The 60,948-nt window shown below is 43.7% G+C and overlaps 2 protein-coding genes and 3 long non-coding RNA genes across 5 annotated transcripts; 2 read left to right on the top strand and 3 right to left on the bottom strand.

The window, feature by feature from the left end:
- Positions 1–2,511: 2,511 nt before the first annotated feature.
- On the bottom strand, positions 2,512–22,959 carry LOC102576705 (SERTA domain-containing protein 2). Its single transcript, XM_014598831.3, has 2 exons — positions 22,791–22,959; positions 2,512–5,822 (listed from the first exon to the last, which is right to left on the bottom strand). Exon 2 carries the CDS (start codon positions 5,816–5,818, stop codon positions 4,967–4,969), a length of 852 nt encoding a protein of 283 aa, XP_014454317.1. The 5' UTR covers positions 5,819–5,822; positions 22,791–22,959; the 3' UTR covers positions 2,512–4,966.
- Positions 15,414–20,323, bottom strand: LOC109281271 (uncharacterized). Its single transcript, XR_002087879.2, has 2 exons — positions 19,543–20,323; positions 15,414–16,184 (listed from the first exon to the last, which is right to left on the bottom strand). It is a non-coding gene; the product is annotated as an uncharacterized LOC109281271 (long non-coding RNA).
- Positions 22,960–23,176: 217 nt separating the features above from the next.
- LOC109281255 (uncharacterized) lies at positions 23,177–29,628 on the top strand. Its single transcript, XR_002087846.2, has 2 exons — positions 23,177–23,629; positions 28,367–29,628. It is a non-coding gene; the product is annotated as an uncharacterized LOC109281255 (long non-coding RNA).
- A 7,824-nt stretch (positions 29,629–37,452) lies between these two features.
- CDCA4 (cell division cycle associated 4) lies at positions 37,453–47,133 on the bottom strand. The gene is made up of 3 exons (XM_006268014.4): positions 46,997–47,133; positions 42,173–42,253; positions 37,453–40,053 (listed from the first exon to the last, which is right to left on the bottom strand). Exons 2-3 carry the CDS (start codon positions 42,209–42,211, stop codon positions 39,298–39,300), a joined length of 795 nt encoding a protein of 264 aa, XP_006268076.1. The 5' UTR covers positions 42,212–42,253; positions 46,997–47,133; the 3' UTR covers positions 37,453–39,297.
- A 311-nt stretch (positions 47,134–47,444) lies between these two features.
- On the top strand, positions 47,445–59,809 carry LOC106739050 (uncharacterized). Its single transcript, XR_009460309.1, has 2 exons — positions 47,445–48,887; positions 52,489–59,809. It is a non-coding gene; the product is annotated as an uncharacterized LOC106739050 (long non-coding RNA).
- Positions 59,810–60,948: the final 1,139 nt, after the last annotated feature.

A 60,948-nucleotide genomic window follows, 5' to 3' on the forward strand; every position in this document is an offset into this window, starting at 1 on the left:
AACTTACTGTCCCACATGCTTCCTCTGGTGGGACTTTGGGTGGAATTCCCCCAGCAAAATATAGGCCATAGAAAGTTGACCTTTCAATCAGTGCCACACTGATTTCATAGCATGGAGCCCAATTTAGCTTGTATTTGAAGTTTTATGCACGAAAAAAAATCAACAATATCTCAAACATAAAAGGTGATTTTTAAAAGGTGATCACATTAAAGTGATGTCATACATCACCATAGTTTTCAGTTGGCATTTACAACAGCATTGTCCTGTTTTTCCAGGTTTTTGAGATGACTGGGGTGGGTGTAAGCTTCACCTGTTGACCTCTGAGATATCCCAGACTAGAAGCAGGCTGTAGTAACTATGAGGTATCTGTTGGCAAGCACTTTTTTTTATTAGTGCGTATTAAGTATTTCCTGGAACATTTTTATTTCAGTAAGCACAGCAGAGGCAACATGGCTAAAAATGAGGTAGACTTAAACTATTTACTGAGTCCCTGGCTGCACTCAAAGCCTGGTGTGCTACTGTTGGTGGCAAGTCATGTTCATATAATCATGTCTAGTTAGTGCCGGTGGTTCAGAGGGGATAAAAAAAAAGCCCACACTGCAGCCTTGATTCCTTAGACTTGCCCCAACAGCAAGTGGACAGAAGCTATTGACTTCAAAAGAGCAGGGAGCCTGACCCTTAGCATATACAGACATCGCAGCAGTGGTGGACACCCTGCAATATCCCAATACTTTGTCCATCTACTCTCACCAAACCTGGAAACACACTGCAGATGCCACTCTGGGGATGCCCCCACAACCACTCTTGAGATTCAAGTCTTTGGCTGGCTTGAATACAGCTTCTGGGGATGGCCTTGAAACAACTTCACAGCACATTTCTGGATTTTGCATGAATAGGCAGTGTGCGCTCATGAACTGCCCTGCCAAGGTAGACATACCATGTAGTTCAAGACATATCTGCAGTGACACTGGCAGCTAAGACTTTTTTTTAAACCTATAATTAGCACACTTAGCATAGAGAACAGCACTGATTTTAGTACAACAGCAACAGCTGCTGGAAAATAGTGAAATTCCACTGGGTAGGTAGTTCTTTCATGGTATGGTTTCAGCTATAAACATGAGATTTGGAGTCTGGGTTTTATATGAAAGCAATTCTAGCTGTACTCCAAGCCCTGCTGTCACAAGGATTATATTCCAGCTCAGTAAACTTAAGAGTGAATAAGATTTTGAGTACAAAACAACAATGAAAAGCAGCACAAGACACTACTATTAGCTCAACTCCTCTGGTAAAAATGTCTTTGATTATGCTTTTAGACACTGAGTGCATTCAGACATCTGTATTTCATCATCGGTGTGGTCTATTCTCCCATTAGATACACAGATACTTTCCACTAACACTGGAGTTCAGAGCAGTTTGAAGGGCTGATAGGTGTAGGACAGATTCAACTCTTCAGCTATATGTACACCAAAACCAGCTTTTGGCACTCTGCTTCAAGCAAGTCAGTCTCAGTCCTACTTCATTATTTTCTCACAAGCCAGATTGAAATTTTTTTCTCATTTGTGTGGACATGGAAAACTAATGTTAAATACCAATCGTAATTATGTAGATCAGTGGGTATTGAACACAGCTGCCTGCAAGCCCAGTGGGAAAGTATTTCCCAGGATATTGGGCAGGGAACCAGCAGAAAGGTAGTTTCAGACATGGTGAAGATACAACTTTGGAAGGAAAAGGTATGACTGGGATGGCATTTAAAGACAAATATCCAACTTTGCAAGTGATGCTCAGCCTTGGATTACAAAGCCATGCCATCTGGTCTGTGGGTCTCCCCACAAGTACAGCAACTGGATGGCCAAGGAGCAGCTGCAGTGTAAATTGCTCCCAGAGCTGCAGCTCTACCCAGGATGCTGAATCAACAGACCAATTCCACGCTGGATCAAGCCCACAGACTGACCCCGTGTGTGGGATCTGGCCTGCACACCAGCCCTGAGCCATTCATCTGGACCCCAGGACTACACAGGTTGTGCCACAGGTACAAATAAAATACCAAAAACAACACTGCGTACAAGACCGTGTACCACCCTAACTGTATAATACAGCAGGTTAAGCTCTTGGCAATGGGATGTTAAGGAATCCATTAAGAATGAGTTTTCAGTGACAAGAGCTTTATAACCAACAAGGAGTAAAGTGCCATCCACTATATTCAACAATTTACCTGTTACTTAAATGTATAAAAATAGCATTTACGTGTTATGCTGTACCTTAATTCCCCAATGCTTTACATGTCTATACAACCAGGTGGTGAATATGATGTGAACGTATCATTAAATGAACGCTTTATTTTCTACTGGCATGGATTTAATACTAAACAAGGGGTGTAGTATTGTATTTACTGCATAGTAGAACTCTGTATTTGCAATGCAAACAAGAAATTAGATGCAATATTTTTATTCCTGTCATGAAATTAGACATATCTTTAACAACAATTCCAATTCATCACAGTGCAGAAGGCCGTAGTATTTCAAAGATTTATTCAGGCATATCTTGTATTAATACAAAAGTAGAGACTGAGAAAAAGCCAGAGTAGTCTATACACAATGCACAGTCTGTGTACATTCTGAAGCTGTACCTTTTTCCATAAGTATTTATACACTTTTAAAATTAATCCCTTTATCCAGTGATTTGGAATATTTGATAGCATCAGAAATCCCATATTAACAGAACCGTTACATTGTGTTCACGTACATACATACCCTTCAATTTCCATATAATTCAAATGGTTGAGAAGATATGGCCTAAACTGGTTCTGCACTATTTTGAGGGACCTGATTGTACTGATTGGCTAGCTAGTAGCCAAGAGTTACATGATCTAAAATCTCAACTTTAGAATCGGTTACTCTGTGCTGTGGCATATATTAATTGAATTAAAAAAAACCCCTTGAATTAAAAAAAAAACAAAACCCTTGGCCCCAGTGGAGTTAATGGTAAAATTCCTATGGAATTTGCCGGTGCCAGGATTTTGTTCCTTGTTTCTGGACACACTCTGGGGGCATTCCTCTACCGTTCTGCTGCTGTGCAGAAGCCTCACCTAGAAGAGACAAAGCTCAACAGTAGCACTTTTAGATCGCTTCCACAGGTATTAGGAGAGAGCGAGTGTGAAGGAGAGAAAACTTTTTTTTTTTTTTAAAACAGAATACTACAATAGCCAAGATGGCTACATGGTTACTGCTGCACATCTTCTGGATGAGAAGAGAAAAAAAAGGGACATGGACAACAGTTACTCTGAGGTGGAACAGCAATGCTTTTAAAACTACATACGTTATAAATGTGCTGCAGCTTTGAAGGCTACAATGCAAGTTTCTAGAAAAAATAGAGGTGGCCAAATACCTTGTTCAGAAAGCACCTCCAGGGATCCCAGTCTGAGTTGGGAAAAAAAAAGATTGGACTACTCCAGGGAAAAATAATTCTCACTGCAAACCTCATCTTTAGTTAATTAATGCATTTATATATATGTAAAATCAAAACAAACAGATAACCCCCTTCCCCCCCACCCTTGCTAACTACAAGGAACTGTTGATGGTCATCCATATCTAAGATAGACACGCTTTCTGCACGTGAAGGCCAGTCCTGCTGCTGCACACGAGTGGCAAGACCCCTGAGCTCACAGACACAGCTGCAGGATGATAGTACTTACTCAGAGATAACTCACCATTTTAAAATTAATATTTCGGAGTAATTTAAACAATAAGGATTATTACTACAAGAAATAGCTTCTTAAGTTGTCTCTTAAAGGATATAGAGAAGTTGGCTCTTCAGGTACCCTCCAAAGGTGCTACTTTGCAAGTTCAAATTTAAAGCACTTTGCTCTATGATGCCAGGTGTGCAAATGTGTATATTTAATATTGCACATAAAAATCATCTAGCTCTGTAGTGAAAACAGGACTGAGAAACAGTGTTCTCCAAAAAGAACAAAAAAACCCTACCTGTACATATTAAATGCTAATTTAAAGAATGCCAAGATTATTCAAAATCTAAGCACATAATACTGACAGAAAAATGTTAAATTCAATCTACACATAAATTACATTTGTAAATACTTGTACAAATTATAAACATTTAATACCTTTAATTTCACAAATCAGCTACATCACTGTCAAACAAAGGATCTGTTCAATGAATTAAAAGGATTTTCTCCCCATAAAGAAAAAAAAAACCCTCACCACCCAGGAACACAAAGGGAAAAAATCTGCAGTCTTTGACAAAGCACTAGAAAGAGTTAAAGCATTTCAGCTTAGAGAGGTAGTGCTAGCCACATCCACCTAGAAACTCATATTTAAGCTATGATGAACAACATAGTAAAATGTAGAAAGACTATAAAATTTACAAAAATAAATAGTTTTGAATGTTTTAGAAAATGCAAGATTACTTTGCTGACAAGTGTCTCGAGTCTGGTTTTCCAACCAAAGTGAAGAAAGATTTGTGTCTCAATATTTTTAAAATATACCCATATCTCTAGTAATGCTGTCGGATCTGTACTATCCGAACATGCAACTCAATGTATGCCTACTTGGCATGCATTTCAATATTAAAAATAAAATCTAGTCTTAGTAAGAGACCACCTTATATGAAATTCATTTTACATGTAAATTCTTCAGATAAATTAAAAATTGCACATACAGTTTATTCAGAGGGGAATGAGGGCTGGGAAGGGCATGTGCATATTTCCATACAAACACTGTGGAAGGAAAAAGATGATTGCACAATTTCTTAAATAAATATTTCTTTTTTTAAAAAAATATCTGCCACTTGTTTGCTTAATAACTTTTGGAAATATTTTAAAAGAATCACCCAGGGACAATTGCATTTTTCATTTTAAGAAAATTCTTTATAAAACTTTCCCAGTGGTTTTATCATCAAACCATAGTTAAGTGGCAGTATAGAAAAAGTATCTTTGGATAAATAATAAATATCAGGATCCAACAAGAATTTCCATGATGTGGTCCAGCTCACTCAGATCTGTTCTACATATCTGAATATTGTTTGTGGAGGAAGAATTGCAAGTTGGGAAGGTTTTCAATGTTTCTTCTGTAGTAGCAGGGGGTACTCTGGATGGCATCAGTGGAGGACAGCAGAAGTCTGAATCATACATTGAAGTGTCAATATCTTCAAAGATGTCGTCTATAGCCAAATCCTTCAAGTAACTGGTTGAATTTGAAATTTCAAAGGAACCAAACACACATTCAGCTCCCTTCAACTCTTGCCTATCATCTTCTAGTTTTAGACCCACATTTTCTGGAGACTTTGGTTGATCATCTCCAGCAGGAACCAAACAAGTAGGTGGGCTTATGTCTTCCATGAAGTCCAAATCCTTCAGAATGGAGGAAATGGCAGATGACATGTCATCATCTGAAACCATGAGCAGACCGTTTTCAATTGGCTCCTCCGCAGACCGCGAGTCACAACAGTTAGACTCTTGTTGGTTAACACCTGAAAGCAACTGTGCAGAAATTCCAGCTGAATCAACTCCTGTGTAGTTTTGCGAATGAAGGCCAAGGCCATTGCAGACATTAACTGGCTGCTGGCTAGTCTCTTGCCTCATCTCTTCTTGAATTTGCCTCACTGTGTTGGCTATGAGGACAGAACGGTGTAAGTCTGGTTCCACCAGCATTTTGTAAGTTTGTAACTTGGTGAGGCACATGTTCAGCACTAACTGCCTCTTAAGTGGATATGTTAGATTCCGACTGGAATCAAAGGCACTTGAGAGACCAGCCATGTTTTCCTCATAGTCACTCAGTTTGCGTTTCAGACCTCTCCCCAACATGAACCTGGAAAAGAAAAAATGAAGTTAATGCTATATGCTTTTAAATATCATCACTGGAAATCATCACACGTCTTTTGCAAAACTATGTTCCCAGTAATGGGCACTGTAGACCAGTGGTTCTCAGCCAGGGTGCCACAGCACCCTGGGGTGCCTTGAGATCCTTTCAAGGGTTCTGCAAGATGCCACGATGTTAGCACTGTTGTTTATAAATATTATTCACAAGATAAACCCAGAGATTTCAAATAGAAATCCACAGAGTTGTGGTCTTTCTGAGTTCTTTGCAACAGAAACTGGTCTACTATTTCTCTGTAAGCAAAAAAAAGTAGAAACTAAGAGCCTGCATTTTCCAAGGGGTCCCTCAAGTCTATCCAGGAATGCTTCAAGTCTAAAAAGATTGAGATCCACTGTGAAGAGAATTTGCATGAAAGTTAATCAGTGCTAGTGGAAACTGAGTGCATAAAGCCATTTCAAATCAGAATAAAATCCAAGAAGTTTCCACTAGCATGATGTAGATACAGTATTTCTTACCCACGATTACTATTCTATATCAGAGAATAGAATACTTCAACTATACAATAAAATATACCTCATTAATTACAAAGGATTGCAAAATTGATTAAAAACCAAGACAGTTTACAGCTGGAGATTTATTTATTTTAATTAAATGTTCAGCAGCTCTGCTGGGCCATGTATTTTGCACTACAGTGGAACCCATATGCTTTATGGGGTTAGGTCCTTACCCACCAAGAAGATGGGGGTTTGTGAAGTAATAAAGGGTATACAAGCAGTCTCAACTTACGTTTCGAGTTATGTTTATAAAATGACACCCTGTTTCAACTTCGACGTCAGTTTTGATTTTACAATGCTTATCCGACACAATGCCACACCAGCGAACAAGTTTGCTGCATTGCCCATCTCCCTGGAGAAGATCTGGCCAAACTTCTTTGGACATTTTCTTTAGAGCCGACAAGGCTCCAAAAGAACCTGCAGCCAAGTCTCCCGAGAAAAGTCCAACCAACAGCCCTTCAACAAGTCCAGCAAAGCCACCTCAAAGAAGTCCTTCCAAATCAATGTGATTCCTATTTACAATATAAATACATTAATGTAGCTATATTACTCATATATAATTGACTGAGTAGAAAGTTCTGGGTTATTTTTGGTGAAAACAGGGTATCGGGCTTCGGTTCAGGAACCAATCCCCCATTTATAACATTGTTTCTTATGGAAAAAAATCAGTTCTAAGTTACAACGTTTCAACTTAAGATGCAGTTTTCAGGAACCGATTGTGTCGTAAATCCAAGGACTGCCTGTACTACAGAGTTACAGAAAATGGCCGCAGAGGGGACCGCCCTACTTCAAAGGACCCCATTTTCTTATCAGTGGTGCAGGACTACAGCAGTGCTCTAGTTGACTGGAGAAACCATGCCCTTTGAAGTACAAAGGTACAGCAAACAGCTGTAGAGATCATCTGTCACTCAGCAACCTGCTGTGAATTAAGAGGTTTTCAAATCACCTGTATATGAATGATCTACAGCATAACTCACTCCTTTCACACGAGCCCAACAGAATTAAGGAGGGATTCAACAAAGGTAAGAAAAAGGATCATGATTATCCTACTGAATAGGGAGGTTTATGTTTAGAATTCTCTTAGTTAAGCAGAAAAATTATTTTCATTATAATTCACCTACTAGTAGATACCATATTTAAATTCAAAAACTATTTTCAGAGCACCCTGAAGAAATATCTGTAAGCATCAAAATTTCCCTAAGTCTTCTCTCTCTATTTTTTCTGATTTGAAAAACAAGCTGGTTTGAACGGAAACTGAACTGTGCAGTTAAAATAACTTTTCCTGTTAACCACACACACAACTTGTCCCATACACTTGCAAAATGGACTCTGAAGCTTGGTGTGTTAAGTCAGCAGCTTAAGTATGTCAGTCACTACATTTCAAAAGCATGGTTAGATAACCTCCAAGCAATAACTAAAAATAGGACACACAATAGAAAAAGCTGTGTCCAGAAAGGCCCACATACACACCCAAAATGCGTACCGTTTAATACATGCAATAAGTACCAATCAGCCTGAATGCCTAGTCCTTTCCCAAATGCATATTTCTACACAAATATTCTACCTCAAAACATTCATAAGAGATTTCAAACCATTTATCTGCTTATGCCAATGTAAATATTCAAGCAGATTAAAAGGTAAAAGAGGAAAAACAGCTATGAATTGATCCAGAGATAGCAGGCAGAAGAATTTGCTTGCTACAGCTGCTTTACACTGCTGCTCAAGTTCTCTGCCTGAAGACAGGCAGTTATTGCAACAATGAGCCAGAGAAGTAGTTTGATTTAAAGATAGATAATTTTTTGCAAAGACTACTCTCAACTTTTCAAACTTCAGAAAGAAATAAAGCAGCCTAGAGCCCCACTTCACAAAGAATAAAGAACACCCCTTCATGGCTAAATGGAAAGTGCAGGGAGATGACCTTTGAAAACTCTGAAGGAGGCAGGAGGGGAGGCAGGGAACAGGACTTGCTGCTTCTTCCTGAAGATACTGGGCAGATACGGAAGTCACCAGAGATTAAGACGCAGGCTTCTGCCGAGTAGGGAAGGTGGTTTGGGAGGAACCAGGTTTTGGCTGTTAATCTCAAATCCTGCAACCCTGAGAATGAAGATAATTGCCTAGATTCTCTAGAATGAGTATGCAGCCGCCCACCCCAAAGCAAAAATCCTGACAATACACACAGCATTCAGACATCCCTCTTCCTTAAAAAAAAGATAAAAAATCCAGGACAATTCTGAATCTCCTAAACTCTGTATTTTTACTTATCAAAAGTAATGTCATATTGGCCAGTGGAAAGCCTAAAACTTTGTGCCTACACCATTCCAATCCCTGGGCTCACCAGGAAACTTGTCTTACACAACTAGTTGGGGGCAGAAGGCACCGCCCAGGTTATCAGGAAAGTTTTAGTTTGAAAAGATCAGGAATATGCAACATGTTCCCTGACAGATCTTTAAGTCTTATATGATATCAGAGAAAAGCATGGAAAGTTTTGAGATTTTCCAGGAAGCTGAAGTGGATGAGAAGCGGCCCGGGGGGGGGGGGGGGGGGGGGGGGGGGGGGGCACGCAGGGGAAACGCTAATGAAAATCTCAACCCACTTCAGCTATAGTACACACACCTGAAGAGCAGACATTTTGCTGGAAAAAAAAAGTGTTTTGGAGGAAGTTAGAAGCAACCTTAGGACGTCATCTCTTTCAGCCCCCTGCTGAGGAGAGGACATTGCTGCCTAAACCATCTGAGATAACATGAACTTTAAAATGTCCAAAAAGGCAACATCCCAAACCATAGAGTTCTTCCTAATATCCTAATATCTCGCCCAAATATCCTTTCTTATGGTTTTAAGCCCATTTCTTTTTGTCCTCTCCTCTGTGGACATAGAATGACCAAACACCATCCTCTTTTATAAAGCCCCCTTTATATTTGCAGACTTACAAAATCCCCCCCACACTTCTCTTCTCCAGTATAAATAATCCCATGTCTTCCTTGTATGTCATTTTTCAGACTTCTCATGTACGTTTTAATCTCCCCACGACTCTCATTATATACATATGTAGACTTGTTCACATTTACCATATGGCAAGCATGGAGTCAAAAGTAGGCCAAAGAACATCACATAAATGCTTAAAAATTGAGATATTAAGTATGGTTTAAGTATTGTGCAGAAGCCTTTTTAGTGACATGAGAGAAAATGTTCCCTTAAAAATAGATACTAGTGAATTAAATTGTAAATCTGAAAGTGATTTTGCATATCTATATAAAAAAAATTCAGGGGCAAGTCTACAAAATCATGGAAACTCATTAGGCTGGATATTATGATATTTTTCAGAGCTGTTTTTGTTGGTGTTTTCTACACCTTGTCAAAGAGAAAGAAAAAAAAACCCATCTGAAAGCATGCTACAAATCTCAAGTTCTCAAAACACGGTTCCCAGGGACTTATGAACTACTGCTGTAATAAAGCTACAGTCACAATCCCAGACAGAAATATTTGCAAGGATATGTCTCAAAGTAACAATGCTTTGATATTAACCAGCTCCACTAGAACAGGTATGAAAAGAAAAGGGTATTTATTCCTACACTAACTGAGATACTGTAGTCCACAAATTGTGGAATTCATGCATATACACCCAAACCCTTTGAGTAACTGGCCCAGGCCCATTTAAAGTTGGGATCAATATGTTAATGAAGCAATAAACTGTTAGCATGTATTCAAGCAATTTACTGCCTGATAGCAAGCTGAAAAAGTAACCAACCAGCCTCAAAGACGGTACAAGCAACTCCTGCTCAGTGCTTTTAATTGTTTCCAGAAAAACCAAGAGTTAAGTGAAACTGATGACCCAAGATGGCAACTGCAAGCATTATAACAAAACTCACTGAGCACTAAGTGGAATCAGGTATCAATTTTAAATCAGCCTTATAGCAAAATAGTAAAAGCAAAACAGCTTCCAGCACAGGGAAGCTCTGCAGTTCAGGCTGAAGCCATGGGCTGCCTTAGGGTGATATCTTTTATTGGACCAACCATGCAGTTACGAGAGTTAGACAAACCTTCAAATGCAAGACATTCTTCCTCAGGTCTGATCCCGTGGACCCAAGCACAACACGGTAAAGAACAACATAGTAAAGTCTCCTGTTCTTTACTATGCTGTGCCTGGCTTCTTGACATCAGACCTGAAGGAGAATGTTTTGCATTCAAAAGCTTGCCTAACTACCCCAACTACACAACTGGTCGCATAAAATGCATCACCTAAGAAATCTTTGCCTCATACGATTTCTGGAACATCACAACTACAACATCATTCTTACATTACCATGCTGACCTCCGATGTCCTAAGGCACCTCAGCACGTCATGATACAGAGCCCCTCTTCTGTTTCATTGCTGCCCTCAAGTTCTTGTGGGAGTAATACCTTGTTCATCTGGTTGCTGAAGACGTACGTTCTTCAGAGGGTTTCTACCTGCATCAGGAGTTCCAGATGCACATAAGCAAAAGTCATATCCCATTGTACCTGCTATGGCCCTGGATCTCTTTGGGGAACCTGTTCTTTTCATACGCTACTTTGAATTCATGTAAGGTTTGAAAGCTCTTGGGTATTATTACCTGGCTGTGCTTTTCCACTTCAAAAATAAGGTGAAAGGAATAAAGCCCTTTCACTAGGTTCAAAACAGGCAGCTGTTTGCCTGCTCGTGGTGGCAGTGTTAATCCTTGTGGTTCCCAGAAGGGCTACAGAAGTGTCTATCATAGTATAGCTTGAAAATGGGAAAGATTTTCTGCTCAGCAAAGCTGTGGACCGCAGCATCAGAGTTAGTCTGTCTTGCACCTTTGAATCTCCATCCACAAAAAGTTTAACAGTGGGCTAGGCCAGGGGTTGTCAACTAGGGGTAGGCGTACCCCCAGGGGTACATAGGAAGACCCTAGGGGGTATGCATAGGTGGGTGGGGATGGAGCGCCACCACCCACCACCCTGTGCCACTGCCTCCCAGGAGCAGGGCTGGGGTGGGGCAAAGGCAGCAGCACCCCTCTGGGCCACACGGGCAGGTGTGTGTGTGTGTGGGGGGGGGAGGGGCTCACATGTGGCTGCCACTGCTCCGCACCCAGCCACTTGCCACCCCCTCCCCCACATCTAGCTGCCAGGGGTACACGAATTAAAAAGGGTTGAAAACCCCTGGGCTAGGCAGTTGAAGGGTCTGTTTTAGCAGATGGTTGGCCTAGATGACCCCCTTCAGTTCCTTCCACCCCTAATATGCTTTGATTCCCCATGGTTGGTGCTTTGTCTTTAGACCTTGACACCAATGACAGCTCAGAAAATGTGTCGCTGAAGTAGTGCTTCCCATCCTCCTTGCAGGATGATTCTGATGCACATGCAGAGCTCCACTTACGTTTCATGTAGGACTTCTGCTCTACTCTTTACGAAGCATGGACATAGGTCTGTCCGTCTTGGGGGTAGTGTCGTCATTATCAGTGTTGAGGCTAATAATGCTGCTGATATCAGTACTGAAGTAGTCAGGATCTGAACCAAGGGCACCAAAGGTTTTAGCACTTTTTTTTATGTCTTCTTCTCCCTCCTCAAAACAGGGGAATAGTGCCTGTCATCAAAGCAATTCTTTCTGATTCCAGCTGGGTAGTTTCTATCTCTTCAGGGTCAGACAAACTTTCATGATTGCAGAGGTAAATGCAATTTGGACTTAATTTACCCTGACCTCCAAGTACAGGATATGAATGAACAGCAGACAGAGTATTTCTCCTGGAAACACCCTTCCCCAAAACAGGAGGCTCCTGCTGTAGCCACTGAATAAGGGCTTAGAACAATATGTTGGATAGCACAGGCACCAACTTTTATTTTTGCCAGGGGGACCTAAGATGATGGACACGTGGAAAGTTATACACGTTTCAAGTGACAGCCCTTTTCCCGAGGGGGGCCAGGGCTCTTGGACTCCCCCATATACTCAGCACCTCTGCTGGACAGGATTTAAACCCCACAAGTTTAGCATGTGCCATGATGGTAGCTAGGCACTTTGGGGGGTAGGGAGAAGGAAACTTCCAAATTGGATTTCTTAGCTTCACAAAACAGAACAAAACCTACAGAAATAACAAGTTAAAAGACTTAAGAACAAGTAGAGGATCATGGCCTGTCTAGGTTCTGTTACACTGCCTCTGGGTGGGTCACAGCTGCTTCATCTTTTATACCTCTGCACAGGAGCAAAAAGCAGCACTAAGTGCATGCATAAGCCTGACAGGCGTGGCTGCTTGGAAAAAGATTCCAAGTGCACACAGATATGGGCTGACAAGAAGGGCCACAACAACACATACTTGAAGAACCACAAAGGAGTTGATCCTTGGATTAAAAATACATGCTATGGTTTTCCTTCTTGCTTGCATGGGCACCCAAAACTGCAAAAAGAACAGATTTGCTACCACTACACTATAAGGTACAGTACTGAAAAACTACCTGCACTGTCTGCAAGAGTGATTTGTAAAACCTTGACTACATGAATCTGGGTTTTTTCATACAACTGCAGAGGGGTTGCTTCCAGACACATTAAGAAAGAAAAAAAAAAAAATTAAACTATCATAGATCATATTTTTTAACAGACAACAGGTTCACGTTCTGCATACTGCTGAGGCTTCCCAAGCCCCTTCCACAAGTCAGGTGAATGCCAGCATTAAGTGAGCTGATTGTTGCAGCTGTCAGCTTACTTCCACACATTAGCCACAAAAGAGACCGTTGCTAGATTTTTGGGGGCAAAGAAGTATCAGGAGGAAAGTCTTTCACTCCTGGAGATATTCAGAATTGTAGAAGGCCTGACAGGGCCTTCCTACTATTCCATCCCATCTAGTACAACGGTGCTGAAACCTCTAAAGTAACAGGATGCAAAAAAGGGAGCAGCGTATGGTATTCAGTAACAGGAGGTGCATAGGAGAGGCTGAGCAAAACAGTCCTAGGATGTTACACATGTATGCATATATGCAGAAGATATTCCTATAGCTAAAGTTAGTCAATACTTTCAAATATAAAGACCCTGTTGTCAGATGCATATAAAACTTCTGCCAAACTTCAGCCATTTGGGCTAGGGTTTTTCCTAATAGAGCTGTCTCAGCCTGAATTTTTTTCATAAAGTTTCCATGGAAGTGGCTAAGCCATACCCAAGAATGAGGTTAGAGAACACCTTGAGCAAATTAAAGGCCAAATATGAAATGATTAGCTCAAGAATTTTTTTTCTTTTCCAAAACTGACCTGTGGAAATACTGGGTAGCTAATTGCAAACAATCAAAAAAAACAGTGCTTTGACCTTTGAATATACACAATAACGTGAAGCGCTCAGAAAAAAGCCAGGTCCTAAGTAATCTCAAACGAGGCATCCAGAATTAGAATACTTTTAAGAATTTTGGCCTTAGCCTGTGTAGAAGTCTATCTGGGTCGTTGGAAGAAGAACAACACTGATATTCCCACCTCACAGGCACGTTGTGAAAATAATTCATTAGTTAGCGGCAATGGGTATATGCATTACAGAACTGCCAGAAGGAAATTAATCATTCTTAATTCAGCACTAGGTTTAAGCAACATGCAATAAACTAGGCCTGAAGCCACACACAGGAGAAAGATGCAAAGAAATTTGGAGCAACTGCTCATTCATTGACCACCATTTATTTTGTGCAATGAATGAAAAAAAAAAAAAATAGTATTCAATCATATAAATTAAAGATGCAATATAATGCATACATGCAAAGGGACTGAATTAAAAGTGTATAAGCAACCTTAATTTCAGGTGTTTCCTAAATGTTGAGTTTTCTTTTAATGGAAGGAGTATAATGCATATTTATGCTACATTATCAGAACTAAAACACCTATGATTTTAATCAATTTTGTCAAGGTGATTAAGTAGTAATTCCAACCCTCCCAAATTGATGCTAGCATTTTAAATTATTGCAACCCCATCGACTTTAATAAAAATACTTGGCTAAGCTTCCCATAGTAAAATTCTGGGAGATATATGCATTACAAATCCTTAAACTATTTAATCTTACTGCATTAACACTTGCAGTTTCTCCCCTACAACTCACATAAGTTCCAATTCCTTAAAAAAATAGAAGCTGTGCTGGAATAGTCTAGAAATATTGAAGAACATTAAAGTTGCATTTCTACAAACATATGACTTAACATTTCTTATATGTGAATTCTGAGACCTAAGCAGATTTGTTTTTTAAAAACAGATTTCTAAATCCCTAAAAGACAGGTGACTTTTAGCACGCTCAGTCTTAGTTGCCACATCTTGATCTCTGCTTGCTTAACATGGCTTTTCGCCATTGCAAGAATGCTGCAAGCCTCTTTTAAGAAGCTAGGTACATTAGTAAGTGTAAAAAAGTTTTGAACAGGATAATAAAACCAAAGGAACGTCACCACAGTTTCACAGACAAGATTAAAATGACCAGCATCGTGTTTGTTAGTATAGACATTAAACTTCAGTTCTACACCAAATATTTTAAACTACTGACCTACACATGACAAAATCCTCTGTTACTAAACAAATTATATTTAATCCTGCCTTTTAGTATCAAGTAAGTTGTGAAGGGAGTCTTCTCTCTAAAGCAGGTACTCTAGGTCTTGTTAGGAAACTTATCTTGTGACCGTATAATAATGTTTCCCAGATACTATTGTTAAATAACACTGTGCTATTACAGACTGTGAACTATGATCAAATTGAATTTTGTACTGTGCTCCCCACTACAATATTTGATTCAACCACAACATCCTGATCTCCCTATTTCCATGCCCAGACAGTCCTGTATTACTACTGAGTGACTGATGTCCAGTTGTCAGTCCTTTCAAAGAGGTGACAGCATTGCACAACCTGTTTAATAGAGCAGGACGTGCTAAATCAAAAGGAGTTTCTAAAAATTGTGCTGTGAAACGTATCCTTTTTTCGCTCCAGCCCTATTCCAGGAAGCCACTCAACACTCACAATAGGGCCCAGTAAAAGGATCTCAAGTGCCAATCTGAAAATTGTCATAAGTACAAAGGGAGCAAAAGTACAACATAATACTAGCATAAGATATGTATTTATTCAGTTAGTGACAGAGGTGGATCACAAGCTAAAGATGATACTTTCCATAAATGTATATGAAATTTGCAATGTAAGACCATGTTTTAGACTTTAGAGAACAATTATAAGGCTTTTTGCTATGCCAGAGCCAGCATAATTAAAGCTCTTCATATTTAAGTATTTCAGGTGCCATTGTCTAACCTATTCATCCAGGATAACACAGTGCAAACCAACAAACAGTCATGCTGGATCCTACTTTAAAAAATGATGAAAGCTTAATTAACTTCTTCCATGTTAATAAAACAAAACAAACAACCGAATATGCTTTTCACTGCTAAGAGGGCCAAACACTTCCCACTCATTTCAAACAAGCAGAGAGGGACTGGCACCTCCAGACCTCATTTGAAGCAGGTGTTCTCTCATCACTCTCCCACTTCCTTCAAGCCCCACGGACACTGCTTTATGGAGATATTGCCCTCGTGGGTCCAGAGCAAGCAACCGTTCTGGTCGAGTCTGAAGCAAGCGATAGCAGAGGGGAAGCATGCCACCAACTGGCACATCAGTAGAGACTGCTGAGTGGTAGGTCTGGTTAGAGCTGGCAGCTTTTCAGAAGCAATGCTCCAGGCCACCAAAAATATTAACATTGTGAAGCCAGTTGTAAACAATAGAAAGCTCATGCTACCATTTCACAGGGAGACACCAGCTCCATCTGTCACAGGGACTGATGCTGCAGTGCAGCTGCTGCTGACACATGGTGAGGAAGTGCAGCTGGAAAGAATCACAAAGAAAGCCAGGAATGAAAACTCCCAATTATTTTTGTTTGGACACATCACTTTAGAATATCCTCTCTCTTTCACACAAGATCTAAATACAAGGATGCAAAAGTGTTAGACAACTACCTGCAAACTTAAATTTCAAGAGAGCTTCAAAAATGAATTCAGAAGAGCTATGACTCCATATTCAATGTTATGTACACATTTTTGCTTTTCTTGAACAGCACCTAGAGCTAAGGCTAATGGGGTAAAAAAGGGTATTCATTTGCTATCATCACATGTTGATGGATGTGATCTTCAAGGAACCATTTGTCTGTGTTATGTGGGAAATCATACTATATCAGGGGTCAGCAACCTACATCCTTTGGACCAGATCTGGATTATGGAGCCATTTTATCCAGCTGTGGAGCTGGGGGGTTTCAACTTTGTTTTGGCAGGGTAAGCATTGTAGGCGAAAGCAGCAAGTGCAGCTTCAGCTCTCGTGGTGCAAGTCAGGCTGGAAGCAGCTTGTGCTCAGAACTAAGCTATGTTAAAGGCGACAGCCCGCTGCAAAACACTGCTGACCCCTGGACTATTCAGCCACAATGGCCCATTCTGGCCTTAGAGTTTCTAAACATATGAATCTGACATTGGTCAACCCCAGGGGATTTCCCTTCTGCATAAATAAAGCATCATATTCTGTGGTTTGAAGACTATCTTGTTTATCAGAAATGTACCCCTATTCAAATCTAGCTTACTGCATTATGAAGGGACCTGAGATTACCTATAACAGAACTGGCAGATATGGGTGTATTTTAAAGTTTTAGTAATAGAGTAACTAGAGTTACGAAAATCTCTTTTTTGACTTGTATAAAATGTAGCTCGAGACACACTTCCAGCATTTCAGATTTTAAAGCATCCATGACTGCTCTGGCTCTCAAGAGAAAATATCAAAAAACAAAATCTCACTGCCCCAAATGTACAAGATCAGTGGCACAGTAGCGCCAATCACCCGACCCCTCTGCAAGTGGAAGGGAAAAAGAAGGCCAGGCAATTGAGGTTTTCAATAATTATTCAGTTCAAGATTGTTTATCTTGCTGGTTTCTTTAAAACCCAATTCAGGAAGGTAATACATAAGAAGAGAGATTTTAGCACTAATTTTAATTAAGTGAGGGCAAGGACTAGGGTTTTGACAGGCTGTGAAGGGGTAGTGTTCCAAGCATAAGGAGCAGCACGAAAGATCAGAGACAGATGCCTACAATATATCAGCTAATTAACAACAGCTGTCTAGAAGGAAGTCTATTTTAGGTGACATTTATAAGAAATAATAGTTTTAATTCAGAACCATGAAGCTGTGCACAGAGCTAGAGACCATGCAACTGCACAAAGCTTACTGTTAGTGCCATCTCCTGAAATTCCTACTTAATGTCTGTCACTTACATATCCATTTCTCCTAGGTAAATGTCATCTAGTCCCCATCACTGTAATATCTGAGGGCACAGACACATGAGAGTTATCACACAGTAAAGGAGGGTGGGGCTTTATAGCAGGCCAGTTGCGCAGCAGTAATTGTGCATGCTCTTAACCTGGTACCTGAAAGCTAAATGAAAGTGGGCTAATTAAGCTACTGCAGGTCAGCTTTCACTTACCACCGAGTAAACGCAACTCGCACACTAAAACCCTGCCTACCTTTACTTCAGATAACTTGTTCATGTATGCTCATGGCCTTGATACCTCACAACCTTTAAAATACTTGCTAATATACTAATATCTCATCTTAAAATATAAAGCTTCTCAGGGCAAATAATACATCTGTCTCAGCTTTTGTACAGCACTTGGCATACAGGAGACCTGATTACAACCGGGGGCCTTTGAGCATTTCCACAACACAAAGAGGCAAGCAGACAGAGGCAAAGATCAGACGTTCTAATGGTGGTGGTGGAGCAGGGCACGCAAGGGACATGATGTAAGCCTTGACTGCAGCAATGGATTAACACTGACCACCCAAAAATAAATCATATAACACAGCAAGGTGCATTTAAACTGGTGTCTGGGTACTGAAGGTCTTTGAGGATTTTACAGTTCAACTAAAGCTTCTATCAACCACAAGACTGGGGCCTTCCACGAGGTTTAAGGACAAAGGGAAATTTAAGTGTACTTAATTTTTAATTCTAGACCATCTGTGTAAAATACTATACACTGTAGGTACATAGGTCTAAGATAGTCTAAACAGGAATATGCCAATTCATTTCTGGTCTTTGTTACTTCCAAGAAACTAAGCACCTGGGCAGCATAAAACTGTTTGGTGGAGTTAAAATCCTACTGGAAATGGGCCTTTAAGAGGGGGATTGTTACTTGCCAAGTAATTTTATAATAGGAGACGTTTTTGGTCACCATATGTGGCATATGTTTCATACTAGTTCCTCTTCCTCCATTACCATTAAAAGAAATGACATCGAAAGAAGCATGGGGTATTATTGTTCAGATTCTCATAAAACTACAGCTGAAGACAGCCTACCTGCTGAACTGTTTTAAAATACATTTACTAGTCTGAAAAGCACTAAATTAAGTCAATGGAAGAATGACATGAGAAGGACAGCCTTAGGGCAGAGCACAAGATTGGGAGTCTAGAATTCATAACCTGCTTTGGTCTCACTATCTGCAGAAGTAGGGGCTAAATGCACTTACTGGGCCAAATTAGTCTCAGTGATTTACTAATGCCATCAGGTAAACAGTACTACTGTCAAGCTCATCTTAATCTACAAATTGGGGTGGAGGAGGAGGAGGAGTCTAGTAATAAAATATTGCCTACATTTTAAAAGGACATCTTCATAAGTTACTCTTTACAAAGGACTGGTACTGAATTTTCTGCATTCAGAAGACTGCAAACAATCCTGCAGCGTTTCAGAATGCAGCATTTCATTCTGGACAAGCAGCATCTCTGTCTAGATAAGCACTTTCCACCAGCAAGAACAGCTGTCTCTGAGACCACTTAGCAGTAAACGAAAAGTACTTTTTAGCATTTACCCCACTCCCTCACTCCTTAATTATTTAAGGATATAGCTCTACTTCCAGAAGAGAACTCAATCAGTGTATACAAGTCTAAAGTGCGGGAGAAGTAGTTTCAGCTAGGAATTATGTGGAGGTTTTCAACAGGAAGAAGAGTACAACATTATTTCAATTAAGTAATAACGGTAGTTCAGCTGAACCAGACACATGATCAGAAGTTACTAAATCTAGAAACTCCTGAACTATAATTAAATTTGAACTAAAAATACCTCCAAAAACCCCTCTGATTCCACCTAAGTAAAATCCAGATGGATTAACAAACTTTGTCATTAAAAGATCATCAGATTCAATATAATGTCACTTACCCAGCCTGATTTAACTGACTGAAAACAGCAGTTGGAAAAAAGTCTACATGTTCCTTCTGTATGTTATCCACCTTTAGTAGATGGAAAAATACTTCATGTGACCACAAATGTGACATCGTACATAAAGATCAGGCATAGAGTAACAGCAATCCAGATTAAAATCCATCAACAATGGTGAAACGCTAGCAGAGAATCAGAGTGCTTCCACCAATAAATAAATAAAAATGCAACTAATAAAAAATTTTTCTTCAGATTCAATACCATACATTTGAAGTATTTCATAGTTAACTACAGCAGATAAAACATTTAAATGAACCACACCAATTCCTTTATCACATCCAAGATTTTATACTAGAGCAATAGCTTGTCAATATGAGAAATACGGTCTCATCAGACTATTTCATTAATAGCACACAAGACTCACTTCCTGCAACTGCAGAGATCCCCGCTTACATAAAAGGTCATAAATACAGAAATATCCCTGCATGGAGCTTGTTATTAAAATAATTAGAAAAGGGATGTTACAAAAACATTATGGTAATGTTATAATGGAACAGGTAATAAGTTACACACATTCAGAACATGCAACCCTAAGCAAATAACTGAAAAGATTTCATTCCGTCTGTTAAACCTAAAAAAAGTCTACTCTGACATCTTGGATGCTTGACTGCATCAAAAAAATTACTCTGAAACTGAACATTAAGAATGTAGCCTAAAAATATCAGAACACCTTGGGCTAGCAAAGAACAGAAACTCCAGATATAAGAGTAAGATTTCACTGAGTTACCCTTAAACAACAGAAAGGCGTTCAGGCGGGAAGATTCCAGATTTTGTAAAAAGCGTGTTCATCCAAAGTGGTGTCGAACTACGCAACTCCGATGACAGCCCAACTCATCTGCTTCGACAGAATGATGCAACTTTAGGGAAGAATCAGAAAAATACTGAATTACTATGACATTGCTTTCCAGAAAGGATCTAAATATATTGAGCCTAATAATTAGTACAGTCCAAACAACTTTCTCTCAACTAACATTACAGATATTAAAAGGTAATGCAACTATAAAATGATTTAAGAACATGAACTGAGAGGATCAAAACTAGAAAGTTCACTGATGCCTTGAAAGCCTATTTCAAAAGTCTAATCTATACCTGATCATCTTTCATATAATTTTATATATGGAAGGTAATTATGAGAAATTAGGATACAAAAAGGAAGACTAATCAATCAAGTTTAAGTATCAGATACGACTAAAAGTGATACCAGGCTCAGCAAGGCTTGAGGTTATAGCTCAGCTTGACCTTGAGGCTCACATTCTGGGGACATCCTTATAGGCCGGCCGTAAAGAGCCTTCACCCTTGGAGCAGGGTCTCCTGTGCCAAGACCTGTGCCTAGCACAGCTAGTCCACTTCACTGGGTGACAGATGTCACCCACCGTCCTGCAGGGTCAGGCCCCTGCCACTCCCAGGGTTTCAGGGGTCTGATGCTGCAGGACAGTTACAAACAGGGGGAATGACCTGGGGTGTGCCTCTGCAAGAACTCAAGGCATCCCCCATGCATGCCTCAAATGGGCATGGCAGCACCTTACATGCACCTGGGGAAGCACCTGATGGGGGATTTCTGGGGCAAGACTCTGCAGACAGGGACCCCTGAAGACCTGTGAGCACCTGTCCAGGGTTCCCCGAGTTGAACAGGAGCATGGCAAGTCATGACACAGCAGTGGGATGTGTGTCCTGGGGACCCACTGCGTGGGGATTCCCAGGGCACATCTTTGTAAGAAGGCATCCACGCCAGACTTGCACTCCCAGCTCTTGTGAAGCCTGATCCTGCATGCCCCGGGCATTCCCCTGCAGGGGTGTTTTTGGGGCATGCAGAATTGAGCCCCTGAAGCGCTGGGCGAGCCAGCCCCAGGCAGCTGGAGAGCACAGACAGCTCCGAGATGCCCATGTTCTCCTGCCATAAAGCAGGCAGACATCCTCTGCAAATTTATACTACCCATTATCACAGCCACAATTATGAGCGTTTATGGCGTGACAAGGGGCACAGGCATCTGGTTGCTCAGGCTTTGTGCCACCACAAATTTTTAAGGCGGTGCAAAGGCAACGCCCGTTTTCAGCAGCAGTGTCACCGACTCTTTGAGAAGTCAGCGAAGCCGTAACCACTCTCAGCAGCAGACGACCTGCAATCCAGAACGCCTGCCCGCAGCACCGCGCTCGCCTTCAACCTGTGTCTGGGCCACTTCAAATTTGGACCTAGGCATAGCAATCTACCACTAAGAAACCAATCACTGGAGCCAACATCACCACCACCCATGTGAAAACTTCAGAGAAGAACAAATTATTGCCGTTCAAAACTGCTTGAATTTCAGAAACCGTATTCAAAAAACTCTCGCAAACCATTAATTCTCTAAATATATATGGTGCAAATAAGTCACTCCAAGAGTCAGAAAACTGGGAAGCCCTTTACTTTGTAGCCTTCTCACTGCACATAGGTCTCTAAAACGCAGGTGCTCGCTGACTTTTTGCTATTGCCAGACATTTCAGGACACAGGACCCGGCGGGTAACAAGACCCGATAACCCAGCAGCTCGACATCCACAGCCTAAAAACAAACGCCCGCAAGTGAAACAGCCCCCTCCTCCCCTCCTAGTAGGAGCTCCCGTGACTCATTCTTGACACGAAATTAAAAGCAGGTCGCTTTAAAAAAAAAAAACAAACAACAAACAAAACCCAAAAAAACAACCCATTAGGGATGCAGCAAGTGAAAGTTTAACCTATTAACAGGCAAGAACATCTCTGGTCTTAAAAGAGCAGGAGCGAGGCTGGGGGGGGGGCAAGAGCTGGTTTCCTGCGGAGCCGTCTTTTCGTGGGGGGGTCGCCCGTCTCGGGCACCGAAGGGCGCGAGTTAAAAACAACTCCGCAAACTCCGGGGCGGGGAGCCGGGGCACGCGGTTTCCTGCCTCGCCGCCAACACCCGCGCCCACCCCGTGGCGCTGGTCCTGCGTGGCCGGGCCTCCGGGGCGCGCAGAGCCGGAGGCCGGGGACCCCCCGAGCCCTGACGCGCGGGGAGAAGCCCCCCCGGGGCGGGCTCCCCTCAGCCTCCACCCGCGGGCCCGCCCCGCCGCTCCGCTCCGCTCCCCGCCCCGCTCCCCTGTGGAGAAAAGGGAGCGAGCAAAGCCCCCCGCCCCGCCCCTGCCCGTAACGGACGCCCCCCCCCGCCACCGCCACCGCCACCGCGCGCGCGGACCGGACCTGGGCGCGGGGCCGTGCCACGCCGGGCTCCCTCGCGGGGCTGCGGCTCGGAGCGGCAGCAGGAAGCGAGCGCCGCCCCCGGCAGCCTCCGCGCCCACCCCCCGCCTCAGGCGTGCGCTCCGTGCCCGCCAGCGGCCCGCGCTGCCATTGGCCGCCGGCGCTTCGACCTGCCCGGCAACCATTTTCTCACTGGCTGAGTGAGGGGTTCCGCCTCCGCCCCCCTTCCGCGCGGTGATCCAATCGGGAAGCTGGGGGGAGGGGCGCGAGTCAAAATGGGCCAATGGCAACGCGCGCAGTCGCTGTTCCAACCTGGAGGAGGGGGCGGGGCACGTGGCGGGCCCACCTCTGCTGACTCCCGCGGGACGGGCTGGTCCGGTCCCGTCCGGTCCGGTCCCGTCCCGCTGGGGTTGGATGTCTCCGGGGCGGGGCGGTCTGTGTTATTAGGCAGACTAAAAACTAAAACTCTTGGGTCCAAAACGATCCCTTTTATGAGACCAGCTGGGCAAGTTTTGGGGCGCAAAGTCCCTTGGGCAGACCCTGGGGAAAGCATCGATGGTTCAAGATGGGAAAAGTCTCCGTTATTACACCGACTGGGTGGCGTGTTGGCTTCTGTTCCGCCCTGTGCCAGGAGAAGGGCGTTTGTGCCCCAAAGCTACCGAAGAGCAATCTTTCCAAGGAGTTGGTCTCCTAGAGGACGCCAGGTTGACCCAAAGCACCTTGTCTGCCCCAAACTTTCCATCATCCTAGGGTGCCCCCACGCCCTGCTCCCAGCAAAAATGAAAGTTGGTGTCTATGATGTGCTTCATTGGGGGTGGGGGAGCGCACCTGGGCCCTTGCAGGTAAGGACATGTGATTTCCCCTCTTTCCCAGCCTGGTCAGACGCACTCCTGCCATCACCTGCCCAGGTCTGGCTGGGTGGGGAACGGGGCTGTCATAGATCCATAGAAAATGAGGGTGGAAGGGACCTGAGGAGGTCACATCTAGTGCTTAAAGCAGGACCATCCCCAACTACATCATCCCAGCCAAGGCTTTGTCTATCCGCTGTTAAGGAAAGAGCACCCAGCTTCCCCAGGGTACCCCTAAGCTGGGAAAGTGGGTGCTCTAGGGCAGTGGTTCTCAACCTCTTTTGTATCAGGACCCATTTGTAAACGTCAATGACAGTCCAGTAAATAGTTTAAGTAGAAAACAGCCCCCGACCCTGCCCGGGCCATCACTCCCAGCGCACAGCCCCCAGCTCCCAGTGTATGGGGCAGGGGTGTGTGTGGAGGGGGCACAGGGGGGCCCCGCGCAACCCCTTGTAGGCTGGCACTCTGCCAGCCCGAACAGGAAAACCCAGGGTTTTACACATATTTTGTTCGCTACTATTTCATATATTCTAGCGACTCACTTCTGGGACATGATCCACAGGTTGAGAAAGGCTGCTCTAGGGGTTTCAGGGCCCCAGAGCACCTAGCTGGGATGGTGGGAGAGTACAAGCAGCTCAGGCTGCCTGTATGCTCCTACCATAGAGCTAACAGTCAGACATCTGCTACAGACCATTGCTGCTTTACTATTACCATGTTTTGTTGCCCTACTGATTTGTCTTTCCTTGCCCTTATGGTGGCACAAATGAGACATCAGATGATGTCTGTTTCTGCCGGCAAATTGGGCTGTAAACCCTTCTGGCAAATGGACAAAAGTAGGAAAGTGGCACTTGCCTCTCACTTAAAAATCCAAAATTTGACCACTGCTTCTCCCAACACTGCTTTCTGCAGCATTTTTATAGTCATTATTTTATCACAGTTGCCACCTTGCCTTGTCTAAGACATCGTGCCTCTACCCAAGACTCCTGTGTTTCCACCGAGTCTCTTCTCATATCAGGAAAATGGAGAAGTGAGGTGCACCTTAAGCTTCTATCAGTGCTGTAAAAAAGTGGGGTTGGGGGGCAACAGGGTGACCACCCTGGGTGCCAAAGCAAAAGGGTGCCAACAGGCACTGCCCAGCTGGGACGGGGCTTGGGATGGAGCTGCAAGAGGCTTGTTTGGAAAAGCGTGGGGATGGGGGAAGAGTGGCTCCCACCACTGTGTGCACTCCCAGGCAAGCATAGGGAAGCATGTGTGTGGGGTGAGGGCAGGCTGGCACTGCAGGCTTTGCCCCAGGCACCAAACTTCATTGCTATAGCATTAGCTTCTAGCATAATGGTTCTCAACTGAGCTGTCACAGCACCCTTGGGTGACTCGGGATCCTTTCAGGACAGCCACAGGGTTCCATGCAATGTTAGCATGGTTAGGTGTGCAGGCATGCTTCACATAATAGACCAGAGCTAGGGCTAGACGTTCAAAAACTTTGAGCCTGAATTGACTGAATCTTTGCAGGTTAGTCTAACCTGCAAAGCTTGAACCGATTTGGAGGTGGATTGACCATAGGAGACACAGGGGGCCACATTCCCCCCCCCCAAATTAGTCCTGTCGGTTGGGGAGTAGGGAGCGTCAGCAGGTGCCCCCCTGAGAAGCGCTGGCAGCACTTCCAGTTTGCCACCGGCGCTTCCAGCACAGTGTTTATCACCCCTAACTCAGTGTTTATCTGCCAACTAAGAAAACAAAAACTTCTCTCATAAGTTCAAGCTCTTCTTCAACAACTTTTCCTAAGCAAGGAAGGAAGAACATTACCAGCTACTTGTTGATTAGCTCCAAAAAGCCCTAAGCTGACACAGTTCTGCCGTTGTCCAGTCTCCCACATCACACACCATAGCTAACATGTAGTCTGCTAGCTAATGCTGAGAGTTGTCTGTGTAAGGCCGAAGGGAGGAGGAATCCCTGCTTCAGCAGGGAGTGGGAGGGTGGAGCAGAAGGAAGCCAGGCAGACCCTGGTGTAGGAGCAGTTTCTGCCAGAGTTGCAGCCAGGGAGTGGAGGGGAAGGGCCAGCCCAGCTCTCTAGAGCAGCCTCGTCCAGTACAGAGAGCATGCCAGGATGCTGGAGGACTGATTTAACTTAAACTGGGAAGGGATCTGGGGCAGACATTGCATAAACTGGTTTGAACCAAATCAGTTAAGTCTGATACTACATTCAACCAGGTCTATCTCAAACCGGTTTCAGCCATTTTCAAACTGGTTTATGTGCATTGAACATTTGTTCTATTTCAGGTTTAAACCAATTTCTGATCGCTTAAGCCAGTTTGTGTGTAATGTCTGTCCCTAGCCCTAGAGGGTTCATAGTTGAGTACATAGCATTAGAAGCATTCTGACCCACTATGAGCTCTTATTTTTCCATAGTCAAAAACAGAGTGAAAAGTAAGGGGTGGCATTGTCTAAGAGGTGCCTTGAGTCTACAGAGGTTGAGAACCACTGTTGTAGTGTAGTGAACAGCAAAGATATCAGCCCACAGGCATTAGCAATTTTTTTCTTCCCTTTTTTTCAGTGAGAACAGCCAAATAAGATGTACATTTTTCACCTATGCTAAAGCAACAGTTGGGCAAAGGTTGCAAAAGGAGGCCATAAAAATAAAATCATGTGACTATTTAAGAGAACTTTTCTTTGGCCCTGCTTGAATCTCTCATATATTTGCTTTTCACAAGCATTCATGCAATGAAGTTACATTGGCACAAAACTTTTTGTACAAAGCACATTTCAGAATTGCACATGCAAGTATTTGTAGAGATTCATTTGGAGTCTTGCTGAAATCTGTTTTACCTGACAAGTCAGAGAGAAGCAACCCAGATTCCCAGTGAACCAATGTTCAGATTAAATTGACAGACCTGCAGAAACCTAAAAAATACCCTCCCCCAAAACCTTTCTTGCCTAATTTGAGCAGATAGAGGTTTTTTGAAAAACATCCCAAGAGCAGAAAACACAGGCTGAGTTCAAGTAAGTTATTTGTTGTAAGCTAACTCAGTTCTAGTAAAAACTAGAAGTTTTTTTCTTTAAACTTGCTCCACCAATATTAACCAGGAATAAAAAGACTATTGGCTAAAAATCAAAATTGCTATTTATGATAAATTAGTGAACAGCTAAGGATAAGTCAAAGGCTTCTCAAGACCCGCTCGAATGGAGTCAGTCTGTCTCCTGCATCTCAAGATGGGTGGCAGAGGCTACCGACTGAAAGAAGGGCAGAGGCCAAAGAGGCAGGGAAAACTGTGGTCTAACTCAGCAAAATCCTCTCTTGAAATTAAACTCTCTCCTCTGGCAGAAGGATCCTCTCTCCAGGCTCCTCTTACCCTCCTCCACAGCATGCTGCCACTGGCTTCCCAGCCACAGCTGTGCTCTGACCCTGCTGCTGGGGGGTCACAGTGCACAGAAGGGGAGCGAATGCTGCTGTAAGAAGCAATAATGAATCCTTTTGACACACTACTCGGGCCGTATTGGAGAGGAACATTGCACTAAGAATGGCTGTTTGGTGACTCCGCCACCCCCACAGTCCATCTGCTGCATGGGGTTTATGCAGAGGGACTGGTGGCAGCTTTGAGGAGGGGGGCTGTGTTTCCCATCCAGACGGCTTCCCTTCCCAGCACACGTTCGGGTGCACATAGAAGAAACTGGCTTCTCAGATGAATAGGTACCAGATTGAACAAGACAGTTAAAGATAGCTACAAGTGTTACCAGGACAATCCTTTACCATATGCTGGGGATCCTCTTTGAAAAAAATTAGCAATAAAGATATATGAATCCCCTTTTTTAGGTTAGATGTGGAAGTGACTTATTAGGGGGGTAGAGTACAGTAATCTTTTCAGTGGTACTAATCAGCTGTGGGCTGAGAATATTGTAACTTGCCAAATGTTTAACTATTATGGAAGTTGGGTTTTCTGTTTGGCCAAAATTAAGTCAATCTTTCAGACAAATATGCACAGTTGACATTATTCTTTATTCATACCTCTTGGGACAGGTAGGACATTACTTCAAATAATATATTTCCTGATGCTCAACACTGTTTTCTGCCATCACTGTAAGATGTGATAGCAGGCCTCTACTTTGTGATGCATTGAGTAATTAATTTTATATACCCAAATAGATTTTAGGGTATATTTTATTTATTTTTTTTAAACCTGGTTTTCTTTTGCTACTGCTGTAAATGAGTGCTGATGTTTTAAGCAAAGGTTGACAAGAGTCTATGCATGCTGTGACAGATCTATGAGAATCATTAACACAACCCTGTTTAATGGATAAACGTAAGACAAAAGTTGATACATGTAGTTTATGACATAAGTCTGTCATCTAAAATCAACAGCAGCTTTTAGAAGAAGCTATTATGGAAGGCAGATTTCACAGATCATTATATAACACTTCCAACAGGCAAGAAAAGGTGACAAAAATCATTGCAGAACAAGTAATACGCTAAAGAAATGGAAACCAATTTAACTTACTAGTTTTTATGGCTGATAAACAGCTGTACATATAGCTCACCTATTTTAAAACAGATCGGAAATATTCAGTTTATATCCATTTACTGCACTTTATTAAGGCTTGTGTTTGTATGCACGTTTAAAAGTTGCTTTTTCTTAAAGCAGTTCTCAAAAGGGTTTATTGTTTGCATTTTGAAAATGTGTTAATTTCCCTGTTATATCTTGAACTACTTAAAAAGCAGCATCATTTTTGTCCTTGCAGCAAATGCCACAGGAACTTTGATGACACAAAATGATCAGGAACTCAACTGAACATCTTCAGCAACCTCTTGACCTTAGTACTAGGAGAGACACTGGTTCCAGAATGTAGAGTAGAAAGAACTCCTCTAACCAAGTAGTAACTACTTCTTGGAGCACTTAAGTTTTCTAGTGGTCTCCCATACAACTACTATTTAAGCCTAAAACATTTACTTGTGCCAAGATCATACTACAAAATGTTATAGCTACAATATTTTACAAAATTGTTATATTTTGCTACAAGTTCCATTGTTTAAAGGAGTGTTAGAAAGCACATATTTCTTTCAAGCATGAAGTGAACAGAAAAAGAACATGCAAATTATGTAACTTGTAAAAACAAATTTTCAGCTATACATCAACTGACTTTTAAAAAAAATATATATTTGAAGCTCTCAAAGAACAAAACAGGAAAATTAATTTGGTCTCAATACCTAGAAGAGGCAAGCCAGAGAGATGCTACATGTCTTTGTCAAGAGTCATAGAAGTAGCGCCTGACTGATCCAAAAAGAAAACTATGGTCTTTTGATGCAGTTTTCTGCTTGAATTATAAGATTCTCTTTGCTCCTAGTAGTTTAGTGGAGTTATGATTAATAATTTAAACGTTACAAGGACAACACAGCGCACTGCATAAACACTGCATATTATGCGTATAAGAAAGCACCCTTGCTAATTCCAAGTTGGATTGTGAAACACTGTGTTTTTTCATCTGTATCATTCAGCTATACTTGTACATGGTAAAGGAAGTACTATTCCTTTTAGAGGCTCTCACCTCTGATATAACAAACCATTCAACTTGACACTGCAAAATATCCAGTGTTACTGTGAATTTATCCCTGTATTTTGTCTTTTTTTTTAAAAAAGCATTAATTTTTATCTTCCCATTTTATGGAGCCCTTATACTATTCAGTGATTTTTCTAATTGACTTAACACTCAACAAAACTTTTCTGCACATAGGAGTTTGCAGTAGCACATACCTGCCACTCCTTAAAAAAGGCACTGTTTGAAATCTTCCCAAACCTGAAATTCAAGAGAGTTTAATCTAACTTTAGAATAGAAATTTGTCTAAAACTTGGCCTGTGACCAATGACTGCAAAGTGAATTTAGGTTTAAAATATTGAATTGATTATAAAGCCTGAATGCTCACCATTAAAATGCATGCACTTTCCTGCTAGCCATACACTGAAAAGGCACTATCAAATATAGCGTATAAAATGTCTTCAAAATGATGTTTTTTGCAAGTGCTCCTATTTTCGCTAGTTTATGAATTTGATTATTTTCATTTGAATTTTCCATACAATGGGGAACTTTCTCTGCCTTTGTATTAATCAAGGATCAACATTTACAAACACTGCATGTGTACACTTGAAACACTGCAAAACAACTTGTAGAAACAAGGAACTCTTATTCCCAACACCTTAACAAAGCTCCTATTGAGGTCAGTGGGAGTTTTGCCTAAGGAATGCCTTACATCATTCATATGCTAGATCCAGCCCATTAGCTAAGGAAGGGACATCAGAGTTAACTGAGGAAAGAACAAGACTAAGGTTCAGGTATCTTCTGTTGGCTTTAGAGGAACAAGGGGCTGGGGTGGTGTAGGCATCAGTTCACGGCCCAGAGGTTGCAAGTTTGAGGCCATACTAGAAGTGTTCATGGCACAGCCTGTCAGCTTCCAATTAAATCTGCAAATTCTGCTAAATACCTTGTCCTAAAGACATGAAAAAGGAAAGTCCTGCCTGACCAACTTGATTGCATTCTATGATGAGATGACTGGCTCTATGGGTACGGGAAGAACAGTGGATGTGGTGTACCTTGACTTTAGCAAGACTTTTGATACAGTCTCCCACAACATTCTTGCAAGCAAGCTAAGGAAGTACAGATTGGATGAACGCACTGTAAGGTGGATAGAAAACTGGATGGATCTTCAAAGGATAGTAATCAATGGTTCAATCTCTAGTTGGCAGCCTCTGTCAAGTAAAGTGCCCCAGGGGTTGGTCCTGGGGCCGGTTTTGTTCAATGTTTTCATCAGTGACCTGGAAGATGGGATGGAGTACACCCTCAGCAAGTTCGCAGATGAAACCATCTGCTGGGGGGAGTAGTCAATATGCTGGAGGGTAGGGCTAGGATTTAGAGCAGGGGTGGGCAAAGTGTGGCCCGGGGCCCTGATGCAGCCTGCCAGGCCATTCTATCCATTCTGCGCTCCCCCCGCAAATTAATATTTATCTACCGCTGGCTGCCTGTTATGTGGCCTTCGATGGCTTGCCAAAATTCAGTAAGCAGCCCTCTGCCCAAAATAATTGGCTGTCCCTGATTTAGAGAGACCTCAATGAATTGGACCAAAAAAAATCTTATCCATCCATATGCGGTGTGGGTATTTGGTTCCCTGCAGACAACTAGCGGCTGCACCTTGCACCACAGCTAGTTGCCCCTGGGGGAGGCCCGTGGCACAGGCACTCTGATGCATGGCGAGTTACCCCAGGGGGCAGTAGGGTAGGGTGGAACCAGCACTGGGCTCCTGGGGGCCTCCTAGGGTTGCAGCAGCAACAATTCTGCTGTGCGGAGCCTAGCCAGCAGGCGCAGCACTGCTCCAGGAGGCCTGGTTTCGCTTTTGAGCAGCGAGCACTGCTTATGAGTGCGCTGCTCCGCTTTTTTTCTCCGAGGGTTTTTTTGACCACTGGATATCAAAAAGCCCTGTGCACTGCTTCCCTGCAGCGTAAAGAACAGCTGAATGCATGGTATGTGGTGCTGCAGGTGGGTCTGCGGTGCCACATACTGCACAGCTGCACTTGTCTGGATGCGGCCAGGAGATTCAATAAAGAGAAGTGCAAAGTCCTGCACTTAGGACAGAACATCATATACTGATGTAGTCTGGGGATCAACCGACTAAACAGTAGCTCTGTAGAAAAGGACCTGGGACTTGCAGTGGGCAGTAAGCTGAGCCAACAGTATGCCTTTGTTGCACAGAAGGCTAACAGCATACGGGGCTACATTATTAGGAGCATTGCAGCAGATCGAGGGAACTGATTCTTTCCCTCTATGCTGCACTGGTGAAGCCACATCCAGAGTAACCCCCCCTACCACAGAAACAATATGGACAAATTGGAGAGAGTCCAGCGCAAGGCAACAAAAATGGTTAGGGGGCTGGGGCAAATGACTCTTGAGGCAAGGCTGAGGGAACTGGGTTTATTTAATCTGGAGAAGAGAAGCCTGGGAGAAGGGATTTAATAGCAACTTTCAAGTACCTGAAGTGGGTGGGGATGTTCAAAGAGGACGGAGCTAGACTGTTCTCAGTGGTGGCAGATGACAGAACAAGGAGCAATGGTCTCAAGTTGCAGCAAGGGAAGTTTAGATTAAATATTAGGAAAAACTCTTATGAGGAAGGTAGTAAAGCACTGGAACAGGTTACCCAGAGAGGTTGTAGAATCTCCATTCTTGGAGGTTTTTAAGACCTGGCTAGACAAAGCCTTGGCTGGGATGATCAAAGTGGGGATGGCGCTGCTTTGAGCAGGGGGTTGGACTAGATGACCTCCTCAGGTCCCTCCCAACCCTCATTTTCTATGGAGCTATGACTGCACACAAATGGTAGCTTGACATCTTAGTGAAAGTTTGTTTTCTGATCTATAAAGAATCATTAAATTGGGGTCTCTTACTCCTTCAGCAGCCACTTGCATCAAATGCAAAGTCCTCTAAATAACAATAGGATAGAAGGTTTGTAATAAGGTTTAGAAGTGACAGAATCAGGTTACTGAGATTTTTGTTGGTATGGAACTAACAAATTTTATTTCATCACAGAAAATGTTAACACCAAGTCTTAATGTTTAGCTAGACTTTAATACCTTTATCATTGTAGCAGGCACATTGAGTTGTGCTAAGGCTCTTAGCCATAGTCCAGGACTTCCCAGAACTACGCAATAAAATTGAATAGAGCACCTTCTGTGGCACCAGGAAATGTGAGTGCTTACTGGTGCACTAGGTGAGCAAGGCACAAGTTTCCTTATAAAGAATGTGCCTGGCATAGTGCCAGGGGAATTGGTGCACCATATAAGGAATGCTTGGCACAGTGCCAGGGGATAGGACAATGTGGTGTGAAAAAGTTCTAAAAAATAGTTAACACAAGGGAAGGTGTGAGAGCACGCAGTGAACCTGGAAAAAAGAAATAGACACAGCTGTGCATTTCTGCTTAGCCTCTTGTAGCCTAAGATCAAGTGGGGGCAGCTGAATACCAAGACCTCTGGGCTTGGGCCTGCACATAGGATGCCTGCCAATAGATTTGGGAGTACCTGAAGTCCCAAGGTGAAATCCTGGGATGGAGGATGCTCACCAGTTGTAGCACCATACATGGTGTTTAGAATGATTGAGCAGGCAGAACTCAATCAATAACGGTTTTGGAACAATTCAGTTCTGCTTAATTGATATGATTTGGAACTGATTTGGCCAATTTGACTTGGAACATGAAATATATTAATTAAAAAAATCTCTGCTGGACAACAGAGAAGCCATAGACATCACACCCAGTGGAAGATCCAAGGCACTGTACACCTGACAGTCGCTGCTGAGAGACCTACAGAGTCACTCATCAGGTCGTATTATAGGGAGAAAACCTGTAATGTTATGTAAGTGTTACTGTTAAAGTTCACTTGATACCAAATCAGATGAGTTGCCATGTCACTCTTCAGAGCTCTGGCAAAAAAGAAATCTTACTGGTAATAATCATCAGTCATGCTTTCAAACATTGCACAATTCCACTCATGAGCTTTGGGGTGGGGGTGGCGGTGAGGGGACAATAGAAATTTCTCTTTATGAAAAAATACATACTTTTTGCAGATGCCAATACTTCTTTGGAAACTATGAAGCATATGTATGTATGTATGGCAGAATGGGAGTTAGGTTCTCCCTTCTGCTCAGTCTACTGAGCAGTTGATGCAGTCCCTTTATAGGGCAATTATACCTTGTAGTTCTCTCTCAAGTCTCTGGACATTCTTGCAGTTCTTTTTAAGATGGCTGCGCACAATATTCTTAGGCACTACTGTTGTGATCTAGGCTCCAACTATCTGTACATGAACATACATTTATGAATAACCCTACAAGAGGCTGTTGAACTGACAGGGAGATTTAGGCTGACCCTGTTCCACCTTAACCCAGTCTGGATCACTGCTTGGCTTTGTAAGCAAAACCTGATAGTGTGTGCTCAGCTTTCTTTCTGTATACCCAGGCTAGTTCCTACTTTGGTTCATCAGTGCCCTCAGATCCTAACACTGTTAGTGTTCCTCATAGGCCTCTACTGTTATCAGTCCTAGCTGCTTCACTATTTCCTTGGTCTAGAATACAAAGTTGACCCACTCTGGAAGCCTTCTTTTTACTAGGACCTGTCCAGGAAACAAGTCTACAGATCCAAGGGACTCCTAACTTTCTGGATTCCCAGCTCAGATTGATACTCACTTCCTGGCCTGTAGCCCTTCAGGTCCCTGGAATGGGGTCAGCTAGAACTGGGCAGTCACTAGTCCTGATCAGTCTTTCTTGTTCAGCTGCTCTAAGTTGTCTTTACTTGCCTTTATCCTGTGCAATGTTTACAAGCCTCATCACATTATGCTTCTAGTGTAGATAGTCCTGATTTTGTGTTACACTTTTTACATTACATTTTGTGGAGGCAAATAACGGGTCTTGTTTCACCCTATTTTTTCTTCCATTTTGTCTAGTTGTAAAGTAAATGACAGACAGACAGACAGACAGACAGACAGACAGACAGACAGACAGACAGACAGACAGACAGACAGACAGACAGACAGACAGACAGACAGACATTTTCACTGTGGTTTTACTACTAAAAACACAAGGTATATAAGCATCAGTTATTGGGAACTTTTCAAGTACCTTCAGAACTATCTGTAACATAAAAAAACATTTGTTAAAATGAAGTTTACCTTGATTTACATTTGTTAAACATCTGACTTCAAAAACAGCATACAGACAAGCTGGAGAACAAACAATTCCTCTAAGTTAGAAGATTCACATATAAAACACTAACCTTTTGAAGAATGCAAGTCACATCTCTGGAAAGGCACTTTTAGCCCCGACCAAATATGCTCCATTTTCTGTTTGCTTCTTGATACAAGTCATTGTTCAGCTCAGTCTGGATTCCTACGCTTTTGCTAAGTACCTGAAAATGCTGAAAATGAGGATAAAACTAAGCAGCAGGGGGTGCAACAGTCAAGCTTATTTGAAGAACATCAGATTTGCAGCTATTTGCTTCCAAGTCTTCAGACCTACTTTGAGCTAAAGCTAGAGCTAAGCACTGGCATTTGGACCAGCTGTTTAGTGGCTTAGCCACAATGTAGTTTGCCATATTAGTTTGTAGAGATAAGATAATCCTAGAATTCATCAAGAGTCTGCTAAAGACAAGGATGGGATGTCACAAAAGGCTTTTACAATACCTGAATGTTCCTTCTTAGCTTCCACATCTACACGAAGAAGTCTTCTTTAGACAAGTGCTATTAATGTGTATAACCAGCTGTGCTCTACTCCTGTGCAAAATCTATTGGGGTTGATCAGCTTAGTTCAGGGGTGGCCAACCTGTGGCACACATGCCACAAGTGGCATTGGAAGCCTACATGTGGCAGACTAGGGAGGGGATAGGCAGCATAGAGGCAAATGGGGCAGGAAACAAGAAGCAGAGCAGCAGATTGGGTAGGAAGTACAAGACGGGGAGCCGAAGGCAAAACAGATCAGGCAGGGTCAAAGCAGCACACCTGCCCAACCAGGTGTCTCCCACTGGTTTAGTCCTCTTTTACTCCTCTTGAATATGGAATAAGCCAAGCTTCTCTAAAGTTTACCATTTTTGACCTGGGGGTCTCCAGATGTCTGTATGCATCTAGTCATTAACACCCACAATGAGAAATGTTTAAGTTGACCATATATTATGTGCAGCCTGAAGTTTCATCTGATCTGCCTCTATCTAGGGCATGAACTTGCCACACTAGCCTGTAAGGAAGGGGTTGTCAGTTGGGGGTACACCTACTCCCAGGGGTACTTGAGAAAGACTCTAGGGGGTATGTGTAGGTGGGTGGGGACAGAGTGCTGCTACACACTATCCCACACTGCCATGCAGGCGCCACCTGCTCAACCAGACACAGGAGGTGGGGGAAAACACACGTGGTGGCTGCCACCGCTCCATGTCCAGCCATGCCCTTCCTCCCCGCCACTCCACATTTGGCCGCTGCGGGTACACTGATTGAAAAAGGTTCAAAACCCCTGCTGTAAGAGCTTGTATTTAACTGCTGTCTCTTCTCTTGGAACTAGTACTGAAATAATCAAATGGGCTAGAGAATGAATGGAGTTTCTATTCATAGCAAAAGAGGAAGAATATAATAGGCGTATGGAAGCCAGCTTAGTCTGAGGGTCAAAGAGACACCAATAATGAAAAACAACCTGGCAGGAACTTGTGGGGAAGACTAGCACTCAAAAACAAAGGGGTGCCCACAGAAGAGTGATGCTCAGACTATGTCTGAGCCACACGTGGCTCAAGTTTGCATCTGTGGCATGGAAAGAACATTATCAAAATGTATCTTAGTGCATACTTTTGGGTACATGTCTCCTGCTATCAGTAAGCACTAGCAAGGTTTAATCACTTTTAACATTAACTTACTGGAGCCTTTTCTTTGAACTGGAATATGCTTGCTGCGATGTATTTAGGGATGTACACGTTGCATGGGCTCCTTCAGTGAATGCCGAATGCTCACTGGTGAGAGAGTCAGGATTAACTGTCACTGCTATAAGTAATTGTACAAATTAGCCACATGCATTATCATCAAATATCAGCTAAACACCAGTTCATCAGGCGTGCAACAGAGCACATGCAAAATATTTTCCAGTTTGTCAAAAAACTCAACAACTCCATAAACTTACACTAGCTAGCCTAAACAGTATCCTTGCTGTTAAACCAATATTCTCCACTTCTTAATCTAATAACCAGGCCCCATTGCCCAAAGAGCAATTTATTCTTCCAATTTACAGGATACGGCTGCCAAATGTTTAGTATACCCACAATGCATTTCAATGTATTTGTGTACTTGCACATTGTCTCTACAGTGATGGACCCAAGATGACCAAAAGTCACCATTAACCGATCTGTATCTTTCCTGCACATAAATTGATGCAGACTGACATGAACTCTTAAAAATCTAGCCCTTGTCCAATTCACAATTTCCAGCTGCCAAAGATGAAAGTGAAATGCAATTTGAACAAAAACTTGAACTAATTAGTGCTTCCCAAACTTTTCCTCAGCATGACCCCTCACTCCCAACCTGCAGCCCCCCACCTCCCAGGTGCCCCTTACTCCCCATCCACAACCCCCTAGCCCTGTCAGTGCCAGCCACCCTCCCAGCCCTACTGGTGCCCTGCATTCAAAATCTGCAACCCCGCCCCCTCTCCTGTTTCTAGCCCTGCCCCCTACTGCCAGGGCTACAGGACCCGGGCATCACTGGATTTTAGGAAAAAAGCTATTATCACTGTTGATGCTTCAAGCAAACACTAATTGCAAGACAAAACATAGGTTTTTGTTTTAAAGACAGTTTAAAAACAACAGGAGGAGAAAGAGAAGGAAAGATGATGACGGGTGTATTTTGCTTACCAGATTACCTACTGCATCATTCGCTCTTAATTATCTTGCTGATCCAGTACAGTATTCTCTCACATATAAAACATGCACCTTTTTCCCAAAAAGAGCTGTTGTAAATCAGTGCTTATAGTGCTCGTATGCACGGTTATATGGGAGAGCACTCTGTCATTTACAAGGAAAGATTCCCCCCACTTCATTCTGCTTTTCAAAAAACAGGTTTTCCAGAGTGTGTTGTATAGAAATGAAATGTCCTCATTTAGAAATTCCTAAATAGTCACGCTATTATTCTGTCCAGTACTTTTTTTTTGCTTCAATCTCACTGCATCATATGCATTTTCCTTGCACATTTTCATGTGGTACATCACCCTGTTAATTTAAGATAAACTTGCTATTAGCTTGGAGTTATGGAAGTAATGTTTTACAGCTAAGCAAATAAAGATCACTTCATGTCCAAGTTTAATACAAAAAATATTTTAAAAGTTCACAAAATCTCACTTATACAAACTGCAAAGTTTGACACATAATGGAGTTAAATATGCAGCTATCTACCAAGTTTAGAAAACTTAATTATGCAATGCTATTTTTCAACCAGCTGTTTCAAAAACACTTAAACAGTAAGTTAAAGACGGACATTTATTTGTTTATAGGTAACTTGTGGAAGCAAGGAACCAGAATGTACCTAGAACTAACTACTCAGGGATTTGAGAATCCTAAATAGAAATATGAAGTAGGTCAGGTCACCTACAGGAAGGCAAAACATTTGTTAAATGCAAAGTTTATTCCTTTCACAATGTAGTTGGTCCCTTGATACACTTCCATAGAAACAACCTAACTATCTGCAATCTCTGCTCCCCAGGCAGCCAATGTCAAAAGGTTCCAGCAACAAAATAGCTTTTAAAAAAAGAAGCCACCTTATAGTAAAATCATGTTATTTGATCCACCTCCAAAAGTGGACATTAGAAACAAAATGAATTACACACTCTAAAACGAATGTGTGAACATCCTTAAAGAAATGAAATGCAATTCAACGTTCCATATACTGCTTGTTATTCAAAAAAATAAGCTGACCAGAAAACCTTGGTAAGAGTGGAGCATGCTAATTTAGACAAGACATTAGAACACACTAGTAGATATTTCAAGGCCCCTAGCAACACTTTTTATAGTAATTAGTGCAAGATAGTTTTCCCACAAACAAATATTTGATGGTAGACTTCAGTGATAAACAATCCATTTGATGACATTTACATATAAATACACATAAATAAAAACCCTACATAATTTAGGTCTGAAGATAACAAAGACATGGTTTGAACTGAATTAAATGTAATTGCATGTAGCTGGATCAGGGCTGTCCCTGTAATGACACTCAAGTATAAGTTGTATAAAAAGCATCATTGTACCATCCTCAGTTTAGTAAAGTACTACTCTATAAAAACAGAATCATGAAAACAGCGCTTACATTTTAATGTAAAGTATAAAATTGTATATTGATATTTACATACACTTTGCTGAACTACATAAGGTAGCTCATGGTAAAAAAAACCAAATCCCTTCTTGAAAGTCTTTCAAAAATACATCAACTGCAAATATTTATGATCAAAAGTTACTAAATTAGCAGCTGATAGCACATCTGTAGTAAAAATATATTTTAGGAAAATAGCTGGAAAAATCTAAATGTTGACAAATGCTTTAAAATTATATTTAAAGAAACAAAACTGTTGGAAGAAGACAGAAGCAGCTAGCTAGGATAATGGTGACTACTGCATACTGCTCTGAAAGCCATGGGCAACAGCAGGTAGAACAAAGGAGGCAGACAAGGAGGGAATGAGGTGGTTCTAAAAAATAGGAAGTGTTAGTCCAAAAATCAGGAGGTAAAAGAAAAATCTGGTTACTCAAACTCTGCACGACTCTCGCCTTTTCTAGAATTGGGGGTGGGGGTAGGGTGGAGATGATGATGAAAGCAACACTCTTAATGAACACACACTCTTCAAAAACTACAAGGTGGGCAAGGGAGTCCAATCTGGAAAACCCTGGACTCCAACTTAAAAAAAAAATGTTTACAGTATGTACTTACAGTTCAACGAACAATTAACTAGAATTCTCACACTACAAACTGCATGTTAACTTTAAAAGTTAACAATATTTTGCAATATGAAGTGCTCATATATATTTCTGTAAAATACACGTACAGATTTGCTTGAATAAACTATTGGGAAAAGTGTTTCCGTAAGTCCTTTACTTCCTTGAAGGAGCTCTCTCTCTCTCTTCTACATAGGTAGCGGTTTCAAGATTCAACAAGAATTTCCACAATGTGGTCAAGCTCATTAAGATCAGATTTACAGTTAGAGTTAGAATTCGTGGTGGTCTGAGAAGGAAATGTTTCAAGTACATCACAGTGTCCCATTTTGGTGTTGCTCATCATTCCCGTTAACATTGTATCAAGGTCGTAGTAAGAATTATCAACCTCTGAAAACAGATCTTCAACAGAATTTGGGCTTTTGTTCTCTAATGTCTCAAATATTTGATCCAATGATTTTTGAAAATTTCCTCTATTTTCTTGTGGGCTCTCCATTTCCCACATGTTACTTTGCAGATTCCTTGGAGCTTGTCCTGAAGAAACCGTTGACATAATTTCTGAACTATCTTGTGACTGGGTCTCCTCAAAGTCTTTAGGGAAGGTACTATAACCTGGACCGTGCTTTCCCTCAGTTTGTTCCCTGGATGAACGACATAGTATATCGGTTGAAACCAAGCGGTCTAGGGAAGCGTGCCCTGCATTCTGAGTATTTATCATCTGCCAAGTCCCATCTTGAGTCATTTCCTCTTGGATTTGCCGTACTGTATTGGCTATTAGTACCGAACGACAAAGATTAGGCTCAACAAGCATGTGGCATAGTTGAAGTTTTACCAAAGACATATCTAAAAGTGACTGTCGCTGAAGATTGTATGAAGGAATAGCTTTAAAACCAGCCAGCGTCCCTTCAATATCTTCTTCACCATCAAAACATTTTCTTTTTAATCCTCGCACAAACATTGTGTCCTATTATGTGGGGAAAACAAAAAAAAAGAGGCTCTTTAACACAACAGAATGACCTAATAAGTTGGAAATCACAAGTAAAACTGTGACAAAAGTTTCAGAATCTTTCATTTGGAAAATAAAGCAAAGCAATAGTTGGAAACTTAAAAACATTACAAAACTGTCATACGAGTTTACACCTAAAGCCAGTGTGGGACAAGAGATTTCTAAGGAAGGTATAAAGGTCTATGGACTGTGGGGACAGGGTGCACTACCCTCACCTCTTCCTGCTGCCAGCTGCTTGCACACTGGGCCACAGCTCTACCCTGCTGCCATGGCCTGGTCACAGCTGCTCCCCTCAGATTGCCCACTACCCCACCTCCTCCCTGGGGTACAGTCACAGCCTGAGGAGTGGTGGCAGTGGGTGGAGGTGAGGGCAGCATGGTATCACCTCCATCCATTACTCCTTGTACAGTCCCACCACCCTGTTCTGCCCTCCCTACGTCGGGTCCTGGCCACTGAGCCAGCTCCTGCCTGTACTGGTCCCAGCCAGGGTGCAGTCCCATGCCTGGTGTGGGTGCACAAATCTAGGGGGGCATGCATCTCCCAATGTATCACCTGTGCCCCCCCCACCCCCAAAACACATTGTCTATGCCACCACCCCCGCCCCAGACTTACTCATGGCAGCTAGGCAGCATAGAGAACAGCTCCCTGCCAGTATGCGTGTGCGTGCACATCAGGTGGTACCCTCTGCATGATCACCCTCCTCCCATTTCCCCCAGCCCCAAGCAGCCCCAGGCAAGCTGGAACTCTGCCAGCCTACAAGAGGAAACCTGTCATTTCCCATGTTTTTCTCCTTTAAAAGGAAAAACCTATGGATTTTCCAAGTTTTTCTGTGATTGTTTGCAACCCTTTCATATACTCTTGTGACCCACTTTTAGGTCATGACCCACAGGTTGAGAAATGCTGTTTTAAATCTCCTTGAATAAAAATCATTGCCTCCTTGATACATCTGTTGTTTTTTTCAAGATGGAGGCAAGCAAACTAAACAAGTAAAAAAAAAAATTGCAGAATCATTTTTACAACGACCTTTACAATACTATTCTCTACTTCCCTGAGTAAACCCCAACCTCAGCTTTTCTTCTGATTGCCATTGGACATTGAGCATAAGTTTTGAAGGAGCTTTCCTCCCCCGTGTCCTTTTATGAGTGGTTAATTAGTCAAAATTCCACCAATGTATGACTAATTGGTTCCTCCTTATGTGCTAAACAACCATCTTCATTGACTTAAAAACTACATGGTAAGGTGGCAGATTTAAGAGCCTCTCAAGTTCTTGTGCTGTTTAGGTCAGTGATCCTCAACTGGGGCACATGGCCACAAGAAATTTTACATTCTATATACATGTTTCTTTAGGGTGACAGGGAGAAAGCAATGCATGATGTAACCTGCAGAGTGTACCTGCTCAGTTTACTTGTTGCCAATGGGCCAGGAAGGCCTGGGAATCACTGCTCTGACAAATCCAAGGCAATTTTTTTCACATTCAGTAAAAAAAAAACCAATGCATCATTGGCCTGTTAGCACCTCTTTCAGATCATGAGTACTTACATCAACACTTCAGGTCTCTGGCACTTCACTGTAACCTACTGCACTTTCTATTATAGCCATGGACCTCATGCAGACCCTTGTATGTGGAACTGTAAACTTTCAGAAAGCGATGCCTACTGAGGCTATCCACCGAAGCTTGTATGCCACCTTAACTCTTTTGTCTTCCTTTCTTTACATTTGAGGCTTATTATTAACTTATTATTATATAAGAAATAAGGCCCTTACTGCCCATAGGTTGGTTTTCAAACAGATGATATCTGGAAAACACCATAAGAAAGAGTATGTGGAATAACAAACACTAGAGAATCTCACTCTACCTTAATGTGCTCTATATGAGAATTAAAAAATGGGAACAAGAGCAAACCGCGATAAACTTAAATGACGAATCCTCATCATTCAGGTCAGTTTTTGCTAGGGTTTTCCCCTAATGTTTTACATTTTTTTTGTTTCTCCTTCAAATTGATAGACTACATCATAAAATAGTGTCTGGCTGTTCAATTTCTGTCGAATTGTCACTTAAGGAAGGAAAATCACATACCAGCAACTGTGCTTGGCGTAGTCCTTCCTCTTCTCCCATGCTACAGAACAAGAGTCCATACAGCAAATGTTACAGCACCACCTACCAGACAGCAGGAGGCAAGAAATCAGTCAGTTGCAGGAGACAAACAGCAAAACTTGATCTCCCAGTTTAAATTTCTGGTACATCCAAGAACCTCACAATCTGGAACGTAGTTATCCTTACAATGCCCATGGGACACTGGAAAGTACTGTTTTCCCCAATTTACATTTAGGTAGAGGTGCAAAGCCACTTGCCCCAGGTCACACTGACAGCACATGACAGTACCTAGAACATCCCAAGTCCACAACTAATGCCCCAATAACCAGGCCATCCATCCCTTTGCTTCCCTGGTCCTCAGCCATTTAAAAATAAACAAAATGTTTAAGAAGCACAGGAACTAGATAGCATGTAAAAGCTTACATAAACAGGGGGGGAAAAGGCACATCTTCAAAATAAAATGAAAAACATAGCTGAGTTTTTCACTTCTTTCAGTCTACAAAAAAACATTATATAAAGCAAATTAAATAATCGATTGTGAAAACAAGGGAGGGGGACTGTTTTCCTTCAGGGGTAGATAGGAAATTTTGTGACTAAGATTCGCTTTGAAAGCCAACAGATCTAACTAATAATAAGCAGAGGAGAAACATGCTTTTTTCCTGTTAAAAAGAGGGAGAAAGAGAGAGATACTTTCAAAACAAACTTCACAGAAAATAGCTGAACAGCCTTCTAAGCAGACTGACTGAATCAGGGGGGAAGGGAGGGTTAATTTATATATGGGGGGGGTGGGGGACAGGCAGGAGAAAAATCTGTACTCCAGAAGACATTCAGGGAACCAGCTCAGTGACATACCTGATACAGACAGCAACTAGAAAGGCAGTAACAAAGAAACTAGTTTAGTGTTTAACCCTTCATTTGCTTTTCACTAGGGCTAGTCAACATTTTCCTTTAAAACAATTTAACAGAAAACTATCCGGCTAAAACAATGGTGTTCAACCTCCAGCCCACAAAACTGCATCATCTAGCCTGTGGGCCACCCCATGCATCTGGAAATGTGGTGGTAGGGAAGCAGTGACAGCGTTAATTGCCATGCCCGTCCTGCCAAATTACTGGACTTGTGGGAAACCCTGTGGGCCAGATGATGTGGCCCTTGTGTCTTAGATTGTGCTGGCATTTGGAGTCACTCTGCAGTCGCGTCTGACATGGAGGGTCAAGCCACATGTGGGGCTGGGCTGGCGTGCCTGTGGACTGGATCCACACCACTCATCCCATGGGAGCAGGCAGATTGAGTACTACTGAGCTAAAAGGAAACTCTCTGTATTTGCTTTCTCTAGGAAATCTAATGTGTGGGGCCAAAAAACCAGAATGCCCAAACAAGAAAATATGCTCGTCCAAACCCCAAGCATTCCGAAACGCTACCAAATGATTAACTCAAACTCCCACCCTCGTATCAGCTAGGCTCCCTAGTGAGGCATCATAGATGTATTTCAGTCATGCAACTAATCTTCTCCCTACAGACGAAGGCAAATGGTGGACAATATTGCATCATGGGAGATGTAGTCCAAACGGCTTTGGGAACTGGAGTATGAAGGACCGAACTATAGCTCTCGTGTGACATCAAACCAGCATTTCAGAACTGAAATTTCTGAATTCAGCCCCTAAATTTCTAAATATTCCATGGGAGTGAGAAACATTTTCTGACTAGTTGTATTTCTACCAATTGCATACACTAAAAGCAATCTCCTGGAGAACCTACACAGCATGTACAGCAGCCTGAGACTGGCCAAGTATTCTTAAAACATAACCAAAAACTTCTTATAAACAGCAACCAACTAAACAGGAATAAGTATTAAAAATGCTAAAGATCTGAAAATGTGGAACCAAGATCTCTGACCATTTTGGGAATGAATACATGCTTTTTCCTCCAACATGGTCAGTCAGCATCTAAACATTAAACTGACATGAAAGGGCTTGCTGAACAGAAGGAAGCCTCAATAATAAGCAAACATGAGCAGGACTCCTTATTAGATCTAGAAACTAAAGAAGACAGTGGTAACTATGGAGATGAACTTTAGTAATATGCAGAGGGAAGGGAACAGGTACCCAATGCAGGAGCCCAATGCATGTGACTGTGCAGTTCTGGATTTTTCTGTAGAGCAAGAAAAAAACCCCCCTAAACTAGGGGTCAGCACTGTTTTCAGGCAGAGTGCCAAAAACACCCACAACCTTGACATTTAAGATGTTGGCATGCCAGGGGCCGATGGTGGCAGAATCAGAATGGGGCCTGATCTTGTTGTGGCAGCGCAGCCCAGGCCCCTTCCCCGCTGTCTGCCCCAAAGTGCAAGTGCCAAGCAAAGTGCAAGTGGCCTTTGCATGCCACTCTCTGGCACCCGTTTTGGGAGCTACCCAACCCTGCCTTAAACACTGTTTTCTAGAACCAGAGATGTGGGGCAGAAAACATCTGTGCCTAGGAACAAATGAGACCACTTGGAATGAGCATTTTTTTTAATTAAAGTAGGAGAAGTCCCTGGTAATGAAATTTGTTTGAGACTCTACCCATTGCTACACAATTATGATGAAGAAACTAAGTTCTCTTTAAGAATTTCTTCTGGTCCTTAGGACCTGCAAAGAAAACTTTGGAAATACAAACCAATGCCTTGCTGTATTTTTAAATGCTACATATAAGTGTTAATGCTGACACCTGTTTTAAATATAAACAGGTTTCTCTGCTATTTTATCAGATATGCAAGAAATGCAGACAGTAACAGGAGGACAAGACTGTTGCCGGCTTGGCTGTTTAAGATTTTGTCTCCCACAATAATTTAAAGTAATATTTGCTCTTGTTCAGAGGGAGGAGGAAGAGCAGCCTCCTCTTCTTTGATCCACTTACTGTGAGAACCAGAAGTCACAAGAACAATAAGAACCGACATACTGCATCAGACCAAGAGTCCATCTAGCCCAGTATCCTGTCCCCAACAGCTGCAAGCAGCAGAAACTTCAGAAGAAAGAGCATAAGTTACAATAGTTAGGGATATCATCTTTGGATCAGAACATCCCTGGAGTTAGGACTGCTGCTAGCTGGAAGGATGTGATGAAATGGACTGTTTTGTACATAATGTATTTAATAGGCTGTAATGGACTAATGCTCTCCATAAATTTTATCTAAACCCTTTCTGGACCTCATTATGCCACTGGCTTTCTCAACGTCTTGTGGCAATGAGTTTCACAAGCATGTGTCGTATTAATAAAATAATTTGTATTTAAAACTTGAGAAATAAGCCGCACCCAATTAAATTGAGTGCGGCTTATTTCTCATGTCACGAGACAGAGCAAGAGATCAGACGTTCCCTATTCCCTTTTCCCAAACCATTCATAATTTTAGAGAGCTCTACTCCATCCCTGCTGAACGATGTCTTATCCTAGCTAAGGTGTTGGAGTCTTTTCAGCCCCTCCTCATACCGAAGCCGTTCTTGCCTGTTCAAACTGCCGTCCATGTGTCCCTGCCTGCCAAACTCTCCACCTGTTACGGTACCGCATGTCCTTCCACAGCCTCGGTCGAAGCGAGCGGCTGCTCATAAAAGGGATGCATCCCTGATTTTGCTCGTCTACAAGGTGCACCAGCCTCCTTCAGACTCCCAGGACTAACTACCTCTCATTACCCTGCCGCCAGTCTCCTGGACAACTTGATAATGCGGAAGCGCACGGGGCATTGATACCTGAAGCTTTCTAGAATACCCTGACACGAGTAGCATGCGGATGGGGCATTCGCTGAGTTAATCCATTTTCATAATAACAACAAGTCTTTTACCTCTCCTGAAACTGAAACCCAATATCTGGCCAGTCATGGGCATGAGGTGACCTTGTAACAAAAATGAGGCCACAGGAGCCAGCAATAACCGGCAAACAGAAATCCCTTCCGAGAGGCCATCCCTCCTGCAGAGGGCTGTGCCCCCCGCACGCGTGCACATGATACCTAGCTATGCACACATGTGTACACACACACACACACACATATATATATATATATATATATAGTGTGTGAGTGTACACATTCTCCTCCCCTAACGTCATCCTGTTAACGTTGTTTCGTTATTACGTCACTGATCTATTAGAGAGCACACGCATTTAAAGTCGCGCAACGTTTGGTTATAGCGCTGTTGGCCCGCCGCCGGCTGGTACGCAACTCCTGCGACGCAACTGGATTCGCTTAACGTCGTTTCATGTAAAGTCGCATTTTTCAAGACAGTAACTACAACATTAAGTGAGGAGTAGCTGTATACTTGTGTACATCCACACACACATATGGGCATACATCCGTACACCTGTGCGCAGGCGTGCACACACCTGCATATGCCTACACCTGCACACGTACATACACCCGCCCGCCCACGCACCCCCACCCACGTGCGTACAGTGCACGTATACACCCACACACACCACGCACGTATACACCCAGATGCGCACGTATGCATCCACACACACACCATGCACTTATATGTCCACCCACACGTGCGTGTACATCCGCGCGCGCGCACACTGCGTGCACGCACAGGTATACACACGCACACGCTCTACGCACACACACATCCGCAGTGTAATGCGGGGTTCGGCCCGGCTCCCGGGCGAGGATGAAGGGCCAGGCCGAGCCGCCGCCGCGAGACCCCGGGGAGCGGGACGCGCCGCCATTTTGACTCCGCTGCGGGCGCCGCGGCCGCCCCGCCGGGCTCCTCCGCTCCGCTGCTCGGGGGCTCCACCCCGGCCCCGCGCCCCGCCCGGCCCGGCCCGGCCCAGCCCAGCCCCACTCACCGCCTCGCCGCCGCCGCCGCCCGGAGCCACGCTCCCGCCTCGCCGCCCGCTCCGCGCTTCAGAGGGAGGGCGGGGCCAACCGTAGCACCTCGCTCCGCCTCCGCCCGCCCGCCATCTTCTCGTCGAAGCCCACAAAGGAGCGAGGGGCCCGCCCCCGTACTGCTACTGGGGGAGAGTCGATTCCGGCGGGCCCCGCCCGCAGGCGAGCGCTGACGCTCATTGGCTGCCTGCTGTCTACGCAGCACCGGCCGCGCGGTACCCGGCCTGCCATTGGCTGACCGGTTCCTTAGCGGACTCAGCCATTCCCCCCCTCCACCACACCGTCCGTCATTGGCGGTTGGGTTACTATGGTACCCAGGCCCGCCCCCCCACTGCCATTGGCTGGAGGGAGGGATGAGGTATTTCAAAAGGCAGCCAGAGCCACGCCCCCAGGACTCCAGCGGGCTCCGCCCCAGAGCACGTGGCGGCTGGAGGGAGGGGCCTCTTGCTTTCCGGCCACGCCCCCTTCATGGGGTCGTGGGAGCGTGGATTCCCCCAGCACACAGACACTCCCCCCGCTCGTCTCGGGCCCAGCTGCTCCCAGCCAGATCCAGTCTGTGACCCCGACCCCGCTTTGGCAGCACCCCAAGGCCAGTCCAGCCGCTTGTGGCTTGGGTGCTTCACTGCTGTGGCCCCCTGTTGCCGCGTCTGAATCCCTTGTGCTGGATCCAGCCTGTGGGCCGGGGTGGAGGCACCCCTGCTCCAGGCGGAGGTGTTTTCGTCCCCAGGGCAGGATGCTCTGAACCTGCTGCCACATTTGCCCCGTCTCCTAGTGAGAATCACGACAGTGGGGTCTCTGCCAACCGCCCCCCACACCTGGAGTCGTTCCCTGACGGAAAAGATCCGCTTGGCTCTTGCAAAAACGTGCTTCCAGGCCTCCCGGGGGGGCAGACGACCCCCGATCCCGGCAGGACAAAGAACAGTAGTCGTCAGGGCAGTGTAGCGCAACAGGCCCCTGGCTGCCTCCTCCATCATCCTCAGCTCCGGTCTCCTGTGTGCCTTCGTCCTCCATCCACCGTTGATGTCTATAGGTCGCTTGTCCATCGTCTCCTGGTTGTCCAGGCTCCCTTCTCCCCTCCTGGACCCCCAGGAGCACTTCCTCGCTGTCCACATCGCTTCCGATCTTTCCACGTGGCCCAGGCGCTGCCGTCTGCTCCCATGTCCTGCGTCAGGACAACTGGCAGAACTCGTTATTGGTTCGTACGCACCATTCCTGTGTTGTGAAGCTGAACCGACCCATTTCTAATGTCTGATGGTTTTCAGCTGCTGCTGCCAGACCTCTGGAAACACTCAGCTCGTTCTTGGCGCACAGCTGCTTGCTCGGTTCCTTTCCCTGCGAGCGTACGTTTCTCCATGTCTCCGATTCAAAAAGAAAGGGATGTCAGGTTTGTTCCCCACAGCCGCAGAAGAGCTTAGTAGCTGTGTCTGGCTTTCGGCATCGCATAAGGAGGATCTGCAACCCAGGGAGGTAGGAGAGAGAAATGAAATGATGAAAAGAGAGGAGTGGAGGAATTGAGGAGGAGCAAGAAATAAGCTAGATTAGTAGGTGTGGGAACTACAGGCCAAAAGGTGGAGATAGGAGAAAATAACAGTGGTTTAGGGGAGTCAAATTAGCAGCAGCTGGGAAAAAGATGGGGCGGCTGAACACTGCAATGTGCCACAGAGCTTTCACATGTGGCTCTGTCTAACCAGCCCTATTCTTACCCCACCGTGGTGCAGAATTACAAATCAGAACTCCAAAAGAAAAGAACATGATACCACAGAGTTAACGCTGCCATGGATCTGGAGAGACGTGTTCCTTCTGGCCTACCTGCAAAGTACTTATAGTCCTGACGATCCTGCACTGAGCCCGGTAAGAGCGACCCTTGTGCACGCAGTTTTGTTGCTGATTTCAGCAATGTGGTTCTCTGCAAAGTCGGGACTGTAAGATGCAAAGAAAAAACGTGGCTGGGCCAGGGGTTGGCAACGGTTTTTTGGTTGGAGTGCCAAAAACACCCCACCCTTTGACTTATAAGATGCTGGCATGCCAGGGACGGGTGGTGGGGAAGCCATGAGGGGCCCAATCCTTGTTTTGGCAGCACAGCCATGCCCCTGCCCCTCCCCACTGTCCACCTAGAGGTATGTCTGCACCTGCTGCCAGCAATGAGCTGGGCCAGGGCTCCACAGACTTCAGAGCAGCAGTTTGCAGCCGGCCTGCTGCCTTTTGTGAGTAGCCCAGGCTGCATGGCTAGCAGCAGTTGCCTGCCACAGAGCCTGGGCTGCTCGCAGCAGGGCTCGCAGCCTCCCTGCCACCTGCTGTGAGCAACCCCGGCTGCGTGGCCAGCGGCAGCTGCTCAGAGCCAAGGCAAGTTGTGACATGCAGGCAACATGGCCTCGCATGCCATGCTCTGGTACTTGTGCTGGGGGTTGCCAACCCGTTCTAGGCCTTTTGTTGTTTTACACAACAGAAATAAAAGCACCGACAACTTTTCCTGACAAGATTTTTCTTCTAATGAGAAATATCAGGTCTTGACATTTTCAGATTTCCAAGAAGTCCTCCAGCAAAATGGGGAAACTAGTAAGTTTCTGTTATATCAGCAGCCTGAAAAATGAGTAGAAATTTTGACTCTTGAATACTCTGAATTTGTTCAGAGCACCTGATTACGCACCTGATTAAGGTATGGGCAGAAAAAAAGAAAAATCCCCACAACCCATCTCTTGAGTTAGCGGCTGAGAGAAGTCACTCCTGCAGCAGTTGTGTACTCAAGGTGAGATAAGGCTTGGTCGTTCTAAAAAATAAAGTTCTCAAGATCCATCCAAAAGAACAGATTTACTAGAAAGTAAACCATCTCCCAAAAGACAAAAATATTTTCACAGAAAGAACATTAAGCTTGTAACCAGAGACTAATACTTTTCACCCACCCACTCAGTGCATGAAACCAAACTGAAAAGTGTCAAAAGGATTGTGTCAAAAACAGTCTAGCCTGTTAATTTCCTACACAGACACTTCATGCTAGGAGCATACATCAGCAGAAATAATGTCCACAACTGAGGTGAACTTTTAACAAGAGCAGAATTACTGACTAAAATAGAGGCAGAGAGTAGGAGACAAAGCATAGCGCAAACATGACAGAGAAATGTCTGTTCAGCAACTTGATGGGGAAACGGAAACTGTGATGCTTTCTATTCCTGCTCAAAAAGAAAAAGGAATGAAAAAACACTTATTGTCAATGATGAGAAATGACAAAGGATTCTAAAGGTGACGAGAAAACACTTTCATAACCCCAGAAAACACGAGAGACAAGACACAACTGGCCTGACACTAAGCATAGGCGACAGACCGGAACTGGCCAGCAGTGATAAATGGATCTGGGTGTGAGGTTGTAAGGACCACTTTGCAGATATGTCCTGGGAAGATACATGACCTTTGACAGCCAACAGAAACCCTACTGCGTGGGTAAAAGGATAGAATATATTTTTAGCATTAAAAACATTTATAAAACATGTCATGCCAAGGGGGCATCATTGTATTACTTCCTTCTCCTGCACAGGTCAGGGAGCAGTTGAGACAGGAACAGTTGCCTCCTCCCATCAGCTTGAGTGGGTGACAGGCTCAGCTTAGAGCTGTTTTTTGCAAATCCCAGCATACTGTGCGAATTGCATAGATTCATGGAGGTTAGGAGCTGGAAGGGACCTCACAAGATCATTGGGTTCAGCCCCCCTGCACTTGGGCAGGAAAGACTGCTGGGGTCAGATGACCCTAGCAAGGTGGGCGTCAAGTCATTTTTTAAAGCTCTCCAGGGTAGGTGACTGTACCACCTCTGGGGAGAGTGTTCCAGACCCTCGGCACTCGAATTGTCAAGAAGTTTCTCCTTATGTCCAATCTGAAGCAATCTTCAATCAGTTTGTGCCCATAGTTTCTTGTCTTCCGCTGGGGTGCCTTGGTGAACAGATGCTCCCCCAGGCCCTGATGTACACCCTTGATATACTTATAGGCTGCCACCAAGTCCCCTCTGAGTCTTCTCTTTTCCAGGCTGAACAGTCCCTCGTCTTTCAGCCTCCCCTCATATGACCTGCTCTCCAGACCTCTAATCATGCACGTGGCCCTCCTTTGGACTCTCTCCAGCTTCTCCACATCCTTCCTGAAGTGCAGCGCCCAGAACTGGATGCAGTACTCCAGCTGTAGTCTCACCAAGGCCAAGTGGAGCAGGAGGATGACATCCTTAGTTTTGCTCGAGATGCCTTGGTAGATGCATGCCAGTGTTTGATTGCATGCCACATTGGTGACGCATAGGGGATGCACATGGGTGCACACGTACCTCCTGAGATTGGCTGTGCACCCCCTGGAAGCGCCAGCCACAAAACTGGAAGTGCACCGGCCAGACTGGAAGTGCATCAGCCACTAGGGGACACCCCCCCCCCCGGTTGGCAATCGGCTGCTAGGCCCCCCATCGGCGATCTGATGCCCCGCCAGACTTGGGATGCACCAGTTGCCCATGCCATGCCATGTGAAGCTGCTTCTCCTACCCTGTGTTAACCTGTGCTAGGCTATGGGAACTGCACTCTCAGCTGATTCTGCTGTCCTCACTCCCCACCCATGCCTTTTTATAGGAGCTTCGTGTGAGCACTGGCTGTCCTGCATCGCTTGCGTTTAAGTGAACTTGGGTGCACAAAAGCTCATGCTCTATACAGATCTCATTTAGTTAGTTTATAAAGGTGTGTATGTACCCTGCCTTCTGCAAACAGCAGGCTTGGCTTCCCCCTTCCCTCGGTGCTAGCCTCTGCTGGGTTGTGTGACCTGCATGCATGAGAAGGGAACAGAGATGTTAGTTAGCTCAGATGAATGCCTGTAGCCTCCCCAGTGCCCTCCTTCCTTGTTGCTTTCCCCCTCTTGACAAATCAGTCCCACTCAGTTTAGTCTTTACAACAGCGTTGCCTGTTCTGGTGAGACGCTCATATGGCAGCAGGGGAGAGGAAGATGTTTATAATGTTTCTAAAACCACAAAAATTAACAGGAAGCTCGGTGACTGAGGCAGGGCCAGAAATAGCTCTTAGTAAAAGGGACAACGTTTCGAGTTAGCTTGTACAACCTCTAACACCAAAGGGTCCTGGCCCGTGGAGGAGGTTTCTTAACTCCGCCACAGTACAAACAATAACACAAAATCAGAGGTCCCTGTGTTCCTTCAACCTGCTCTAAAACTGGATCTGCTAATGCTTCCTCGGGTCATGAGATGGCTCTTGGGAGCAAAGTCACTCTCACCTATAAGTGTTTCCAAACTGTGGGTTGCAACCCCCGGGAGGGGTAGGGACATCAGGGCTGTGAAGTGTCAATGTTATTACAAGAAAATGTCACCTTCCTGTCTCCACACGTCCTCTTGCTCTTTCAGGCCAAGTATACGGTCAACCTCTGCAAAGACAAATTCATTATATAGGGCTAACATTGATTTTGTTCTTTGATTTGATTTCACTCCTAGGATATGCCTGTACTTACTGCATGGTGATCGAGAGACACAGCCAGGAAATAAGTCCCACTCATTCCTGCTCTGCATTTGCCTCTTGTAAAAAAATACCATCTAGTCACAGTTGGGGCCATGTTTGGGGCTGCTCTTAGGATCTCTGTCTTGGGTGTGCTCCTGGGAGCGGGGTTGAGCGCTCCTGGCACTGCTTTAATGGGGATCACGTGATGTTCTTCCAGCATGTGAAACTGAAGCCAATGGGCAGGCTTATTTCTTGGCAGCGATCTTGGGAAGCTGAGACATATCCTTCTTTTTACAGTGCATATTAGAGGGAGAGAGAGAGCCATGATCTTTTTCATTGAACAAAGGTTTGGGAACCTGCAAAGGCTGAAAAAGATCTGAAAAACAGTGACCTGACTCTGACTGGGATTTCTTCCTGTTATCACAATAGGTATAATAACAAATGTAAATACAAATGCACCCGCTCAAGCTCCTGCCACATCACCAGACTAGCAAAACTTTTTCTGCTGAAGTGAAACAGTTTCAGTTTTGGGTGCTAAATTAAAGATGCGGGCCCTTGTCTTACAACCACAGATGTAAGTGATTTTACTCGCATGACTAAATTGCACATCTGTTTAGCTCAACAGAACTACTTGGATGAGTAAAGGTCTTTATCTTTGTAAGTATTTGCAGAAGTAGGGCCTTAGTTGGTACACAATTACTAGTCCCTTGAGAAATCTGGAAGCAACTCACCCACATAGAGTTACTATTTCAAGCAGCAGATTCATTGAGGCCCCCAGCCTGTGAACCCTTACACATGAACTTAATTTTAAGCACATGGGCTGCCTCTAGTTTGTTAATGAGTGAAGTCAGTATTAGCATTCAGAGACTTAAAGCACATTTGTCTGTAGGAGCAGTGCTGTATATTTGGAAGGTTTTCTTTTCCTCCCCAAAAAGTAGGAAGCAAGTTTTTGTTTTGGAACTAAGTTTCAGGCAGGGCTGCAACCAAGTACCTGGCTCAAACCGTCTGTGCCTACAGACAGGGTAAAGAGCTCTCCAGTGGGCTATTCTGCAGCTCCGCTCATCCTTACATAGAAACTGGAGCAGACTAGTCTATTTAGACAAGTATCCTTGCTCTGACAGCAACAGAGTTTGAATAATGCATCTCGGATTTGTTTTCATGCCTCCTTTGTTTAACTGGGCTGCACAAGAGACCAGGAAGGTGCCTGATGGCATATTTTATTCTATAAACCTTCCCTGGCTTACTTGGATTGCCTTAGTAATAGCTAATAATTGCTATCAATATTATGAAACAATCCCGACCGGCTTCTGCAGACTTATCTCTTCCCATGGCAAGGCTCAGGCTAAAGAATCCAGAACTAGGTGGAAGAACAACTAGAGCAGGACAGTAAACACAGCAGTGCTTCAGGAAAGAGGCCCTGTTACAACCGCATTTTCCCTAGGCCTCAATTGCTCTAAACCAGTGGCTCAGTCCTGATGGACTCAGGAGCTACGTGAGAAGCCAGTGGAACCAGAGCCACAAAAACCTAGACACTTGGATAAAATGTGAGAAGCCTCACTAGTGCTTACTAAATCTATTATGCACATGCTTTAAACCACTGCAAATATGTTACCAAAACCCTGCTTTATTGGACACATATATGAGGATCACTGTGAAGCCTATGGTGCTGTCTGCTCGTTCTGTCAAAGGGGTTTCAAAGACACAGGTCAGGCTTTTGGTGTCTTTAAAAAAATAACCAGAAAGCTCAGGGCAGACGTGGTCCTTCAGCCCCAGACAGGGCCGGCCCGTTCTATCCTGCAGAATCTGCGGGTGCAGGGGGCCCTGCAGCCAAGGGGCCGTGTCCCGCTTGCCCCCTGCCGCCTGTGCCATGTTTAAAGGGTTCAATGCAGGCAGGGAGCCTCTTCCCAGCTGAGTGGGGGAGGAGTCCCTGGCTCCTCTCCTGTCTTGCCCTGGGAGGAAACCCAGGCATCCCTAGCACATGCTGCCCCCACCCCGCGCCCCCCACAGTGCAGCCCATGAGCATGCAGCCCGGCCCCAACTATTCTATTTCAGTGAGTTTATACCACAATTAACTGCAATTTTGATTTTTTGATGGATCAGGGGGCCCCAAAACTATATCTTGCAGGGGGCCCCAAAAATGGGGCAGTGGCCCTGGCCCCAGACAAGAAGAAGACAACTCTGAACATGACTGCTCATTTGCATGTCTGATGGAGCTTGGTGTTGGGCAATGGTCTAACCAGGTCTATAGCTAAAAGACCTGGAAGAGGAGTAAGGAATCAGAACTTGTGGCAAAGGTGATACCTTTTATTAGACCAACTAGATATTTAAAAAAAAAATTCTTTATTTGCAAGCTTTTGGGCACACACACCTTTCCTCCAGCATAGGAGAATGCGAAGATTGTAAATTTTCTCTTAGGTGGAAATGAAAATTCATATTTCACAGGAGAGCTGAAGGTGTTGTAAGATCTCCTGGTTGGAATAGGTCATTTGGTGCAAATTAGGCTCAAATAAAAGTTGGAGCAGCCTATTTACCTCAATGTTGTCTGGTGTCAAGCAGGATGTTGAATTATGTTTCCTTCTGGTGGTGATCTTTCATATTTCTCAGGAGAGTGGGGTGATAGAGCGTTCTTCTGGGCAAGGAATTTCTCTTGTATTTAGGCAGCTTTGAGCTCTGTGAACATGCAGGTTTAGTTGGAACAATAGGTACAATAGGAGCTGGGGTGTCAGCTTTCAAGTTAAAAGGTGGTGAATTTACTTTCTTCTTGTAAAATTATGAAGTTTTCATTTAAAAAGTGACTAAATTTGATCTCTTCCATATGGCTGGTCCAGGGATGCAAGTTGTAGCCATATTGGTCTAAAGGCAAAAGGAATCCGAACTCGTGGCTTGTGCCTGCAGACCAATACCACTACAACCTGCATCCCTGGAAGAGGAGTAAGTCATTCACTGGGCTGAAAAAACCCCATTCACTGTAGTGTGCCAGAGACGCACTGAATTTGGCACAAGGTGGCTGCATCAATGCAAATAGGGTCTGTCTTGGAGAGTAAAGGCCAATAACAGATACTGGTTATAAGAAGGGGTAAGACTGCCCTGTTAGCTCGTCTATCGGGTTAGTGCCAACAGCATAGCAGCAGGTTCTGTCTCACATGCTACATTAATTGAATAAAATACATTTCTTTCTTCAGTCCCCATCCCCAAATCTATCCATACTATCTCTTTCTTCTCAAGTCCTTCCAAACCGCGTTGACTGATTATTTCCTTGTGCTTTCCCCGCTTCCCCTAGTAGCTCTCTGAGGTGGTTCCACCTCAACACTTATCTTTCTAACACTTTATCTGTGGTGTTTAGGGCCATGAGGATTCAACGAAAGAGTTTATACAAACAAGAAGGGATCAAGACATCTGTTTCCCCTGAATATTGGTATAAAACCACTGGGGTGTAAGCCCAGGGAAAGCAGGATAAGAGTTTAGAAAAAAATAGCTATGATGTACATGTAAACTGGCACAAGCAACCTGCTAGCGTGTCATGCTGGTCTGCCTTGAGAATAAGAACCTCACTGCTGTCAGCTAACAGAGGTCCTCCGATAGCTGCACAGGGAGAGATTCAGCCCCTGCTTAGGACCCTTGGGTGCTGGTTCTTATCTATACTTGATAGCTGTTTGCTGAAGCTGTAGTTCACGAGGTGGGTAGTGGGGAGAGTGTGACATTACACAATACGAATCAACAAAGATCTGTGCATTACACAGCACTAGTCAGAAAGACCGGCGCATTACACAATTCTGTCATCATAGAAATACTACAGGCTGTTTACAGATTTCTTTTAATGCTTCTAAGCACTCTCCTGGATCATCCCAGTAGTCATGTTTTATTATGGTGAGGGAAAAGGCTTCTTGTATTGTTGCAAAAACATTGCATTAGAAAGACTTTTAATAACTCAGGAACTCTACTCTTAACTTCGTATGGGGGATTTTCTTTAAAGATGTATTTTGAAATCATTGACATTTGCATACCATGCAGCCCATAAAATGTATTTAATACTACAGCATAAAAACGAGGGGGAGGGTTATGACAGTTGCTATAGAAACCAAGCATTTACTATTTAATAACACCCATGTACAGCCTGGCACTGACAAGGTATTCCTGTCTTTGCAGTAATACAGGTATTTTGTTGCATTCTAAGGAGTCGATTGGTTATAAATGAATGTGATTGTGTTACGTCTACAAAGGTGCTTTCTGCAGCCAATTCTGCTTTTTTTAGGGAACAACCAATCCCATAAGAACAAAGCAGCCTGTAGCAGGTACAGGTTAGTGAAATAGGTCCTTTATTGCATGCTCATTCTGGGACTCTGGCATTAGACCTTTGGTTGGATTCTGGCCCTTTGCTGCTCTACAGCTTTTGTTTCGTCCTGCTCAGAGGCTGATTCCAGAGCACTGTTCTGCTTTCAGAGTCAGTGTTTCAAACGGTGTAATGCCATTTCCAGAAGTTCTGTCTGTGAAAGGCACAATGCAAAAAAAAAAATCTTCAAAGGGACAGTTAGTGCAGTATTGTCCATCCTAACTGCTAGAAATCAGACCAAAAAAAATGATGAGTTTGAGTTAAATGTCTGTACACTAAGTTCTTTTTACTTGTCCTTTGGTTTCTGAGCCTATAAGCTGCACTTTGGCCACATGTCCAAGCTTCCCTTAAATGAGGGCTTAGAAATACCTTTTTATAAAACCTGAAAAATGATATTTTCATGCACTCCCTAAAGTCTAGCAGCCGGGGCTTTAAGAACAACACTGAATCTCATGAAACTTGAAATAAACATCACAAGACTTAGTAACGCAGTAGTGAGCAGTAATGCAGGTATGTATGGAGGGAGATACTCTTTCAGTGGTTGTTTAGAGTTTAGATACCAAAGGTGATGGGCTCTGTAGAAATGCCTCCAATTGCAGGTTTGCGGACTGGAGGTTGCATCCTCCCTTGGCAATTATAACAGATCCTGCTGGGTTACAATCACAACAGTCCCTTGTATAGTAAATAGGGAGGTCTTGACATCCTTTCCTGTTGTAAAACAACCAGCGAGAGGAAACACTGAGAGCCACTGCCTTGGATACATAAATCTTTCAACTCCACCTTACACATGGCTCGGCTGGTCTTGACAGGCTCAGAGGTGGAGAGCATTATCTCCTATGGGACATCACCAAAACCAGTCATTCTGCAGTGCTGGAGTTGTCTTCTCCCTTCAACCCCCCTCTCCAGCCCTTAGAAACTTGTATATTAGAAACAAATGCATATCTCAGTTTTGCTTCTCTCCTTTTTAACTAAATCATGATTTGCTTTCTCCCATACAGCCCTGTGAGACATGAGTTAACATCCCTGGTGATCAGGACTCATAGTAGAGATGATATTTTTGTTAGACCAACAAGATTTTTGCAAAAAAAAAAATTTAATTGCAAGCTTTTGGGTACAAACACCCTTCATCAGACATTGAATGGAACACCCTTCATCAGGTGTTCATCAGGCACAAACACCTGATGAAGGGTGTTTGTGCCCGAAAGCTTGCAATTTAAGAAAAAAAATTTTTTTTTTAAGAATTTTTTGCAAAAATCTTGTTGATCTAATAAAAGATATCATCTCTACTAAGAGTCCTGATTGCCTTTTGCTCGAAACCAGTACAGCTACAACCTGAATACCTGACACATCTTTGGTGAAGCACAGGTTAAAATTGTCTTCTTGCTTTTCTCTCTTTCCACACCACCCACACACACCCACAGTCACACACACCCATGCCCACCCTTTTTTTGAGTGAGGAAGATCTGTGTCATGGAATCTGACAAATTTGAATTAACAAGCAGAGCAGAATTGAGAGACATGCTTTTTCTTTCCATGGCTGAGAGATCCAGTGTGACCACTGATGAAATAGATTGGGTTGTGGTGCCCTCTCGTGGCCATGTGCACTGCATTAAATGAAGCACGAATCAGTTCTTTTTCGCTGGGAAAGTGCATTTGGTAGTCAAGCTGACAACAAATCTATCAGCTAAATAGTTTCAAGGTACTTCCAAGTATGCTCAGGCAATAGCCATTGGCATCTTTGCATATCAAAACAGTTATATTTGGGATGATATTTGGGAGACTCTGCTGCTCTCCCAATGTCTGAGGAAGAGCGTCTGTGCCCGAAAGTTTGCAAAGACCATTTTTTCCAACTATTTAGTCTGTCTAATAAAAGATATCACATCTGCCCAAAGAACCTTGCCTACCTTTGTCCTGATGTAGCAAATCCCCCAGTTTTAAAAAAAAAAAAATACATTCCCTCCCCTTTCCCTAACCATTTCTGACTTTTTCTCTGCCCTTTCTATCCCTTATAAGTGGTTATAAGTAGTACTAGGTAGGCTAAGCTAAGTTCTTGTATGGTATTATTGTAGTAAGTCCGTTTTTATATTGTAAATAATATTCTGTTATGTTTGTATTGATTTTTATTGTTTTATATTGTATTACATTGTATTCCTATAATTTGTGCATTGATTTTTATTGTTTCATATTAACATTGTATGATTTCGGCCTGCAGTGTGGGTTGGCATGCGTGATGTCAAGTATCCATTTTGTGTGTCAGGTTCCCATCTTGTTCCTATCTTGTCCCCATGCCCTGCTGTGTAAGTATGTTGTAACCCATGACTCACACCTACCCCTCCTATGTAACTTGGTTCCTGAATGAATGGGGATGAATGAGGATGCTTGTGAGACAATGTCAGTAGGTCTAAAAATAGCTCCCTCTCAATGACCAAACCATCAACTTGATGACCCAGCCATCACCCTGCATTGACCCTCCCTGGCTCAAGATTTGGAAGACAAAGACTGCTGCAGAAATCAGTCAACCCACCATCACAGACACCTGAAACTGCATGTCCTTACCTAGGAGTGCACTTGCTCAGTACACCAGGGGCTGACTCTTGCCTGGGCATGCCCCTGTCACTAGGGTCATAGGTAGTCTGTCCCATAAAAAGGGGTAGTGAAGACAGACCCAGTGGGACACCCTCTCCATCAGGACCAGCACCACAACACCTATCCACCCAGGGGCCTTGCCGGTGACTCCCTCTGGACAACGCTTGCTGGACAAAGACCCCTTCCCAGCCTGGATAGGTAGCTATCACCCCCACCCTCTCTTCAACCAAGGACTTGGACTCTGTTTTTCTTCCCTACCTGGACTCCAGCCCTTCCACTGAGTCTCTTTCTCTTGCTACCATTGTGAGTGCTTGTGTGTGTGTGTCTGAGTGAACCAATAATTTCATGGGGCTGTGTAGTGTGTTGTCTGGTTAATAAACCTGTTATTTTGAAACCCCAAATTGGGTTTTTGTCTGTTTCCTGACTGCTTCCTCCTTGCTACCACTTATCAGCCCCAAGCTCCCAGCTGTCTGCCTTAGTTTCCAGCCCCAAGCTCCCAGGTTTCTGCCTCTCTCTTTCCTGGCTGTCTCCTCCTTGCCACTGGGCTTCTTCCCCTGCACCAGTGATCTCAGGTAACCCTGGGGCCACTTAACCTTAAGTAACCCCAAGCTTCAGTTTCTCAGCCAGCTTCTCTCTAGTCCACTGGTTCTAATTCTGGTTCTGTCAACTTTCACTCCCTACACTTTAACTCCCTCTCACCTTAACCTTCACTCAGGTATCCTAAGTACCCCAAACACACACATGCATACTGTACCATCCAAGTTAGGAACTCACCTGTGTGTATGTGGGTGGTTTGTGTGTGAACTGGTGAATATATATATATATATATATATATATATATATATGATATAGACATATGTCATTGTGTGTGTGATATGCGTATTAGTGATCTGTGTATGTGTATTGGGTGTGTGGATATTGACAACTGATTGTTGTCTAATTTTTGGTGTGTGTAGGTACTTGAATTGGTGATAGGTATGCATGTGCCTAGGCTGGTAATCTTGGATGTGGATGTGCCTGAGTTGGTAGTGTATGTGTGTGTGTATGCACCTAATTGATTTTTTTGAGTGTGTGCATGTGCAATTGTACACCATGCCCTCCTGTCTAACAGCACAATATTGAGATCCTGAGTGTTGGCCTGACCCCACAAGGGCAACACTAAGAACACAGCTACAACCAACATTTCCTGTTTTTGTGTTTCACATTTACTATGTCAGACCAGATGGAAATACATTGATCTTTCTCACTGGGAAGACAAAAAAAGCCACACTATGTGAAAAGTAGAGGTCACTCTTACAGGTACATTAGGAAAGTCAGGCCATCTGCTGTAGGTGACTTCATTTCTAGTTCTTCCAATCTTCTCTGGCCACTGAGTTCACTTGAAGTAAGCAGAGAGTGAGGTTTCAAAAGCAGGTTAGACACTTGGCTAGGATGATCCTGCCTTGAGCAGGGGGCTAGACTAGATGACCTAATGAGGTCCCTTCCAGCCCTAGTTTCCTATGATCCTATAATTCCTGGTTAGTTTATTGCAGCTGATGTG

Source organism: Alligator mississippiensis, chromosome 2 (genome assembly GCF_030867095.1).
Source record: "Alligator mississippiensis isolate rAllMis1 chromosome 2, rAllMis1, whole genome shotgun sequence".
NCBI lineage: Eukaryota > Metazoa > Chordata > Crocodylia > Alligatoridae > Alligator > Alligator mississippiensis.

What these genes read in the sequence shown, in the direction of transcription:
- LOC102576705 (XM_014598831.3), bottom strand. Translation starts at nt 5,818, where the DNA reads ATGTTGGGGAGAGGTCTGAAACGCAAACTGAGTGACTATGAGGAAAAC.
- CDCA4 (XM_006268014.4), bottom strand. Translation starts at nt 42,211, where the DNA reads ATGGGAGAAGAGGAAGGACTACGCCAAGCACAGTTGCTG. An exon ending in TACGCCAAGCACAGTTGCTG is followed by an intron (nt 40,054 to 42,172) that starts GTATGTGATTTT and finishes CCCACATAATAG; the next exon opens with GACACAATGTTTGTGCGAGG.